This window comes from Triticum aestivum, chromosome 1B (assembly GCF_018294505.1).
Source record: "Triticum aestivum cultivar Chinese Spring chromosome 1B, IWGSC CS RefSeq v2.1, whole genome shotgun sequence".
In the NCBI taxonomy this organism is placed as follows: Eukaryota; Viridiplantae; Streptophyta; class Magnoliopsida; order Poales; family Poaceae; genus Triticum; species Triticum aestivum.
The window spans coordinates 413,224,848-413,296,327 of NC_057795.1; the positions used below are offsets into that span (position 1 = coordinate 413,224,848).

General features: G+C 44.5%; 4 protein-coding genes across 8 annotated transcripts; 2 read left to right on the forward strand and 2 right to left on the reverse strand.

Moving 5' to 3' along the window:
• Positions 1 to 22,159: 22,159 nt before the first annotated feature.
• On the forward strand, positions 22,160 to 25,967 carry LOC123127914 (linoleate 9S-lipoxygenase 6). Its single transcript, XM_044547776.1, has 9 exons — positions 22,160 to 22,706; positions 22,780 to 23,063; positions 23,174 to 23,411; positions 23,524 to 23,868; positions 23,955 to 24,040; positions 24,138 to 24,227; positions 24,316 to 24,617; positions 24,701 to 24,964; positions 25,058 to 25,967. The coding sequence occupies exons 1-9, from the start codon at positions 22,544 to 22,546 to the stop codon at positions 25,818 to 25,820; spliced, it is 2,535 nt and encodes an 844-aa protein (XP_044403711.1). The 5' UTR covers positions 22,160 to 22,543; the 3' UTR covers positions 25,821 to 25,967.
• A 1,768-nt stretch (positions 25,968 to 27,735) lies between these two features.
• Positions 27,736 to 32,115, reverse strand: LOC123127923 (pyruvate kinase isozyme G, chloroplastic). Its single transcript, XM_044547786.1, has 12 exons — positions 31,799 to 32,115; positions 30,884 to 31,147; positions 30,643 to 30,808; positions 30,101 to 30,235; positions 29,907 to 30,017; positions 29,734 to 29,822; positions 29,383 to 29,445; positions 29,056 to 29,231; positions 28,803 to 28,905; positions 28,488 to 28,663; positions 28,213 to 28,321; positions 27,736 to 28,072 (listed from the first exon to the last, which is right to left on the reverse strand). Exons 1-12 carry the CDS (start codon positions 31,985 to 31,987, stop codon positions 27,959 to 27,961), a joined length of 1,695 nt encoding a protein of 564 aa, XP_044403721.1. The 5' UTR covers positions 31,988 to 32,115; the 3' UTR covers positions 27,736 to 27,958.
• A 1,284-nt stretch (positions 32,116 to 33,399) lies between these two features.
• Positions 33,400 to 36,506, reverse strand: LOC123127931 (NADH dehydrogenase [ubiquinone] 1 alpha subcomplex assembly factor 3). Of its 3 annotated transcripts, none has more exons than XM_044547805.1 (6): positions 36,265 to 36,506; positions 36,095 to 36,166; positions 34,479 to 34,595; positions 34,288 to 34,322; positions 33,869 to 33,969; positions 33,400 to 33,737 (listed from the first exon to the last, which is right to left on the reverse strand). In XM_044547805.1, the coding sequence occupies exons 1-6, from the start codon at positions 36,372 to 36,374 to the stop codon at positions 33,651 to 33,653; spliced, it is 522 nt and encodes a 173-aa protein (XP_044403740.1). In that variant the 5' UTR covers positions 36,375 to 36,506; the 3' UTR covers positions 33,400 to 33,650. The 3 variants fall into 3 exon arrangements, with proteins under 3 accessions (XP_044403740.1, XP_044403749.1, XP_044403732.1); XM_044547814.1 differs by having other exon boundaries at positions 33,400 to 33,748; XM_044547797.1 differs by having other exon boundaries at positions 33,400 to 33,748; positions 33,847 to 33,969.
• Positions 36,463 to 40,370, forward strand: LOC123127947 (tobamovirus multiplication protein 2B). 3 transcript variants are annotated; one of them, XM_044547826.1, is made up of 6 exons: positions 36,477 to 36,704; positions 36,790 to 36,825; positions 37,345 to 37,410; positions 37,489 to 37,553; positions 37,734 to 37,893; positions 40,002 to 40,370. In XM_044547826.1, the coding sequence occupies exons 1-5, from the start codon at positions 36,477 to 36,479 to the stop codon at positions 37,864 to 37,866; spliced, it is 528 nt and encodes a 175-aa protein (XP_044403761.1). In that variant the 3' UTR covers positions 37,867 to 37,893; positions 40,002 to 40,370. The 3 variants fall into 3 exon arrangements, with proteins under 3 accessions (XP_044403774.1, XP_044403761.1, XP_044403766.1); XM_044547831.1 differs by having other exon boundaries at positions 40,005 to 40,370; XM_044547839.1 differs by lacking the exon at positions 36,790 to 36,825 and having other exon boundaries at positions 36,463 to 36,704; positions 40,005 to 40,370.
• Positions 40,371 to 71,480: the final 31,110 nt, after the last annotated feature.

Sequence of the window (71,480 nt, forward strand, 5' to 3'; positions counted from 1 at the left end):
CCGTTACCGATTGATTATGGATTGGAATTGGAATGTGCTGATGTTCTCGAGCATCAACTAGAGGTGGCAAGACAACGTGTACATGATTGTCAACGTATAATCAACAAGTTGAGACTGGACATGCAGGAATTAGATACAGGAGTCAAAAAAATGAAACAAGACACCGAGGTAACCATGAAGGAATTGGAGATTTTGCAGAGTGAAATTTGTGATATCTGAATCCGACCAATCCTATTTTCTGAAGAGATTATAGTTCAAATGGAGTTAAGTTGATGTGCATCCATGATGTATGAGCCGTATTTGCCCAGTGTATGTAATTTGTTGTTTGTGTATGCTTTATTATCACCTGTGCCGTACCATAATGCCCAATGGGTATAATCGGCTGTAATTTCTTTATTTTATAGTGTAGGATTATTCTACCTTTCTATGCCTTGATCTCTTTGTTGTATAGTGTATGCTTTTTAGAGGTGATAGTATTGAGTAGGATAATTCTTTGAATATGCTATATCGTTCAAACGGGGGCCAACTCGCCCGACCATGGGCCTTCTACGTCTCGTAGGATTCATGGGCCTTCTACGTCTCGTAGGATCCATGGGCCTTCTACGTCTCACAGGGTCCATGGGCCTTCTACGTCTCGCAGTGTCCATGGGCCTTCTACGTCTCGCAGGATCCATGGGCCTTCTACGTCACGTAGGATCGATGGGTCGCCGACTCATTTATGGGTCTTGTACTGGCCTTTAATGGGCCGTAGACGGGCCTATAATGGAAATCATACGTTTTATTGGCTGACCATAACGGGCCGTTAATAGGCCGTATTTGGTGATGCTATGAAAATGGCCCAACAAACTAACGGACCACAAACGGGCCGACTGTAACGACGGGCTGAATTTGGTCCACAAGCATAAAATGACAGTAACGGGTCGTAAGTAACCGAATGCTGCAAATAAGCCCAAGAATAAATGGGCTCTGAGAAGGCCGAAAGATAACATGGGCTGTAAACGGCCCAACTGAATAACGGGCCCTTAATGGGTATAAAGCAATACACTGTTCATTACGGGCCAGTTTCACCACGGGTTGTTAATGGGTCTAAAGTAATACAGTGTTCATCGTGGGCCAGTTTCACCACGGGCTATTAATAGGCCAAGAGTTACATAGGGCCTCATATGGGCCAAAAGACGTCATGGGCCAAACATGGGCCAGAAGTGAAAACGGGCTGGAATCATATTGGATGGCCCAGATGACGGTCCTGGGCCTAATTCTGATACGGCGTAATGGGCTTTGGGTTAGCGGGTTCTAAATGGGCTATATGCGAACATGCCGTTAACAGGCTTTCCATGGGCCGGCCCGTCACCTTTTGACCAAGTCAAACGGGCCGGCCTTTTCACAGGAATGGGCCTCTGTTGGGCCGTGCCATGTGTCGACGTATCATAGGCGCCTTCTGTCCAATGAGTGGATGACATCTGTCCCAACAATGTGCCGACATGTGTTTCCTCCAGCCAATGATAATTTTACACGTGGAAAATCCCCATTGGTCGGGGCTGTTAACGGGTTATCGGATCCAAAACCTGACCCGATAGCTTAACGGCGTTCCATTATGGTGGATGCCACGTGTCGGTCACCCTTGACGAAAGCACTTCTGTGACGCGTGATTTATCATCATGGAAGTGGACACTTCCGTGATTATAATTTTGGTAATGTCATCGAACACTTCTACGACAGCACAGGTATGACTATCTCGATTCTGTCATAAATTTGTCATGGATGTACATGCATGACAAAAAACGCGACCTACTGTGACAAACACGTATCATCACGGAAATGTATTTTTTTGTAGTGCTTGGTTTCATAAATGAGGGAAATACTTACCATTGTTGTGCTGCATCATCCTCTCCTCTTTGGGGAAATACCAACACAGATACAAGCAACTAGGAAGAATTTATGGCACCGTTGCCAGGGAGGATCAAGTCCAGATCTATCAGGTACACAATTACAAATCTCATCTCCTTGCAATTTACTTTATTTGACATTTGCCTCTCATTTTCATCTCCCCACTTCTAAAAGATTTTCACAAAAACACAAAATAGTTTCCTTTTTATTTGCCTTGTTTTCATTTGCCCTTTTCTCGTTAGATCTCTTGTTTGCTTGCAATCTTGTTTGCTTGGTCACGATGTCTCAAGAAAATACCAAGCTGTGTGATTTTTCCAATACTAATAATAATGATTTTATTAGTACTCCAATTGCTCCTTCCACCTCTAGTGTGAAGTCTTATGATATTAATGCCGCTTTGTTGAATCTTGTTATGAAAGAGCAATTTTCATGTACTCTAATGAGGATGTCATGTCCCATCTAAACACTTTCGTAGAATTGTGTGATATGCAAAAAAATATGTGGACAATGATATTGTCAAGTTGAAATTATTTCCTTTCTCTTTGAGGGATCGTGAAAAAATTTGGTTTTCATCTTGGCCTTGCAATAGTATTGATTCTTGGGATAAGTGCAAAGATGCTTTTGTTACTAAGTATTTTCCACCCAAAAAAAATATTTCCCTTAGAAATCAAATCATGAATTTCAAGCAACTTGAGCATGAACATGTTGCACAATCTTGGGAAAGAATGAAATCAATGCTAAGAAATTGCCCTACTCATGGTTTAAATCTATGGATGATTATACAGAAAATTTGTGCGGGATTGAATTTTGTTTCTAGAAATCTTTTAGATTCTGCCGCAGGAGGTACTTTTATGGAAATTACTTTGGGTGATGCTCCTAAATTGCTTGATAATATTATGGCAAATTATTCACAATGGCATACCGAAAGAGCACATACTAGTAAAAAAGTCAATTCGGTTGAAGAAATTAGTACTTTGAGTGAAAAAGTTGATGCACTTACGAAATTGGTTGCTAGTAAAAGTGTGCATATTGATCTTAACGATGTGCCTTTGTCTACTTTGATTGAGCAACATAGTGATCCTGTAGATGTGAACTTTGTCTCGCGAAATAATTTTAATAATAATGTTTATAGAGGTAATTGTGACGCCCCCGATTCAATCGTACACTAATCATGCACGCAAATGTGTACGATCAAGATCAGGGACTCACGGGAAGATATCACAACACAACTCTAAAACATAAATAAGTCATACAAGCATCATAATACAAGCCAGGGGCCTCGAGGGCTCGAATACAAGTGCTCGATCATAGACGAGTCAGCGGAAGCAACAATATCTGAGTACAGACATAAGTTAAATAAGTTTACCTTAAGAAGGCTAGCACAAACTGGGATACAGATCGAAAGAGGCGCAGGCCTCCTGCTTGGGATCCTCCTAAACTACTCCCGGTCGTCAACAGCAGCCTGCATGTAGTAGTAGGCACCTCCAGAGTAGTAGCCATCGTAGCCGAAGGTGGCATCTGGATCCTGGGCTCCAACGTCTGGTTGCAACAACCAGAAAGGAAAGAAAGGGGGAAAAGGGGGGAGAAAGCAACCGTGAGTACTCATCCAAAGTACTCGCAAGCAAGGAGCTACACTACATATGCATGGGTATATGTGTAAAGGGCCATATCGGTGGACTGAACTGCAGAATGCCAGAATAAGAGGGGGATAGCTAATCCTGTCAAAGACTACGCTTCTGGCAGCCTCCATCTTGCAGCATGTAGAAGAGAGTAGATTGAAGTCCTCCAAGTAGCATCTCCAAGTAGCATCTCCAGTAGCATCACATAGCATAAACCTACCCGGTGATCCTCCCCTCGTCGCCCTGTGGAAGAGCGATCACTGGGTTGTCTGTGGAACTTGAAAGGGTGTGTTTTATTAAGTATCCGATTCTAGTTGTCATAAGGTCAAGGTACAACTCCAAGTCGTCCTGTTACCGAAGATCACGGCTATTCGAATAGATTAACTTCCCTGCACGGGTGCACCAACTTACCCAACACGCTTGATCCCATTTGGCCGGACACACTTTCCTGGGTCATGCCCGGCCGCGAAGATCAATACGTCGCAGCCCCACCTAGGCACAACAGAGAGGCCAGCACGCCGGTCTAAACCTAAGCGCGCAGGGGTCTGGGCCCATCGCCCTGAGCACACCTGCACGTTGCGTGGGCGGCCGAAAGCAGACCTAGCCTAGTGGCGTTCCAGTCCAATTCGGCGCGCGCCGCTCCGTCGCTGACATCTGAAGTGCTTCGGCTGATACCACGACGCCGGGATACCCATAACTACTCCCGCGTAGATGGTTAGTGCGTATAGGCTCGTAGTCAACTCAGATCAAATACCAAGATCTCGTTAAGCGTGTTAAGTATCCGCGAACGCCGAACAGGGCCAGGCCCACCTGTCTCCTAGGTGGTCTCAACCTGCCCTGCCGCTCCGCCACAAAGTAACAGTCGGGGGCCGTCGGGAACCCAGGCCCACCTCTACCGGGATGGAGCCACCTGCCCCTTCAGCCCCCGTCTCCGAACAGTATCACAGGTAATGTAACTGTGTAAAGTATATAGTATATGCCCGTGATCACCTCCCGAAGTGATCACGGCCCAGTAGTATAGCATGGAAGACGGACAAGAGTGTAGGGCCACTGATGGAACACTAGCATCCTATACTAATCAGTAGGAAAGCAGATAAAGGTAACAACAGTAGTAGCAAGGACAGGCTATGCAGCAGTATAGGATTAACTGAAAGTAGTAACATACTACACTACTCTAATGCAAGCAGTATAGAGAAGAGTAGGCGATATCTGGTGATCAAAGGGGGGGGCTTGCCTGGTTGCTCTGGCAAGAGAGAGGGGTCGTCGGTGACGTAGTCGACCACAGGGGCATCAGCATCGGTCTCGAAGTCTACCGGAAAGGAGTAACGGAGGGGAAACACAATAAATAACGGAGCAATCAAATGTAACACAAAGCAAGACGCGGCAATACATTGTGCTAGGGGTGACCTAACGTAGGGATGGGCAATACCGGTGAAGGGGGAAACATCCGGGAAAATATCCCCGGTGTTTCGTGTTTTCGGGCAGAGGAGCCGGAGGGGGAAAGTTGTGAGTTTGATATGTTAGGGGTGCGTGGCGGACGAACGGACTGCGTATCCGGATTCGTCTCGTTGTTCTGAGCAACTTTGATGTTGAAAATATTTTAATCCGAGTTACGGATTAAAAGATATGATTTTCTAAAGATTTTATTAATTTCTGGAATTTAATTAATTAATTAAATTAATTCGAGAAAATAGATTAATGACATCAGCATGATGTCATGCTGATGTCAGCAGTCAACAGAGTTGACTGGTCAACCTAACCAGTGGGTCCCACTGGTCAGTGACACATTTTAATTAACAGATTAATTAAACTAATCATAATTAATTAGGGGGGGTGGGCCCCACTGTCATTGCTTGATTAATTAACTAACAGTTAATTAGGTTAATCTAATTGTGACTAATTAACTTAATTAGTTCGTTAATTAATTGATTAATTTAATTATTATTCTCTATTTATTTATTTTTATTTATTTTTATTTTTTTATTTCCCTTTTTTGGGGGGGCTTGAGGTCCCACTTGTCATAGGCCCATAGGGGCCTAACGAATCGGGTGCGCCCGATCGGGCGGTTTTGGGCGCAGGCGACAGGCCGGAACGGGCGCAGGGCGAAGCCCCCAGGGGTGCGGCGCGGGCGCACGGCGACCGTGGCCGGAGCAGCGGCACGGCGGGGCCTGGGCGGAGCCGAGGCCGAGAGGGCGCTCGCCCGCAGGGACGGCGAGGCCATGCCCGCGGCCGGTGACGGCCTCAGGGCGGGTGGTCGCTGGCAGGGTCGGTGCGACCGAGCCGCGGCCAGCGAGAGGGGCCGGGAGGACAGGGGATGCGCGGTGCGAGGGGGAGCGGACGACGTGGGTGGGCGGTGCGCGGTGAGCGCGCAACGGGTGGCGCCGGAGCGCGTCGACCGCGGGCGGGGAGGGCGGTGACCGTGGCGACCTAGGGAGAGAGGGGGCGAAGGGGGAGCTCACGGGGGGAAGTAGGGTCAGGGCAGCGGGGCTCGGGGTGGATGCCGGGGACGACGTGCGGCGGGGAAGTAGGCCGGCGGGGGAGGGGCTCCGGTGAGGCGGCGTTCTCCGGGCGCGGGGCGGCGAGGTCGTCGCGGCGACGGGCGACTGGGTCGGGGGGTTTTCCCCGGTCCAGATCCAACCGAGAGAGGGGGGAGGAGGCCGGGAGGTGCTGGGCCGGCGAGGTGGCGTCGCGGAGGAGGATGGAGGCGCGGTGGGTGTGGCGATGGGAGGCGTCGGGAGCGCGGGATCGATCCCGATCCAGATCGGATCGGGAGGGGGGAGTGGCGACGTGGGGGGAGTGGGGGCGAGTGGGTTAGGGTTTCGGTCGGGGTTGACCAGGTATAGGCCAGGGAGGGGGCCGGTTGGGCCAAGTAGGCCGATTGGATGGGATGGGCCGAGGCCCATGGGGAGGGGGGTTCATTTGTTTTGTTTTGTTTTCACTTTTGTTTTTCTTATTTATTTTACCTTTTCTGTTTTAGTTTTGTCTTCAGTAATTCTACTTTTGATAAAATATACACTTAGTATCTAAATTAGTATTTCAGCTCAGTCCATAGCCACAAAAGGTCTAGTCCTCAGATAAATTAGTTTGAAATTTTATTAATTACAAAAGTCATTTAAATAATTGTTTTTGCTACTGTTTTATTCATCTTGTAGTATTTAAACATTTTATATAGGTGTGGTTTCTCCACCATAATCATCTATGTTTTATTTGCTACAATTTGAACATTTTAGACTTGATAATTAAAAACTTTTATTGTTTGTCTTCAATTCAAATTTGAATTTGGATTGGTTCTGAACTAACATAAGATTAGCAACGGTAATCGTGGTGACGTGGCATCATTACCAGAGGGTTACTGTAGCTTGATTACCCGGACGTCACAATTCTCCTCCACTACAAGAAATCTTGTCCCGAGATTTAGGAGGGGAGTAAGGGGGAAGGGATTGGGTTACGAAAAATCTAACGGATCTTCTCGGTCTTGGTTGCTCTTCTCGAAGAGGTCGATCCATTACATTGTTGTCTTCATTCCGCTGTTTCGGGTCATCATGATGAAGTTGTCGTCCTTTCTTCGGGGACTCCATCGTACTTACGAATAGGTAAGGGGCAGCTCAGCTAAGACAGAATGTTTATGAGGGAAACCATCGGGGGTTAACATAAGAATGAGCATAAGATTATCTCTCGAGTTGAACATATAAAATACATCGAGAGTAAGGTACAAAGGTACCATAAGAGGTTCCAAGCGGATAGGTAGTTGCTCAAAGTCTGAACCAGAGTGAGACAGAGGTTCAGAGCAGCGAGAGTAAGTATTGTGTCTGATACCCGAATAGATCACTTGGCAGGTGGCCCGTGAGTTACATACGAAGCCAAGTGTGAGGAATAACTTTGACACTAGGGTGTAAAGGAGAGTTAGGTTTCGATCCTGTGAAACTGTGGGTTATGGGCCCACCATGTGGGTTAAACGTTGAAAGAGCGGTGACATCTTGCACGGTTATGATAGCAAGGCATGCCAGAGAATAACCTGTCAGTTATGTCGGTAACAACATCGGTACCAAGGGCGAGGGACGAAGAGAACCATTTTCCTGCTCGTTGAACGAGGTGGACCATTAGGCAAAGTTCTCGTCCATCGGTGGTTACCGGAATGTCATCAACAAAAGTAACAGGGTCTTACTGACAGAATTGTACACCGAGGTGTTTACAAAAGTAGGAGAATATTACTGCTTAGATCTCATAGATCACAAGAAAGGTTAAACCAAACAATGGAAAGGAAGATATGATTATCGGATTTAACCAGATCAATGGAAAGGAAAAATGTGTTTAAACACATTTTCCAGGGGTATATCCTTCCCAAGGACAAGCAGATGATATCCATGACAGGATAGTAGGTAGAAAACCATTTTAGGTAAGGGGGGAAAAATTTCATGACATTACCCATACAACGGTGTTTGGATAATTGATAAAGAGAAATTTAGCGTTGTGCTTCAAATGTTCTTGGTGATGAACGGAGTACCACAGACATGCTTCAGGTAGCAATGATATGGTGTTTCAATCAAGGGCCCGACTTCGGATACACCAATGATCCATCAGGAGTAACTTATAAAATAAGTCCTACCACTTCCTCTAGGAGGAATGGTTATCCTTGCAAAAGAAATCATAATGATAGGTCCTCCAGCCAGGGGGGGTGCTAGGCATGACATCATGTTACCGGGTCACCAAAGGACAAACAACATAACTCCTGGAAAGTTGTCCCAACCATCATATCTGACCGAGATTCAGATCCAATTGGTGTCATGATGCCTCAGACTCAGGATGTCCGAGAAGAAAAGGCGCAACACAAATTATTGAAATGGCATTGCAAGATTCTCAGGAAATGAACTATGGGAGCGGGTTCCTGAAACAATAGTTCATCATTAAACCAAGGAGAGGTGAGGAGGTGGCTGATTGACTCAGCGACAATTCATTGAGATTTTCAAAAGATGGATTTCCATAATAATGTGAACAAGAAGATGACATTTGTCAGATAAAATGGTATAGTGATGTATGCTCGAGGAAAACATACACAATTAAACATTGGTTGAAAGGTGCACCCGAAATATGGGTTGGGTTGCACGACCAATGTCAGAATGGTGATTCAATAGTCAATAGCCTAAGAATGAACTTTCGACCATTAACTTCAAAAAATAGGGTTGCTAGAAGGAAAGAATCCAAACAACACCGTTCACTTGTTGGAATTAACACGGGGACCAAGAAAAAATGGTGATGGTGAGAAGTATTTCTATGTCAAGAATTCTCAAGAGGTGGAACAAATCTCAGAACATTCTTGACATAAAGGATGGTAATACTCCAAGGTAAAGAAGAACAATTGCTGGATAGCAAGGAACTCAAGGTATAACACCAAACATGAACAAGCTTGTGTTGGTGGGAGGGCAATAAAGTGGTCGACTATAATACAATTCATCGAGGGAAAGGATGGTATTTCTCATCATGAATTCAATTGATATCCTGGATGAGCTCAGAATGTTGATGATCACGACACCTTTGTCGCGAGAGTTCATGAAGATGTAATCGATCGGCGACGACAACAAGTCAAAGTAATGATGAAGTGAAAGGTTATTGGAACCAAGGGTACGACACAACTCGAAACCAAGCTTGTTGTTCAAGGCGAAATGGTATGACGATGAGGATCGACGTAAGGTTAGTTCATCGTCGAAAATTGTGCTCCGAGAAGAAGGACCGGGTAGCACAGTTAATATCATCACGACAATGATATAGCCAAACAGGCTAGGAATGGCGTGATCGGGTACAAACTCGTACTTATAGAAGCTTACCGAAGAGTTGTTGAACCGTAGTGCGGACTCGGTTCAGTTATCGGTGTCTTTGAGTGTTCAATAACTCAGAGCCTGCGAAAAATTGGAATCAGTGGGAAGGTAGCATTTGATGAAGAACTCATAAAAAGTTATGCAGTTCCATGATAATCTCGAGATGCCAGGGGGGTAATACTCGACACAAGATCAAAGTAAAGGTTGGACTAGTGTATTGATCCATAGAAGACAATTGTTTTAACTTGTCCGAGAAATGAGATCAAAGAAGAACAATCATGGTCGGAACCACGGTTGCAAAAGGCCAGATCCTAGATATAAGATGAACTTATACCAAAGGAATAATTTATTTAAGAGAAGCTTTAATGATAAGATCTACATCGTGTCCATGGGCATGAACACAAGTTCAAGGTCGACTCCCACTTCTCCAATGCATAACCTTTCATTCACTTCTCATGTTCGAGGAAGTTGCAGTGTTGAAATTTTATCTGGTGAAGCACCAGAAGAGTATGACTCGTGAAAACTTTCGGGTTCACACGGTTTAGAGAAGGCATATGTTCAACCCATAGGGGCTTCTTAGAAACATATACCACAAGTTTCAAGAGTAAATAACACAAGCCCGAAAGCAGAGCATGGTTGGCCAAGCAGAGGATACAACTTAACAAAGGCATTATGTATCAGGGGAAGAACTCACAAGGTGATCAAATGTGAAGGACACTGTCGGATAACAATCCAACAAAGGACTTGATGGTCCACAAAGGATCTGATATGAGTATCGGTACTCAACTAGAGGAAGAAGAATGCAAGGAGATCAGATTATAGAAACAACTGACTAACTCAATTGCCAAATGCAAAGGAATTATGATTTCCAAATCAAGGGATCAGAAGCAATGCTCTGATTAGGGATGGATAAGTTGAATAGCCTTAGGGTACAATCAACGACAATTGGATTGGTCGACAACCAATTCCAGTTAAAAGAATGGAAGCTCAGCCGGAAAGGTAATTTATAAGGATCAATGATGATTGCGTGTATTCGCAACATATTGAGTCATCAGACTCAAAATGATAATGACAAGGAATGTCAATAAGATTTCTATACTTATGGGATTAATCATAATGAAAGCAAACAAGAAATTCCAAAGCAATAGGTTGCTGAGGATTTTCGGAATATCGGGTGGTATTTCGAAGACTTTTGTGTAACACATGAACAACTGGGGGATGAGCAGATACTCGATAAGTGCGAGAATTTATTTGAAGGGGGTATTCACGTGGCAAAGAACTGCTAGGCAGTAGGCACAAAGTATTCTCGGAACAATAGAGAAAACTTCGGGGTATCTTGTAATAACAAGATCAATGGGGGATGATCATATGAATGGCAAGTGTAAGTAGTTATCCATACGGATTTATCGGTGGTCAGGAATAGCAAAAGTGATGGGCACAAAGTCTCAAGAGAACATCAGAGAGTATCTTCAGAATCTTCTGATGTAGCAGGTGATCCTCTGCAGTAAGGGGCTCTCCGGGTGGATGCGATCACGAGATCCTAATCTTAGAGTTAGCAAATTCATTTAACCCGAATAGTAGAGAGATCAGAGTCCCAGAGTATAGGTCGAGGAGTAAAAGATCCTACTACCACCCGATGGCGACGTGGGCCCATGGGCCACACAGCCATGTTAGTAAAAGTTTTTCAACGACTAGACTCGACTTCGGCCAATGAGTTGGAAAGGGGGATTCCTACAGGCAGTTGGCTCTGATACCAACTTGTGACGCCCCCGATTCAATCGTACACTAATCATGCACGCAAATGTGTACGATCAAGATCAGGGACTCACGGGAAGATATCACAACACAACTCTAAAACATAAATAAGTCATACAAGCATCATAATACAAGCCAGGGGCCTCGAGGGCTCGAATACAAGTGCTCGATCATAGACGAGTTAGCGGAAGCAACAATATCTGAGTACAGACATAAGTTAAACAAGTTTGCCTTAAGAAGGCTAGCACAAACTGGGATACAGATCGAAAGAGGCGCAGGCCTCCTGCCTGGGATCCTCCTAAACTACTCCCGGTCGTCAACAGCAGCCTGCACATAGTAGTAGGCACCTCCAGAGTAGTAGCCGTCGTAGCCGAAGGTGGCATCTGGATCCTGGGCTCCAACGTCTGGTTGCGGCAACCAGAAAGAAAAGAAAGGGGGAAAAGGGGGGAGAAAGCAACCGTGAGTACTCATCCAAAGTACTGGCAAGCAAGGAGCTACACTACATATGCATGGGTATATGTGTAAAGGGCCATATCGGTGGACTGAACTGCAGAATGCCAGAATAAGAAGGGGATAGCTAATCCTGTCGAACACTACGCTTCTGGCAGCCTCCGTCTTGCAGCATGTAGAAGAGAGTAGATTGAAGTACTCCAAGTAGCATCTCCAAGTAGCATCTCCAGTAGCATCGCATAGCATAAACCTACCCGGCGATCCTCCCCTCGTCGCCCTGTGGAAGAGCGATCTCCGGGTTATCGGTGCAACTTGAAAGGGTGTGTTTTATTAAGTATCCGATTCTAGTTGTCATAAGGTCAAGGTACAACTCCAAGTCGTCCTGTTACCGAAGATCACGGCTATTCGAATAGATTAACTTCCCTGCAGGGGTGCACCAACTTACCCAACACGCTTGATCCCATTTGGCCGGACACACTTTCCTGGGTCATGCCCGGCCGCGGAAGATCAACACGTCGCAGCCCCACCTAGGCACAACAGAGAGGCCAGCACGCCGGTCTAAACCTAAGCGCGCAGGGGTCTGGGCCCATCGCCCTGAGCACACCTGCACGTTGCGTGGGCGGCCGAAAGCAGACCTAGCCTAGTGGCGTTCCAGTCCAATTCGGCGCGCGCCACTCCGTCGTTGATGTCTGAAGTGCTTCGGCTGATACCACGACGCCGGGATACCCATAACTACTCCCGCGTAGATGGTTAGTGCGTATAGGCTCGTAGCCAACTCAGATCAAATAACAAGATCTCGTTAAGCGTGTTAAGTATCCGCGAACGCCGAACAGGGCCAGGCCCACCTGTCTCCTAGGTGGTCTCAACCTGCCCTGCCGCTCCGCCACAAAGTAACAGTCGGGGGCCGTCGGGAACCCAGGCCCACCTCTACCGGGATGGAGCCACCTGCCCCTTCAGCCCCCGTCTCCGAACAGTATCACAGGTAATGTAACTGTGTAAAGTATATAGTATATGCCCGTGATCACCTCCCGAAGTGATCACGGCCCAGTAGTATAGCATGGCAGACGGACAAGAGTGTAGGGCCACTGATGGAACACTAGCATCCTATACTAATCAGTAGGAAAGCAGATAAAGGTAACAACAGTAGTAGCAAGGATAGGCTATGCAGCAGTATAGGATTAACTGAAAGCAGTAACATACTACACTACTCTAATGCAAGCAGTATAGAGAAGAGTAGGCGATATCTGGTGATCAAAGGGGGGGGGCTTGCCTGGTTGCTCTGGCAAGAGAGAGGGGTCGTCGGTGACGTAGTCGACCACAGGGGCATTAGCATCGGTCTCGGAGTCTACCGGAAAGGAGTAACGGAGGGGAAACACAATAAATAACGGAGCAATCAAATGTGACACAAAGCAAGACGCGGCAATACGTTGTGCTAGGGGTGACCTAACGTAGGGATGGGCGATACCGGTGAGGGGGAAACATCCGGGAAAATATCCCCGGTGTTTCGTGTTTTCGGGCAAAGGAGCCGGAGGGGGAAAGTTGCAAGTTTGATATGTTAGGGGTGCGTGGCGGACGAACGGACTGCGTATCCGGATTCGTCTCGTCGTTCTGAGCAACTTTGATGTTCAAAATATTTTAATCCGAGTTACGGATTAAAAGATATGATTTTCTAAATATTTTATTAATTTCTGGAATTTAATTAATTATTTAAATTAATTCAAGAAAATAGATTAATGACATCAGCATGATGTCATGCTGATGTCAGCAGTCAACAGAGTTGACTGGTCAACCTAACCAGTGGGTCCCACTGGTCAGTGACACATTTTAATTAACAGATTAATTAAACTAATCATAATTAATTAGGAGGGGTGGGCCCCACTGTCATTGCTTGATTAATTAACTAACAGTTAATTAGGTTAATCTAATTGTGACTAATTAACTTAATTAATTCGTTAATTAATTAATTAATTTAATTGTTATTATCTATTTATTTATTTTTATTTTTTTATTTCCCTTTTGGGGGGGGCTTGAGGCCCCACTTGTCATAGGCCCATAGGGGCCTAACGGATCGGGTGCGCCCGATCGGGCGGTTTTGGGCGCAGGCGACAGGCCGGAACGGGCGCAGGGCGAAGCCCCCAGGGGTGCGGCGCGGGCGCACGGTGACCGTGGCCGGAGCAGCGGCACGGCGGGGCCTGGGCGGAGCCGAGGCCGAGAGGGCACTCGCCCGCAGGGACGGCGAGGCCATGCCCGCGGCCGGTGACGGCCTCAGGGCGGGTGGTCGCCGGCAGGGTCGGTGCGACCGAGCTGCAGCCAGCGAGAGGGGCCGGGAGGACAGGGGATGCGCGGTGCGAGGGGGAGCGGATGACGTGGGTGGGCGGTGCGCGGTGAGCGCGCAACGGGTGGCGCCGGTGCGCGTCGACCGCGGGCGGGGAGGGCGGTGACCGTGGCGACCTAGGGAGAGAGGGGGCGAAGGGGGAGCTCACGGGGGAAAGTAGGGTCAGGGCAGTGGGGCTCGGGGTGGATGCCGGGGACGACGTGCGGCGGGGAAGCAGGCCGGCGGGGGAGGGGCTCCGGTGAGGCGGCGTTCTCCGGGCGCGGGGCGGCGAGGTCGTCGTGGCGACGGGCGACGGGGTCGGGGGGTTTGCCCCGGTCCAGATCCAACCGAGAGAGGGGGGAGGAGGCCGGGAGGTGCTGGGCCGGCGAGGTGGCGTCGCGGAGGAGGATGGAGGCGTGGTGGGTGTGGCGATGGGAGGCGTCGGGAGCGCGGGATCGATCCCGATCCAGATCGGATCGGGAGGGGGGAGTGGCGACGTGGGGGGAGTGGGGGCGAGTGGGTTAGGGTTTCGGTCGGGGTTGACCAGGTATAGGCCAGGGAGGGGGCCGGTTGGGCCAAGTAGGCCGATTGGATGGGATGGGCCGAGGCCCATGGGGAGGGGGGTTCATTTGTTTTGTTTTGTTTTCACTTTTGTTTTTCTTATTTATTTTACCTTTTCTGTTTTAGTTTTGTCTTCAATAATTCTACTTTTGATAAAATATACACTTAGTATCTAAATTAGTATTTCAGCTCAGTCCATAGCCTCAAAAGGTCTAGTCCTCAGATAAATTAGTTTGAAATTTTATTAATTACAAAAGTCATTTAAATAATTGTTTTTGCTACTGTTTTATTCATCTTGTAGTATTTAAACATTTTATATAGGTGTGGTTTCTCCACCATAATCATCTATGTTTTATTTGCTACAATTTGAACATTTTAGATTTGATAATTAAAAACTTTTATTGTTTGTCTTCAATTCAAATTTGAATTTGGATTGGTTCTGAACTAACACAAGATTAGCAACGGTAATCGTGGTGACATGGCATCATTACCAGAGGGTTACTATAGCTTGATTACCCGGACGTCACAGTAATTTTAATCCTAGGCCTTTTCCTGGAAATCCATCTAACAATTATGACAATTCCTATGGTAATTCTTCTTATAATAATAATAGGATGCCATCTGATCTTGAGAGTAATATTAAAGAATTTATCGTTATGATAGAAGAAAAGTTGAATAAGATTGATGATATGTCTAAAAGCATTGATAGAATTTCGCATGATGTAGAAAATCTCAAGATTAAAATTTTTCCACCCAAGGTTAATGTTAATGAATCAATTAAAGCTTTTTATGTTTCTATGGATGAAACTAAGAGAAGAACCGCTATGCTTAGAGCTAAAAGATAATTTTAAAAAGAGCTTTTTCGACCGATTGCTTTCACTATCATGATGAGGATGTTAAGATGATTGGTGTTTCTTCTATTGATTCCTTGTTTAGTAATATTAAAATTTATGATTACAGGACTGGAGAAGAGTCAACTTTAGCTAGAAGGCATCCTCATAATTCGAAGGGTGAAAATCTTATTGAATTTTTTGATAAAAGTGGGTTCAGAGAGGTCACAATTTAACTAGTGATGTGCCCACTCTTTTGGATTACAAAGACTTTAATTATGATAATTGTTCTTTGATTGAGTGTATTTAGTTTCCATGCTTATGAACAAAATAAAGATTTTACTAAACATAAAGATTGTAATTATTATAATTATCATAAAGACTTTAATTATGATAATTGTTCCATGATAAATTCACCCAATGCTTATGAACAAAATAAAGATTTTACTAAACATATTGTGGATGCCATGCTAAAAGCTTTATAAGAGAAATTGGAGTTAGAGATTTCGATTCCTAGAAAATTATATGATGATGGGAACCCACCATTGAAGTCAAGATTAAAAATTATGAGTGCAATGCTTTATGTGATTTGGGTGATAGTGTTTTCACAATTCCGAAATCTCTATGTGATGTGCTTGGTTTTACCAATATTGAAGAATGCTCCCTCAATTTGCACTTGGCGGATTCTACTATTAAAAAGCCTTTGGGAAGAATTAATGATGTTCTTATTCTTGCAAACATGAATTATGTGCCAATAGACTTTATTGTGCTTGATATCAATTGCAATCCATCTTGTCCTATAATACTTGGTAGATCGTTTTGTGAACTATAGGTGTCGTGATTGATATGAAAGAAGGGAATATTAAATTTCAGTTTCCTCTAAAGAAGGGTATGGAACACTTCCCTAGAACTAAAATTAAGCCACCATATGATTCAATCATGAGGGCAACCTATGAAACAAAAAGCAAAGATGACAATACTTGAATCTATGCATTATGCCTAGCCAGGGTCATAAAACAATAGCGCTTGTTGGGAGGCAACCCAATGAATAAAATATTTTTTTCTCTTTTCCTTTCTGTTCTTGGGTGCTTGCACAACTATGATACTGTTATGATTGTGTTTTTATGTTTTAGTTAGTGTTTGCACCAAGTAAAGTCTTTAGGATTATGTTGGATGATAGTTGATTTGATCCTGTTGAAAAACAAAAACTTTTGTGCCCAGTTCTGTAATTTTCAAAATTCACATAAACATGTGTTTGCTCTGAATTTTTTTACACATGATTGATATACAAATTTTCTACATCGTCCTAATTTTTCAGAATTTTTAGAGTTACAGAAGTATAGTCAAATTTCAGATTACTACAAACTATTTTGTTTTTGACAGATTCTATTTTCGTTGCATTGTGTGCTTATTTTGATGAATCTATAGGCTGATAATGTGGATACCAAGATTTGCACGGGGTAAGTACTTCTGATACATAGTAGAATGGCTTCTGTACTCGGAACTTGTGTCCCTCCGCTTCTCGTTCTACCATGAGTACCACGCTCACCACTTGATTTGTGGTCGGGATGTATAATAACATGGGTTTGCCAATGCCGGGTGCACCTAGTATAGGGTTACCTCCTAGTATTGTTTTTATTTCCTCTAGTGCAGCGGTTGCTTCATTGGTCCACTTGAAGTTTTTGGTCTTTTTAAGCAGTCTGTAGAGCCATAGTGCCTTTTCGCCAAGGCGGGAGATGAAGCGGCTTAGCTGCCACGCAGCCTGCCAACTTCTGGACGTGTTTGAGCTTCGTGGGTAATGCTAGCTGGGATAGAGCTCACATTTTAGCCGGGTTGGCCTCTAACCCCCTGTGGGAAACAATAAATCTGAGCAGTTTTCTGGCGGGAACCCCGAAGACACATTTGTCCAGGTTGAGCCGTATGTCGTAAGCCCGCAAATTTTTGAAGGTCTGGCGAAGGTCGTCTACCAGCTGGCTAGTGTGTTTGGTTTTAATGACCACATCATCTACATATGCTTCGACTGTTTTGCCAATTTAGTTTTCCATGCATGTTTTTGAATCATGCGCTGATATGTGGCGCATGCGTTCTTTAACCCGAAGGGCATTGTGTTAAAGAAGAATGGCCCATAGGGGGTGATGAACACAACTGTGGCTTGGATGAACTCCTTCATCTTGGTTTGATGGTATCTGGAGTAGGTGTCGAGGAAGCATAGTGAGTCATGTCCGGTGGTGGCGTCGATGATCTGGTCTATTCGGTGTAAGGGGAAGGGATCCTTAGGGCAGGCTTTATTTAGGTCTTTAAAGTCAACGCAGAGCCGCCAGTATTTATCCTTCTTAGGTACCATGACCAAATTTGCCAACCACTAGGGGTATTTGATTTCTCGGATGAATCCGGCTTCAAGTAATTTCGCTCGTTCCTCCCCCATGGCTTGATGCTTGGGTTCATAAAATTGGCGTAGCGCCTGTTTGACTGGCTTGAAGCCCTTAATTATGTACAGGCTATGCTCCGCCAGTCTTCGTGGGATTCCTGGCATATCCGAAGGGTGCCAGACAAATATGTCCTAGTTCTCGCGCAGGAATGTTCGTAGTGCTTTATCAACTATGGGGTTCAGTTGGGCTCCAATGGCCGCTGTTTTATTGGGATCCGTTGGATGCACTTGGATTTTGACTATTTCGTCGGCTGGCTTAAACAATGTGGATTTGGACCTTTTTCTGAGGATAGCGTCGTCCTTGTTTACTGTTGCGCGGAGTGTAGTTAACTCCTCGGCTGCGAGAGCCTCGAATAGTGCCTCGAGGGCAAGATGTGCTATTTTGTTTTCGGCTTGAAGGGCTCTGTCTGGGGTCACTTGTGATAGTGATCATGCAATCGGGCCCTGGCATTTTGAGTTTCATATACCCGTAATGTGGTATGGCCTGAAACCTTGAGAATGCATCACGCCCCAATAGGGCGTGATATCCGCTATGGTAGGTCACAATGTGGAAGAGTAGTTCTTGGGAGTGCCGAATACTACATCTAGAGTGGCCCGTCCGGAGCAGCGCGCCTCTCTGCCGGGGATAATTCCTCGAAAGGTGGTGTAGCTCTATTCGACTCGGTATCTGTCGAACTGCATTTTGTCAAGGGTGTCCTCATAAATGAGGTTTAGACTGCTGCCTCCGTCCATAAGCACCTTGGTTAATCTAAAGATGTCTACTATTGGGTCGAGGACTAGTGCGGCGAGTGCTCAGACGGGTCGGGCCCTAGGTTTGTCTTCTTCATTGAAGGTGATTGGTGTATCCGTCCATGAGCTTGCAGCTGTAATTTGGTGGACTTGGACGAGCTCTCGAAGGGCTCTTTTCCTCTGATAGTTTGAGTAAAATGTCTTGTAGATTGTCAGAACATCATTGTTGCTGCGTGGGAGTGTTGCTGATCGTCTACTGGGGGCGTGAGTCCAAGGATAGCTTCGCCACTCTTGGTAACCTGCCGGACCACCCAACAAGCTCGAAGCCTGTGGGTTGGATTTGTGTTCAACAAGGCCGAGTGTATGGGGCATGGTTCGTCTAGTAGCTCATCCAGGGTTGTTTTGGGTCCAGCGAGGGATCTAATCTTCTTTTCTGTGCGCTCGTGTTAGGGCGACCGCCGTGGGTATACGCGTTTTGCCTGAGCTTTCTTGGTTTGCTCGGCATGGGTTGATTCCACATGAATTTGTTGTGTTTTCCAGGTGCTTTCCATGGCGCAATATTTGTGCACCATGTCCAATAATTTGATAAGTTTTGCATGTGGTGATGGGCGAGGGGATTGAAGATTCCTTCGTCTCGGCAGTTAAACTGAAAGGTCGCTATTATTTCTTTGTCGCATTAGTCTGTTATCCTTTCTTTGACCAGGAGGAATCTAGCCCAGTAATGATGGATCGTTTCTCTGGGCTGCTGCTTTACATATATCAAATCTTGTATGTCAGGATTTCCCGAATTACTTGGGGAGTACTCGACGTGGGGGTGGGTGGGAAAAAACTTTGTGTATCCAGGACTTTGGCGGCAGTGTCCGGCACCCCCGGAGTATCCGGTGCGCCAAGTTCGGGATCCGGACTGTCTGCATGCTGTGACATAGATTCAAGGTCAAGTTTTAAGTCGAGGCTTGGTTCCGGGCTTTCTTCGCGGTGAATATCAAATTTCGGGCCTGAAGCCTGGGCAAGACGATCGTTGAGCCGAACACAACTTGTTTTTAACTTTGGTGATTGCGAGCCCTCGGCCAATTCCTCGATGGCGGCGACGAGGTGTGTGATGGGTGGGGTGTAAATTTCCCTATTATCGGGTTTGAGCCCGACCCGATCATAGACCGAGGATTTGCCATCGGAGATTCCCAAGATTTGGATCCGGTCTAGCAGATCATTTAATGATGAAAGGTTTGTTGGGTCAATGCGGTCTAAATATTCAGGACTGACCCGCAGTGAAGCTGCTCTAGGGACGTTCAAGGTCGCGTCCGGGTGGTGTTTGGCTGGGACCAGCTCAGACGAACTGAGGAGGTCAACCAGCTTCTCAAGGGGAGCTGAAAACCCTACTATAGTGAGGTCTCCCTGGGAGTCGGCGGTGAACTCTAGCTTCCTTAACTTGATCTTTTGTCCACGGGCAAAGCTTCCATCCAAGCTAAGACGATCGGTTGGATCAGCGCGCAGTACGACACTACTGAACACGAGAACCTGGCCGGGGATGAAGATGTCCCTGGCGTGGATGGCGCCATTGATGAATAGGGGAGCCATTAATCCTCCTGGCGACCCAACGGTGTAACTCTCAATAAAAAAACACCAATGTCGGTGTCAAAATCAGTGGATTTCGGGTAGGGGGTCCCGAGTTGTGGACCTTGGATCAATGGAGAACAAGGGACGAAGGACACGACAATGTTTACCCAGGTTCGGGCCCTCTCTATAGGTAAAACCCTACGTCCTCCTTGATTATATTGAAGTGTATAGGGTGATAACAGAGTTGATCTACCACGAGATCAGATGAACTAAACCCTAGGTGAGTAGGATGATGACGATTGTTCTAGCCTCTATGGACTAAACCCTTTGGTTTATATAGACACCAGGGGTGCTCGGGTTACATATGGTCGGTTACAACAAGGGAATAAGCATGTCGAATCTTCTATCTTGCCTTGGAGTACACACCAAGGCATCAAAGGTCTCATGTCCGGATACGACATCGCCTAATAGCTCGGCCTCCTAGTAGTTGTAGTGCGGCCCACCTGTCCGGCCTATGAGAGATAAGTCGGCGGTCCGAGGACCTCCTAATCCAGGACTCCCTCAATGGCTCCTCGGAAGATCTGGCGCCGCATAACCCGAGGGGGGTCGCGTGCGAGGGAGGGGGTACCACGGCGGCAATCGGCGGCGTTGTGTTCGCCGGAGACTAGGGCTCGAAAGGAGATGAGGAACCGCTCTAACCCAAATTCAAATGACCACGCATGATGACGTGTTGTTATAATTAAGGAAAACACTTGTTTTAAGCCAGATGATTCTCATCTTGCACAAACCTCCTCCTACGCGCGCCACACGTCCCGTGGAGGATCACCCACCGCCCCTTGTTCCCTTTCCTTATCTGCAGCGGGAGGCACGCAGGCCATTCATTCTCTTCCTTTTCGTGAACAAAAATCCCCTGCTTCTTTCTTTCTCTTGCTGGAACCCCGCCATGGATGCATTCTTGTTTTTGTTTAGCCACTCCTGTGATGCAACGCTCATCACGTAGCCCAATGGCTTCAATGCAGCACCCGCTGGTTGTACAAGCCAGAGGTGGAGCAATGCCACAGCACGCACCGGCGCTGCGCAACACTCGTTGGCGCTACCTGTTTGAAGCTAGGATGGTTGTTGCCGCAGTGCTACTATGCAACGTTTTTTGTTGGTGCAGCAGAGCTATGGTGCAACGTTCGCCAGCGCTGCAAGCCGGGTTGGGGAGCGAAGCCACAAGGCGCAACCGTGCTAAGGTGTTGCGCTCGTCGATGCTATCGGCCTGAAGCCAGAATGTTTTTTTTCCGCGGTGGTGCTATGCAACGCTCACGCCGGGCTGAGATGAAATGGAGCGTCACCGGAGTCGTTGAAGCTGCGATGGGGATGGAATGGACTTCGTCGGAGCTGTAATGGAGCACCACCTGAGCTACAATGAAGCTTCGCCGGAGCTGCAATGAAACTTTCGCCGGAGTTGCAATGAAGCTTGGCTTGGTGGCGAGCTCGGTGTTGCCATGGAGCAGCCCAGGTGGTTTCCGGTGCTGCGATGCAGCGGTCGCCGACGGCTCTAGGAGCTGTGTGCGCTCGTTGGCGTGGGTGTGACAACGCGTGCTTCAGTGCTGCAGTTGCTGGTTTTCTTTTTGCATCGTCGTTCATTGCGGAGGCCGGTGTCACAGCCGGTGGATGAAATATGAGAGAGGAGAAGGACGACGGGGGGCTGGGCTTGCTCTGATCGGACGGGCCACATGCGCCCGACGAACGGCCGGCCAGACGGATGATTTCTCTAGGAAATCATCCGGCTGATCTGTAGCAGCCTCCTATAATTAAGTGCAATGTTATGTAATTAAGTTAATTCAAAATTTTAGGACAACAATACCCTGAGCATAATTGGGCCAAAGTTAAATATTTTTTTTCAAAAGTACCCTTTAGCTTTAATAAGGCCTAGTTAGTCATCGTTACATCGCCCGTATAATACACGTACTCTGATGTATACAATGCACCGTATTTTTTCAAATAAAATACACGACCAGTCTAACCAGCTCCAGCTATTCCAGGCCAGACCACCCCAGGCCTTTCTAGGACAGCAACCAAACGGCTTCCAAGAAATTCCCAGCTCCGCTAAAGGACAGGCAGAAAAGGCACGGGCACACGAACCAAACAGTCCTCGCTCGTTGTGTTTTTCACCCCGAGAGGCATAGCACTTGCCAATATCGACATGGCATTCGGCCGGGACCACGACCGGGGAGAATTTTCTGGGGTGATAAAAAGCTGTGGGAAGTGACAGAGCGCCCAGAAGTTACCACCACACCCCACAGAAATCCATGTCGATGTGTAGCAGCACAAGGCAGAGATCCTTTGCGGCTCAGAGGAAGCAGCATCAGGTGCAAGAGGTCAGGCCGAAGGCTGGCACACATTCCCCTCTCCCTTTCTGCTTTCCTCCTCCTCTCCAGTGGAAAGGAAACCAGAAAACGATGCCCTCCTAGAACACACTCCAAGGATCCCCACCGAGATGTATATAGTCTCGTGGCAGTAATCCATTGGTTGCGACAGGAATTCCGCCGGCGGATAATCAGTTAGCATCATCCTGTCCTGCTCTGCTCTGCTGGTCTAGCTAGCTAGCCCGGTCCATGCAAATGCCGTTCTGCCCCAAGCTGTGGGATCGGAGCCCGGTCCCGCCGGCGAACGCCATCGCCGTCAATGGCACGGTGGTCGTCGCCAACACCTTCGGCCTCTCCGCGCCCGGCAAGTCCACCACCCTGCGCCTCTTCAGCGGCACCCAAATCGACCACGGTGAGTGCACTGTCAACTAGGACTAGTACAGCAGTGTGGAACTCATGGATTAACACTGTTGTTATGCGTGCAGAGACGGGGAAGGGGAAGCTGAGCCCGGAGGCCCCGCTGAGGGGCGGCAAGAAGAGCAAGCACGGGAAGACGAGCACGACGACGTACCACGTCACGTTCCTGGTGGACGCCGACTTCGGCACGCCGGGGGCCGTGTCCGTCAGGAACGGGAACCGCGCCGACCAGTTCTTCCTCCGCCACGTGCGGCTGGAGCTCGCCGAGGACCGGAGCATCCACTTCGAGTGCAACTCCTGGGTGTACCCTTACAAGAAGACCGCCTCCGACCGCCTCTTCTTCATCAACTCGGTCAGAGCAGAGGCCATTCGTTTGTGTTTGTTTGGTATATCCTGTCCTGAGTGAACTCGTGCATGAAGGTTTCTTTCTTTATCTCTTTCTTTTGTGGTGACCATTGCCAGAGCTACCTGCCTTCCAAGACACCGGAGGCGCTGGTGCTGCTGCGGGACGAGGAGCTGCGGAGCCTGCGAGGGGACGGCAAGGGGGAGCGCAAGGACTGGGAGCGCATCTACGACTACGACCGCTACAACGACCTCGGCAACCCCGACAACCCGGAGCACGTCCGCCCGGTCGTCGGCGGCACCCGGACGCACCCCTACCCGCGCCGCTGCCGGACAGGCCGTGCCATCAGCAACACCGGTACTGCTAGACTTGCTGCCATTTCCAGCCGATTTCATTCCTCCTGAATAACAAACCTTGCATCTCATGGCTGGTTGTTCTAATAATTGATTAACGATTGGTTGATTCGAAGACGGCGTGACGGAGACGCGCAAGCACATGATCAACCTGGACTTCTACATCCCGCCGGACGAGCGGTTCAGCCCGGGGAAGCTGGCGGAGGTGCTCAAGCTGGGGGTGCAGGCGGTGACGCACTTCGTGATCCCGGAGGCGAGGACGCTGATCCACGGCAACGACTTCAAGTCCATGGAGCAGCTGAGGAAGGACCTGTACAGCAGGCCCGTGCAGCCGGCGGTGGACGGCGAGGTCATGGAGAAGCTCAAGTCCTCCGTGCCGTCCCACAAGACCTACAAGCAGGTGGCCAAGGCCGTCAAGGAGGAGCACCCCGCCAAGTTCCCCATCCCGCAAGTCATCCAGCGTGAGTTTTCCCTCTCCGTTCTCCCGCCCAATTCATCATGCATCATGTTTCATCTTGGGATGATGATCGATCGATCCATGGTGCAGAGGATCCTGAGGCGTGGAGGAGCGACGAGGAGTTCGCAAGGGAAATGCTTGCAGGGCTCAACCCTGTTGCCATCAAGAGATTACAAGTGAGTAGTAGTTCATCTCATAGTCCTGAATTTTCTTGACTGAAAACTTGTACCGCGTGCATTGACATTGAGTGGCTTTCAAATGTTCCATTCTCAGACGTTTCCGCCGGTCAGCAGTGGCGGGAAGAAGAGCTCGATAACCGCCGAGCACATCAAGAGCCAGCTTGGAGATGTCACCATTGAAATGGTTAGCAAAACTGATCCCTGTTCTCCTTTTTTTGTACGTTTCTCTGCTTGGTATGTGTGATAAACATACAATATCCCTGTAAATGCAGGCAATGCATCAGAAGAGGCTGTACATCCTGGACCACCATGACTACCTGATGCCGTACCTGAGGCGCATAAACACGCTGGGCGTGTGCATCTACGCGTCACGCACGCTGTTGTTCCTCAAGGCCGACGGGACCCTCAAGCCGGTCGTGATCGAGCTGAGCCTGCCCAGCGACGGCGAGGGCGACACCGAGCTGAGCCGGGTCTTCCTCCCGGCGAGCCACGGCACCGAGGGGCATCTGTGGCAGCTCGCCAAGGCCCACGTCTCCGTCAACGACTCGGGGTACCATCAGCTCATCAGCCACTGGTGAGGACGAAAACTTCCATTCTAGTCGTAATCAGCAGCATCTGAACAGAGCTCCACACACTGACACGGGTGGCCAAATGAAGGTTGTTCACGCACGCGGCGGTGGAGCCGTTCATCATCGCGACCAGGAGGCAGCTGAGCGCCATGCACCCCATCCACAAGCTCCTGGAGCCGCACTTCAAGGACACGATGCAGATCAACACGCTGGCAAGGAGCATACTGCTCAACGCCGGCGGCATCCTGGAGAGGACCATGTACCCGGGGAAGTACGCCGTGGAGATGTCCTCCGCCATCTACGGGGACTGGAGGTTCACCGAGCAGTCCCTGCCAAATGATCTCCTCAAGCGGTACCCAGACCATTTCCTTCCATTTCTCTATAACTTTTTAGGACAACAAAATGACAATCTAACGAGCTGTAATTGCCATTCTTGTATCTGAAGGGGGGTGGCCTCCAGCTCCAATGAGCCCGGCGGCCTGACCCTGCACATCGAGGACTACCCGTACGCCGTCGACGGCCTCGAGGTGTGGCACGCCATCGACGGGTGGGTGCGCAGCTACTGCGCCCACTTCTACCACGGCGACAAGGAGGTGGACGGCGACGCGGAGCTGCAGGCGTGGTGGCACGACGTCCGCACCGTCGGCCACGGCGACCGGCAGGGCGACCAGGCGTGCTGGCTGGCGCTGGACACCGTCGACCACCTCGCCCAGACGCTGTCGACGCTCATCTGGATCGCCTCCGCGCTGCACGCGGCCGTAAACTTCGGGCAGTACGCCTACGCGGGGTTCCCGCCGAACCGGCCCACCCGGTGCCGCCGGTTCGTGCCGCTGCCGGGGTCGCCGGAGATGACGCAGCTGGAGGCCGACCCGGAGAAGTTCTTCCTGGAGATGGTGCCCGACAGGTTCACCGCCACGCTGGGGCTGGCGCTCATCGAGGTGCTGTCCAACCACACCTCCGACGAGGTCTACCTCGGGCAGCGCGCCACGTCCACGTGGACGGACGACGGCCAGCTGCTGCGCCTGCTGGATCGGTTCCGGGAGGACCTCCGGCGGGTGGAGAAGCGGGTGGAGGAGAGGAACAAGGACCAGCGGCTCAAGAACCGGAGGGGGCCGGCCAAGGTGCCGTACACGCTCTTGTTCCCGGATGTGGCCGGCCAGGAGAAGGGGCTCACGGGGAAAGGGATACCCAACAGCGTCTCCATATGATCGATCCACGTGTATATTTATCTCCATTCGGTTTTTGAGTGTTCTTTTATAGTTTGGGGGTGATGCGGATTTCTTTGTTGGTTTGAGTGTTGTGTAAAATGGTGATCGGCTTGAGATTTAAAAAAAATGGTGCCTTCTGTTTGGAAACAGCTCTCACAAAACGGTCATTTCCCTTGTCAAAGAACTGTTGGACTCCTATTACCGTAGCACGTCATGTATATATTTTTCGATAAAGACATTTTTATTAACTTAAGATGCGACATCATACGGATAAAAATATACTCCTTCCAAAAAAATAAGTGTCTCAACTTCAGTATTCCCACCGTAACCTAATATAAAAGTGTTTAGATTACTAAAATAGTGTTCTAAACGTTTTTATATTAGTTTATAAAAGGAGTACAACTTTACACTAAAGCTAGTACGAAGTTAAAACACTTATTTTATGACGAAAAGAGTGCTGATTAACACACCATCTTTATATAGATAACACCACATGTCGCGACCGTGACAGGTGATGCTACCACGTGCGCCATGTCGTCATGCCCCATACTATCAACCTCCTTCATGCCCTTCATTGACGATGCAGCGGCCCGTCTCCTGTCAGGTCCTAGCTCACCCTCACTAACAAGCCTTTAGGATTATGCACAAAGCAAATGTGAACTGAAATTCTAGAGGACCCAACATTACAACAACAACAACAAAATCTTTAGTCTCAAGCATGAGTTGGTTACCATGAACTGTTGCTTGGTTAGTCATACTATCGCTATATCCCCGAGGCCTTTCCACACTTGAATGGTTATACAATCAGGACCCATTACCTTGCATCCTTTCATTCTTTTTAAAGCCTCCTTAACCTCAGACTCCTGCATTCGCCGAACAAAACAACTACTGGTATAGAACTCGCATTCTCCACATTGAACAGTTTGTCGAAGTACTCCCGCCATCTATGCTTAATGTCCTCGTCCTTCACCAGGAGTTGGTCTGCTCCGTCCTTGATGCATTTGACTTGGCCAACATCCCTCGTCTTCCTCTCTCGGATCTTGGCCATTTTATAGATGTCCCTTTCGTCTTCCTTCGTGCCTAACCGTCGGTAGAGGTCCTCATACCTGACCTCTTGCTTCACTGATAGCTCGCTTTGCAGCCTTCTTCGTCATGTTATACTTCTCCATATTGTCTGCACTCCTATCCAGGTATAGGCGTCTGAAACAATTTTTCTTTCGTTAATCATCTTCTGGACATCATTATTCCACCACCAGGTATACTTAGCTTTGCTACTTCTTCCCTTGGACACTCCAAACTCCTCCAAGGCCACCTTATAAATGCAAGTCGCCATCTTCATCCACACATTGTCCGCATCCCCTCCTTTCTCACAAGGTTCCCCCTTAATGACCCTCCCGTTGAACGCCTGAGCTACCTCCCCCTTAAGCTTCCACCACATCGTTCTAGAGACTTTGGCACGCTTATCCCACTTGACACGAATCCGAAAGCGAAAATCAGCAACCACCAGCTTATGCCGAGGGACTCTCCAGGTATACCCCTCTGAAAGACATAAGGTTCCCAGCCAGCCCCTCAGACATGGAGTCAACCAAATGGTCCAATACTGAGTTGTCTCATGCCCTATAGGGCAACATGGTCTAACCCATTTTAATATTTGACTGCACAAGAACAAAAGGCATTTACACAACAAAATTATTTCAATTAGCATCATGATAGCCCGCCCAATGATAGATATCTGGTTCCAACAATGGGCATCTGTCTCGGTGAGAAGACAACTCCAAATGATGAACCTTAAACTGAATCCATGCAGCAAGAGAAAACAAAACACATATCACTACTAGTATCTTGATAGTCCAAATCTACCACTTTGTTGCCTTCTTTTCAACTGCTAACGCTGAAAATCGCAAGACATGCCCAATGTCAAATCACGCCAATAAGAATGAATATTGCATTAAAGATTTCAGTGTTTACAAGTAAATTCAGCATGAGCTACAGCTCCGACATAGCAATGTTCTCCATAAAAGAATTACTCGGATGTAGTCATAACAAGACACAGTAGAATAGTAACACGCTTGGATGCGCCATCAAAACTTTTCTTTCGTGATAAGGGGGGAGACCGGCGTGCTTCAGCATGTTCTGCATCAGCACTGGACTTTCCTCACTTGTATGTGGTGGGTAGATTCTTCTCTCCAGATCGACTGCGACCCGCTCTGAACGAGGGTGACATAGTCCCCTTCATTCATGTATTTCGCATCCTGTCAAAATGTCCAAGAAACCCATGATTGATCAGAAAGAAACTTGGTGACTTTGGGGAGCGAAACTTCATGACAAACCAGCATGTTTATACTATCGGAATGATGATAAAAGGTTGACTTTGTGAAGCACATGGACTTACCAGCAAGCTGGTAATTGCTCTTGAGAAAGTCTCTTCCGCGTCATCTGAGAACTCCATGAGAATAGGAACCACACCCTGATAGAGTGCCAGTCGTTGCTTCACTCGTACTCTGCAACAACAGTGCAATGACATCATCAATACTCCAGAGCATCTATTTCCCATTCTGATCATTTATTTGAGTGGACGCTAGGTATCACAGATCAATGCAAAACCCACTCCCATAGTAGATTTCACAAGAGGAAAGCACCATGGTTAAAAAGCACAAAAGAACATACTCATTAGTGAATGCATATATGGTGGACGAGGGACGGTAGTGGCTCAGAAGGACAGCCATGGAGCCCACACGTGTAAACACAATGATCGGTGTACGAAGGGTGTTCGCCATCATTGTAGCATGAGATCCAAACATTTTACTTAATTGGCTTTTGCAGAAGTCATCATTGAGCAGCGCCTACAAGAATAATCATGAGAAAACATGGGTTAAAACAAAAGGTATAAGATGGTTAGAGTCAAAGTAGTAAACATCAAATAGAGCAAAAGGGACCATATAATGGGTTGAAAGTGCAGCAACTGGAAAAAAGGGATCATACCTTTGGGCGTGCAACAAGACTGGGAGCTTTAGTTGGGTCGTACAGGCTGGATTCTGTTCTAAGTGCCACAGTGTGCATCACCTTCACTGCCTTCAATGGGTACCTAAACAAAGATGCACAGATGTAAGTCCAATGCAATGTTATAGACCAATGTAGATCTGCACCCTCTAGAAATGCTTCTGCGATTGCTTAACTGATACACATGATAACACAAATAAAATGGATTTAAAAGCTATGACAGGTTAAAACTTACTTCCCATGGGCAGTTTCACCAGATAGCATAATGGCATCAGCAGCCTCCCGAACAGCAATGGCTATATCAGAGACTTCAGCCCTTGTTGGAGTTGGATGATCTATCATGCTTTCTAACATATTTGTTGCAACAATTACTGGTTTCTGCATGCTTCGGCATGTTCTGATAATCTCCTCCTGTAAAGGTAAAATAGTTGCAGTTTAAATGCAACTGATGCTTGGTTGCATTTTAGGTATATTAAGAAAAAGTACAAAAGGATGAATTTTTTTATCCTCTAAGATTTATGTAGACATGCTCTGATAAATGCACTGGTTTTTTTAGTCTCACCTGTAGTAAAGGAACTTCCTCAATTGGAAGTTCAGCACCAAGATCTCCACGAGCCACCATTGCCTATGAACATTTCAAGAAGCTCAGTATTTAGCAGTAATAAATTAGTACACTAAGGTTGCAAATTATATTTTTTTCGTTATCACAAACATAAGACCTGTATGCAGCATATGCAGGATAAATCTAGACTTAAATAGACCAATAGAATTCATACAATATAAGAATGATGTGTTTGAAGTTTCAATGAACATGATCCACTACTCACTCATGCCAGCTATCTAAGGAAATGTACATGTGGGAAGAAGTTGCTACTTGTTTTACATGAATGAACTGATACATTCAGGGCCTTACCCCATCTGAAGCAGCAATGATGGATTGGAGGTTTGGGATTGAATCAGCACTCTCAATTTTTGGAATAACATGTATATCCGCATTAGCACCTGGGTATTAAAAGAGCAAAGAAAATATTGAGTAAGCTCCCAATATAGATATCCAGGACTTCCATAGATGATAGAGAACATTACTTTTCAGGTAAGCCTTGAGTTCATGAATAACTTTGGCATCCTTCACAAACGAAACAGCATAGAAATCAACACCATTTTCAACGCCAAACTTGATATCTTCCCAATCCTTCTCTGTTGGGGAAGAAGCATGTCATGTCAGGATTTTGTGCACAACTATGAGACAATTGAACATGTTAAGGAAGAAACCAATTAACCTGTTATAGATGGCAGAGTTGCGCTCTTTCCGCGCACATTAAGGTGGCGCCTTGATTTCAACTCCCCACCATCAACTACTACACACTTGACTGTGTCAGCTGTTTTCGACTTCACAGCAAGCGACATCATTCCTCCTGTTGACACAAACAATGCAATGAAGGATTAGTATCTCCAACATTCTGTATTGTTTACCTGCAAACAAGACAATTTGATTTTAAAGGACAGCCAAATAATCTGATAGAATGAAGAGTAAAACTCCCTCTGATTCCCAATATGACTAGTCTAAGACACGGCCACACTCTACAAAGTAACACATTGACCATAATTTTCTAAAAGAATATGTTGCTCCCTATGCCAATAATTATTTCTATATTGATGCTCAAAACTGCTAATATTATGAAATAGCGGGATTAGACTGCACAACAACATAGGTTTAACCAGGAACAGTTGTAGAGAAAATATGAGGGCATGCACTCGCTTTAAAGAGAATTTAATCATCGGCATGAAATTATTAGCTAAATGGTGACAGGCCAGTCCTCACCATCCACCAACAGTATGTCACCAGCTTCAACATCGCTTATGAAGTCATCATAATTCACACTGACAGTGTCTTCGGTGCTCACCCCTCTTTTAATCGTGAAATTGAACTCTTGACCTTCCGCGAGCATGATTGGCTCAGGAAGATCCCCACTTCGCACTTCCGGACCCTGCATCGCTGAACCTTAATCATCTTGCCGCATTTGACTACTGCATCTAATTTAATGAATTAAATCGTTACATACCTTTGTGTCCAGCATAATAGCAACAGTATTGCCATCAGTGTTCTGTGCGTTGTACTCCTTGACCAAATCAATCACTTTTTGGTGTGACTGGTGGTCACCATGGGACATATTCATACGCGCAACATTCATTCCAGTCTCTGCAAGCTTCCATATCATCTCACGAGTGTTGGTCGAGGGGCCTATGGTGCAGACTATCTTTGTCTTCCTCCGGGGAGTCGCATCCACTACTTGTGAGGTGGCGTCAGTACTGACATCATTATTGCTCTGCATGCAAACAAGATAAATCTGTCACTGAATGAACCACATGTTTCGAACAGCTAACTCTCTCATCGCGTTTAGGATATTGCAAAGCAAAAGTAGCCGGGAAACAAATGGGTTGTTAGCTAAACAATCCAGAAATTGCTCAAGAGCTGCCATAGAGGTTGAATTGCCTCGGAATCAGAAACCAAACATTTGGACTCCAATAATCATCAGCCAGCCATTTTCAAGTTCGGACTGCTTTTGTTGGTTTTTATTTGTTGTGGTAAGATCAGAGCAATATAAAGGAAGCTTGCAGTTCCCCGAATGCAATGTGGTAGAGATGAGCAGATCAAAAGGCCTATACGGGCGAGGCTACCGCAAGCTGGAATAGATCACGCGGGAGTCTCAAGCACTGCGCTCGGGATCAGACCATCGGTCACTAACGAAGTGCGCGGCAAGGACGACGCTATAAGCACAAACAAACAAACAAATCCCAGCAGGACAGGAAACGGCGAACCCAACCGCGGTGCTCGGGATCAAAATCGCCGAACACTGCAAGAGCGAACTCAGCCGCTGGCTCGAGCGGCCCGCATCGTACACCGAGAGCATGGAGCAGCACTAGGGAAGCAGGAAGCGCGCGCGCAGCAGGGACGGGGAGAGACAGCGGACGCTCACCAGAGCGGAGAGGGAGCCGTTGGTCCCGGCGACGGAGAGATCCGCCGCCACCTTCTCGGAGGCGGAGGTCCGCAGCACCCGCGCGGCGACCGCCCGCCTGGGCTGCGGGGGCGCCGGCACCGTCGCTGCCGGCCTGGCCACGCGCGCCGTCGCGGCGAACCCGCGCACCATCTCCGCCGCCGCGGCCATTGTTTGGAGGACGCCCCGCGGTTCGCGCTAGAGACGGGAATAGGGAGGAGCTGCTGGTCGTGGAGGAGGGAGGGAGAGGCCGCGGGCGACGCGAGGGTTAATGTTGGTTGGGAGGAGCTGCGAGGGGAGCACCGCCCATTCCCTCCGTGGGCCGGGCCTTTATACGCCGACTGGTGGTGGTGGGGGGCCGGAGGCCCCGGAGCCAGGTGCGCGCAGCGGCGCGGTCCATACGATGCGCCTCCGCTCCTCGTCGCCTCGGTTCCAACGCCCAAGAGAACCGGAGACTCGCGTGCGTGCCTGGCTGCCTGCCTGGCACGAGCCAGTTTCGTGCGGGACCCGCTGGGGGCAGCGAAATGGTGGACTGGTTGTTTCCAAGCGTCTATTTTGTACACGTACACGCTACATTGCACACAAGTCAAGTCAAGTGCACCCCACACGTGGTTATTTTTTCCTCGCTGATTTTATTGCTCGTCAGGAAACAGGGTTACAGTCAGCGGTGCCGCCACCGGCCCGACCAAAACAAAGCTAGCTCATGGGGCGAGGATAAATTCCTGTATCTCACAAGCTGGATGAGCTGAACGTTGGATCTGAACCATTAATGCATGAAGCTGTGGCTCATGAGCCCAACACTCAACTATGTGATCTTCCGATTACAGTTGAGTTGCAAGCGCAATAATACCGTCAACGCACGGCTATCACACACGAGTGTGCCGACTGGCCGGTGCACTCAGAACGGCCGCGTGCACGGAGAGGAATATGCCACGCGAGACGGATCCTGTTTGGGGGGATGGGCAGTTGGGGACTTCGCGGGCCGCGCGGAGACGGCAATGTGTCGGACAATGCAGACAAGAACAAACTGGCTGGAACGAATTTTCTCCAAAAGAAAACAAGGACAAGTTGGCTGGAGCTCGTCGCGCCTGCCCTGCGTGCGGAGCTAGGCTATGCGAGTAAACGTTCCCGTTGAGGCGATGTGGACGGAGAAAACGATGACAAAGATCCATCTCCCTTTCGTGCCTCCATCACTGCCGTGTGTGGCGCAGCTAGCGAGCTATATCTCGCTACTTTTGTTCAAACAAAAATGGGAAGCAGGATATATCTCAACCTCTCGAGTCCAGGCGTATGGCTCCCCGAGTTTCGGCGTGAGATCTGAACTGCCTGCCCAAGTCGGCAGGGTGCCTCTCACGCCTAGAGAACACGCACGGCAATTTTTCTCCTCCCAGTAATTTGCAAGCGCAATATCATTCTGCGCCACCACAATTTACTGTATCGTGTTAACCTTCCATAGCTATGGGAGATACTACAGGACAAGTATAAACATCAGTGCACACGCCGTTTGTTCGTCGGTTCATCGATTTGGCCTTATGGCAGATGAATCCCAGGGCCGACAAGACCAATAAATAAACCCTGCCTAGTAAGGAAAACACCGTTCGGCTCGTGCTGATTATTCTGATGTACACAAGGTAGACTGCTTTTGTTTTTGTTTTCGCGGTCACAAGAGAACACACTTCACAACCAGGGTGATGCTTCCTAAGGGACAACAGAAAAAGGAGCGGGGAACAACACTTGCCACCGATCGTTACAGGTTTCGACCCCGAGGTACAAGAGAGGTCTCATGTCAGCTCCATGGACTTCAAGGAGAACGCAAACCGGTCTGCTGACGTGATTAAGAGTCGACTCCGAACGGAAGGACTGCGGCCGCCACTGCCCTCCCCTCTTCGTTCAGAATATTATAGGTCGAAGCCGCATTCCTCTGCCAAACAACTATGGGCCATTATGCACTTGCAGAGCCAACAGTTTGCACCACAGTATCAAAGTTTGTGTTTCGAATTGAGATTTTCGACATAGACGGTATGTTGTACATGGAGGGGGGGAATGCGTTACCGAATCGATGGCCTCCAGTTTCATCCCAGTTGACCGAATGAACTTGCGCAGCTCAGGACTGACTGGCTGGACGTATTTCCCGCAACCAAGAATCAGAATCTCTGGAGAAACACAGTATATTGGATGTTAATAACCAAGTAACGCTAATTTGGTTCAGAAATACGAACAACATAACTGCCCACCCCTGGGCCCTGAGGAAATATTGTTAATTTTTAACAATGAACTTGGATAAACTACTAGAGCAACATATTGAACCACAACGCGGAAGTAAAAAAACAAACCACAATATCTTGAACGCGTAAACAATGTTCATTTTTACTAAACATGAAATGGCCACCCTTGGGAACCATGCTCATCTGACACGATAAAATTATGATAAGAAAATGCCATGTAGAACTGTAGGGTACTGGCCAAGATACCTGGGATTGGGTGCACAATTTTGAAGATTGATAAACTGCATTATTGAAGGAATATAAGTTGTCAGTAAATAACAAACAAACAGGAATAGATTCAACAGCGCTACTGCAAACAAATGGTATCACATGGCCTAATAGAGTCATTGCTCAAGACATATATACGGCAGATAGTATATTACTGTGCAAGCCTTTACCTTTCAGCAGTTATATCCGCAAATGTTTTGGGTGTCCAGGTCAGTATCTTGTTTTCTACTATCAGCAAGCTCCCTTCATACTTTACATTGTTAATCTTGAATCCAGTGTCATCGTAACTGCAGAGTATTTCAGTCATCTGATCAAATACACAAGTTCCACGGAACTAAATGAGATAGTAGAATGACATTTTCTTCAGAACTACTCACAACTGAAAGCATAACAAGAGAAATCTAAGCCCCAAGTCATGGCAAATTCAAGTGTGTCCCAAATCACTATTTTTGACAATTTTGGTTACTCTTGCCAATTGTATATAAGCGAGACTGAGATGATGATTCTCAGGGAAGGAACCAAAGTTAGCAAACTAAAGGGGAATGTTAAAAAAATCCACTATATGTTGTCCTATCCACCCCTCATGACAGTAGAGCAAAGTGATTGTCATAAGAGAAAGTGAGAAACCGATGCACCTCTCCCAGCTTTATATTGAATCTAAGAACAAGATCAGTACAAGGCTAAGTCATACTATGCAGTTTAACAAGGAAAACAGGTACAATAAAACAACCGTGTGACAGCCTTACGCATCAGAAGATTAAAATAATGGTTCCCAAAACAAGACATGTAAATAACTCTGAGGTTTTGAATGCCCAAACCACTAGATGTTTTTCATGCATAGCGGCTTCCAGCTACCACGGCAATTCTGTTTGTTTTCCTTATCATTCAACCTGCCCCCAACACCGCCAGGATAAGAACTAAGAAACCACTTTTACGCCTAGCTAATTTCCTTTTGGCTTTCTAAATAATAGGCTAGTGGTCTTCCTAAAACCAATATAATCTGAGAGGCAAAAATGACAGTTCGCAGCCTAAAAAAAGTCGCTCAAACATGTTGTGTTCCCCTTCATTCAGCAAAAAAGGGGATTGATTCACTTTTGTTGAAGTTACTTGTCAATCCTCAGAAATTATTCATAGCAGTACATGAGTACAGCATCATTTTCAGATTCCTAGCAACTAAAGGGAAAAAAAGGGAAAAATGGCAGCTGCATCCCTTTACTTGCAAGCAATAATATGAGTTAACCATCCTATATGAAGATGACCACTTCTAATCAAAACCTCTTCAATCTCACTCCATCTGCTAGAAAATGTCATTGAAATTCGTGATATGAATTATCAACGTATGTATCTAAAGCATTCGTCTGGTTTAATCCTACAAACAACTAGGATTAGTAGGTAGAACAAGAGTATCTACAGGCTACAGCACTCTCCTGTGGGCAGTATCTGGTTTTAAGAGAAGAACATCAGTTTGTAACCAAACTTCCGGGCACTAATCAACCACAGGACCCTTCAGATAATTTTGTAAGTAATTAAACTTCCAGATACTGACCGATTTGAGTGATATGTTGTAACCTGTTATTTTGGGAAGAGAGTACATTGATTAATCTACCACTACCAGGATGATTCTTCGAGCATACATCAAACATTGAGCTTAAAACACAACCATGGTCAATCTCATTCCACAATTTTACATATTTACGGATATATTTTGAAGAAGGCAATCTTGCTATCGCACAGCAAAAGCTGAAAACAATTGAAATGGAACTGGGAGGATGTAAAGAGAGGTTACGTTTGGAAGCGGAGCTGGTCTTCGGGGACGTTGTCGATGAGGTTGATCTGGTCGTAGAGCGAGAAGGTCCTCCTGATCAAGCCAAATCCACGTCCCAGTCAAATCAAATCAGCACGCATCATCCACCAGCATCCCCTACGAAGGAGAGAAGGGGGGAAGCCGATGCGTACCTGAGAGACGGGAGGTGCCTGAGCCTGGGAGCATTGGAGTTGGAGATGGAATCGCTCCGCAGCGACCTCACCAGCGTCGCCAGCGCCTTTTGTCCCCGCGCCGCCGCCATGTCCTCCTCCTCTTCCTCGCCGCCGGTCGGTGGGGGCGCGTCGTGTTCAAGGGGAGTCGGGAGTTTTGCACCCACCACCTCTGAAAATGTTTCGAGTTACGAATGGCTCCTTACATGGACAGCCCACGTGGCCCATGTTGCAGTTGGCTGGGCTGGGCCTCGAATTATTCCGAGGCTGCGGTGTGCGGCGGCGACGACGACGACCAGGAGATGGCTGCGGTGGCGGGCGGCGGCGGAGGAGCGAAGGCGACGGTGGCGGAGCAGATAGGGCAGGCGGTGCAGTCCACCTCCAACCTTCTCCAGCTCATGGAGCAGTCCTCCCCTGCCCAGGTCCACCTCCCCCTCTCTTCCTCTCGTCCTTGTCTGTTTCAACTGGCTGCGAGCTCAATTTGTCAAATCTGGGGAATTTTGGCAGGAAGTAGGTGCTGATTCATGCAGAATGTTTATTCAGGTGCCCCCAAGGGTGTGAATCTTGTGATAGATGTGGTAGTTCCTCCTTGCAATTAGGTTTTGAATAGATTTTCACGCCATTATTATTGCTTGCTAGTTAATCTGTTGCATCTTATAAATTTATAATCTACTGTATAATATATTGGGTCAATACCGCATTGAACATTTTATGGACATTTATGATTTATATCAAGTATTGAGAGCTTTGATTGGCATTGAGAAAGTTGCAAAAGTACTGCTCTGGAGTGTTCAGATGCAGCATGGTATTACAGTTCTAGATTATTTGTGTGCTTTCATTCTTGTCCAGACCTCGTGGAGCTTAACCAGTCAGAATGCTAGTGGAAGTCACCCTGATTGCGACAATGTTCTGTCCCCAAAAATATCGAAGTTACAAGCCTACAATTACAAAATATGCTAGTTCACTGAATTCAGGAGTTTCAATATAATTTTGACTATGGGGTCTGTGTCCAGAATAAATATTTTGTGCCATTGTGCTAACACAGGGTCCTTTTTGTCACAGGTCCACTTGGCTAAACTCCCTAAGAATCTCTTGGCGAAAGCATCTCTTACAAAGAACACAGAGCAAGTAAAATGTCATTTTGCATGGATGTGAAATTATATCCCTGAATGTAGCTATTGACATGTGTATCCTGTCATATTCTAGGTGCTACAACAACTACCTAATGTAATTTCTTCCTTGGATGCTTTTATGGATAGTAGTTTGCAAAGGTGACTTTCCCAACTTCATGTCATTTACACAGTCATCTTGCTAATAATATTCTAAAGCAGTTGTAGCTTTTCCAAAGAGCTTCTTTAACCATAATTTATTCTCTACATATTTCTACCACATGGTTGAAGGTACTTTTCCTCTTTGTCACCTGTGGTAACATCATTTTTTAAACTATGCAGCGCATCTCAAATTAAGACTGTCACACAACTCTTGTCAAACATGGAGAGCACCCAGCTCAAATCTATTTTGCCTGCCTCTCGATTACAGAAAGATCAAAAGAATACTGAGCCTGGAGAACTCAGGGTTGACTGATGTGTTCACTGTGGCTTATGCAAAAAGGTAGTTTAGTTTTTCTTCTTTGGGCCACCTCTTATTCCTGTTTGTTTGGTGCATAAATGCATTGATTTTTGTTAACAAATTATCTCCAATTGAACTAATCTTTGCTAGCGTTTATTTAAAAATTCAGCGTGATTGGAAGCAAACTAAAAACTAGCTTTGGGTTGTTCATGAAAGTTGCTTGGTCAATCATCACTTCGTCACTACATTTGACATGTTTCAGTGATGACTAAAACTCAGAATTTCTACCCCCTCCGATCCATATTAATTGTCGCTGATTTAGTCAATTTGATTAAATCAGCGACAATTAATATGGATCGGAGGAAGTAGTTCATTCAGTTGGCCTACCATGATCACTTACCGAAAAAGGGTTTCCCCCCGCTTTATAAATAAAGCAACTTCCACCAATCACACGGTAACTGCTGGGGCGCACAGCACATCAAGCCCAAAAGAGAAAGAAGAAGAACAAAATGCCAACAACGGCAACTCGGCAAAGCTAAGATGATCCGCCTCCGCTGCGCCCTCCGGATTCGTCCCACCACACACCAAGGCTCCGAATCGCCGCGTAACCAAGCAGCACCTCCAAAAAGGGGTGCGACGTCGACGACGCTGCTGCCCGGACATGTCCTACGGTTTCCCCCGGCACGCGGAGAGGAGTGGAGGATGGGTAACACCTACGCCCCTCAGGAAGGAAAGGCGACGCCCGCAGGCGACACCGCGTCGGCGCCGAAAGAACCGGCAGGGATTTCTCCCGCATCCCAACCACCACTATCCGTCCGATCCGGAGCCAACCAGCCAGCCAACCACCAACCAGCATACGCCACCACGGTCTTGAAGTCATCCATGCCGCCTCATTGAGACCGCCATCACGAGGCCTAGAGGATGGAGAGAGGAGCGCCAGAAATCGGGAGGGGGAGCACCGGAGCCGCGCCGGAGGGAACCACCTCCACCACCATTGTGCGGGAGGCCTGTGCCTCCAGCACCGTCGCGGGTGCCGACCGGACGTGGCCGCAGTGGCACACCAGGCCACCCCAGGCCCGGCCAGGCCCATCTCGGGCCCGCAAAGCCGCTGCCGCCCCGCTGCAGCAAGCCGGCGACAGTGCCGCCCCCACCCAGCCTTCCTACGCCCGAACTGCACCTCCAGGGGGCTCCGCCGTCGATGAGAAGCCGCCGGCCCGCCGCGGCCCAGATGAGCCCGAAGGGGCCCAGATCTGGGCCGAGCAGGCGCCGCCACCCCCCACCACCGCGAGCTCCGCCGCCAACGGCAGCGCCGCCGCGCAGCCAGCCTCCCACGCCTGCGCCAGGTTGCCCCGCCGCCGCGCCGGACCGCCGCCGCCTGAGCACACCACCAGGAAACGCGCCGCCCCGCGCAGGTCGCCTCCGGGAGGGAAAAAGCAGGGGCCGCCGCCACCGGCGCCGCCCGGGGCAAGCCCGGCACCGCACGCCGGCGGCGGCGGGGGGGAAGGTGGCGGGGGAAGGCCTCTGGAGAAGGGGGACGGAAGCGCGGCCGGCCGCCCGCGGGGAGGCGGCGCGGTCGCGAGAGAGGAAAAAAGAATATAAGATCAAGAGCTTTCTGGAACTTGCTTTCCACCATGATCACTTTAAATTGCATATTGTTATATTGGATGTGAACCATCTATTTCTTTACTGTGCTAGGCAGTAGGCACAACGTCATGCCTGAAATTGTGTCTGAGAATCATTTGGGGTTAATGCTAACTGCAAAATGTGGAACTAGTAAAGATCTCAGGATTTACTTGTTTGCTCCCCATGTTTGCCCTACCAAAAAAGTGGTTAGCCAATATTTTGGTTGAGGTTTTGCATGCCCGTGAGTTGCCCAAAATTGGCTAGAAAAATGAACTAGAGTTGCGAAAGAGCATTGGCATGCCAAAAAGTTGGCAGTCATCCAAACAAGGACCAATGTTTTGGCCATGACCGAAAATTCGGTAGGGTAGACATTGGTGGCAATTCGAACATACCCTTAAATCTGCACAAAAAATGAACTCATTTTTCTTTTGCAAACTTTTTCTTGTTGGACCTTTGTATCTCTGTTTCTTTCAAACGGAGGGATTGCTTCATCTAAACAAACTGGTTCATTTTTTTGTATTCCATAGCAGATCTTGGCATCTCACCAAAGCCTAGGCTCAGCTGACTTCTGCTGGAGAACAAGGTAGTAACTGAAGAATTGTAGTTGGCAAGACTCAGGTGGCGGGTGGCGCTGGAATGTGCAAAGGGCCCTGCTGTAGAACTGTGAAACCATTATCTATGTGCACTGTGATTTGGAGGCTCGAGGCAACGGACCTGCTGTCACTATCATAATGCTTACTGCAAATTCTGTTGATTGGCTTCAGTGCTAATTAAGAAACATTAGTGTTGCCCCCTTTTCATTTAAATGTAAAGGAGGATACGATGACATCTGATATTGCCAATGCAGGTACGTGTGTAACGCCAATCTCCAATGCCTAATGCAATTTAGTTCTTCAGTTAGGCCTCCTTCGGTTCATAGGATAGGAATATCATAGGAATAGGAAAACCATAGGAAATGAGATGGCATGTATCTCAATTTATATAGACAAATAGATGTCACTTGATTCATAGGATAGGAAATTTTCCATTGGTTTAGCCTCATTTTTTTTTCATTTTTTTGAGAATATTTTTTTTTCTTTGAAATGTGAAGCATTGGTTCCTATCCTACATAAGAATAGGAATCCATTCACAAAAATCAAAGGGATCCAAAGAAAAATTTCCTACACAATTCCTATCATTTAGAATTCCTCAAAATTTCTCTAAACCAAAGGAGGCCTCAACAGTGGACAGTTTAGGTAATTTGACAAAATTTGATGGGGAAAACCAGTTTGTGCAAATAAAGTTAAGTTAGGTTGATGACTAAATTCAGCCATTTTTATTTTTTTAATCATGAACATGCTCTTGCGTGCTTACCATTTTATAGTCCTTGAATGACATCGACGATGTATGTCAGACAGGTGCGTGACTTGCCTATGAGATCTTACATTGTATGATGCGCTCTAAAAGGTATTTTATATATATATATATATATATATATATATATATATATATATATATATATATATATATATATATATATATATATATATATATATGCACTATTGTCGGTTATGATCCAGCCCAAGTTCAGAGACAAACCAAACGAAATTCATCATTTCTATTCAAAGGAATAAACCATGCCAGACACATTCAACTAGACCGGTAGATGGTCAGATCTCACTGGCCATGTAGTATTGGATGCTAGTCGAATAGTATGCACTTGACGGGATCTGAGGTCGACGTTGGGAGACCGGAATCGGGCACATATAGTATGTCACGTTGAACATACCCAACCATGAGACGGAGCGACAGGTCATTAGTTAATCTTTAATACAATGTTTTGTGTCTTAGACCTGAGATCGCCGCATGGACTTGGGATGGTGACGGCTGCTTAGGACCGATCAAAGGCTACTTTGTAACATGGTAGTTATAAAGGTTGGTTTTCGACTTGTCTAGATCCATGCCGTGAGACATGGTCAAGCAAGAAGGGATTCATCACACGCTTAAGGGAAGAGACCGACGAGGTCAGATGTGATCCAACCTGTACTTGGATCTGGACCAAATGGAATTTGGCTTATAGAGTCTTAGTGGGTCTCAAGTGTTGAACCCACGACAAACTACCGACTTTGGGTTTAGGTGACACGTGATCTTAGAAAGTTGCATCGACTAGGGTTTGCACGTGTTGCATCTAGCCACATTCACTTAGCTCGGTTGTGCGATCGGACCTAGAAGTCTGCTTCAACGGCCTTTTAGAGGTGGTACATTTGTGTTGCTTCAGTGAACTTGTCTGAGGGATCAAACTCCTGAGTTAATTGAGGGAGACCGGTGACGAGGAGGAGAGGACTCCTAAGTCATGCTACTCTGAATATTCTTACGCTGCGAGGACTGCACGTCTAGTGGCAATCCCGTGATCTATCTCCTAAGCATGCTCATCGGTTAATCTATGTGGTAGGAAACTTGTAATACACTCCGTGTAGCCTAATATCTACTACACAACTTGTTCTTGTAGATTCGTGTTGGGCCTTCAAGCACAGATGTTTGTAGGGCAGTAGCAAATTTCTCTCAAGTGGATGACCTAAGGTTTGCCAATATGTGGGAGGCGTAGGATAAACATGGTCTCTCTTAAACAACCTTGCAACCAAATAATAAAGTATCTCTTGTGTCCCCAACACACCAAATACAATAGTAATTGTATAGGTGCACTAGTTCGGCGAAGAGATGGTGATACAAGTGTAATAAAATGATAGTAGATATTGATTTTTGTAATAGTAACAATAAAAAACAGTAAGGTAGCAAGTAACAAAAGTGAGCACAAACGGTATTGCAATGCTTGAAAACAAGACCTAGGGTTCAAACTTTCACTAGTGCAATCTCTCAACAATGCTATAATTGAATCACATAACCATCCCTCAAGTGCAACCAAGAACCACTCAAAAGTTCTTATCTAACGGAGAATATAAGAAGAAATTGTTTGTAGGGTACGAAACCACTTCAAAGTTATTCTTTTTGAACGATCTATCCAAGAGTTTATACTAAAATAACACCAAGTTATCTTTTCCGATCGATCTATCCAAGAGTTCGTACCAAAATAACACCATATGATACTCATCAACCAACTCTAATGTCACCTATACTCCAATGTCACCACAAGTATCCACGAGTTAATTATACAATACGCATCAAACAATTTCAGATTTATAATACTCAATCCAACACAAAGAACCTCAAAGAGTTCCCCAAGATTTCTATCAGAGGAAGTAGGACGAAAACGTGCATCAACCCCTATGTTTAGATTACCCCAATGTCACCTCGGGAATCCGTGAGTTGAGTGCCAAAACATATATCAAGTGAATCGGTATGATACCCCATTGTCACCACGGGTATTCATAGCATGACATAGATCAAGTGATCTCAAATTCATAAAAGTATTCAATCTGATAAAACGAAATCTCAAAGGGAAAATTCAATTCATCACAACAAGATAGAGAGGGAGAAACACCTTATGATCCAACTATATCAACAAAGCTTGTGATACATCAAGATCGCGCCAAATCAAGAACAGGGAGAGGGATATATATATATATATATATATATATATATATATATATATATATATATATATATATATATATATATATATAGGGATTGACTATTTGTCACCCTGGGTGAGGAATAGTTATTCTTCACCCACCTCTATTTTAACATTTATGCACCGTAATTTTACGTTTCATAAATTTTGTCTTATTTTAGACATAAAAAGAGAACGTAAGAAAACCTATAATCGTCGTAATTTTTTTTATGTTACGTAAAATTTTAAATGTAAAAACATAGTGTAAAATGTACATAAAATACAATTTTCGACCTATATTTTTTTTGTTATGCCAAATTTTATGGAGTAAATTAATATGAATGTAACTATTTGTATTTCAAATGTAATTTATTTATGAAACGGCGTAATATTACCTCGGGTGAAGAATAACTTATTCTGCACCCTGGGTGATGAATAGTAACACTATATATATATATATATATATATATATATATATATATATATATATAGAGAGAGAGAGAGAGAGAGAGAGAGAGATCAAACACATAGCTACGAGTACAAACCCTCAGCCTCGAGGGTGGACTACTCCCTCCTCATCATGGCGGCCATAAGGATGAGGAAGATGGCCTCCGGTGACGATTTCCCCCTCCGGCAGGGTGTCGGAACAGGATCTCGATTGATTTTTCTTGGCTACAGAGGCTTGCGGCGGCGGAACTTCCTATCTAGGGTTATTTCTAGGGTTTTATGTATTTATAGGATTTTATGGAGTCAATTTCATGCAAAGATGGGCCTCAAGGGGCCCACTACCCACCAAGGCGTGCCAGAGGAGATGACGCGCCTTGGTGCCTTGTGGGCAGCAGAGGAGGCCCCTCTAGTGGTTCTTTGCTCCAGTATTTTTCTTTTCTTCCAAAAAATGTCAAAAAGTTTTGTTGCATTTGGAGAACTTTTATGTCTGCACAAAAAACAACACCACGGTAGTTCTGTTGAAAACAACGTCAGTCCGGGTTAGTTCCATGTAAATCATACGAAAACCATATAAAATTGTTGTAAACATGGCATGAATACTTTATAAATTATAGATACGTCGGAGACGTATCAGCATCCCCAAGCTTAATTCCTACTCATTCTCGAGTAGGTCAATGATAAAATAAATTATGAAGTGTGAATGCTAGCATAGTGCATAAGTTTGATCAATGATAATTTCAATCACTTGTCCTAGCATCATAACAACAACTTTTTCTCATAAAACTCATCATGATAAAGTAGCAATTGAAAACGAAATTTTTGATGTGGAATGTTGCCTATCATATTCATCATATACTCTTTTCTTTTTGTGATTCAAAACAATAGTCTATAATTGACATGAGGACATCAATACTCAAGCATATCAACAAGCAACCATGTCTTTCAAAATATCAACACTAAAGAAAGCTATCCCTAGCCCATTATGCTCAATCAATGATCCATTCATGAAACATGCTTGAATATTAACTATGCCCAATGCACAAGTATGACATTAGTGTTCCCTAATTGGTGCTTTATAAGAGAAGATGGAGACTCAATAAAAATAAAAGGTTGCATAAAGTAAATAGCTAGGCCCTTCGGAGAGGGAAGTAGATATTTGTAGAGGTGCCAGAGCTCAAAGCTTAAATTGAGAGATAAAATTGTTTTGAGAGGCATGCTTTCCCTGTCAACGAAAACGGCCGAGAATTCCCAATACTTTCCATGCTAGATACATCATAGGCGGTTCCCAAACATAAAATAAACTTTATTCCTTTTTTCCACCAATCTTTCATAGTCCATGGCTAGCCGTATCCACGGGTGCCTTCCATACCAACACTTTCCAAGGGATTTATTATTGACAACATAAATTAAATTTCTTTTCATTTCGGGACTGGCATCCCTATTACCTGCCACACTCTCATAGATGACAAGTGAATAAACACTCATCTTTAGAATAACACATCTAGCATGGAAAATATTGGCCACCCTCTGCCGCTTCATGAGCTGTACGGGCACACAAAAAGGAAATTTATTTTGAAAATTAGAGTTAGCACATACAATTTTACTTGGAAAGACATGGAAATACCGCATATAGGTAGGTATGGAGGACTCATTTGGCACAACTTGGTTTAAGGAGTTTGGATGCACAAGCAGTATTCCCGCTTAGTAAAAATGGAGGCTACCAAATAGATTGAGAAGCGACCAGCCAAGAAATGAAGACGATCATAAACGAGCATTAAACATAACTAACACCGAATAATGCACCACAAGTAGGATGTGACTTCATTGCATAATAATTGACTTTCGCGCTTGCATAGGGAATCATAAACCTTAACACCAATATTCCTACTAAAGCACAATTACTCACCAACATGACTCGCATATTACAATCTCCATATCTCAAAACTATTACAAGGAATGTGGCAGCCCGGCTCAGAGAAACCGGAACACCCTGTATTCCAGCCCATAGATCAAGTCTTCTGGAATATAACACTACTTGGCATAGAACAAATCAACACTTTATTACAAATACTCGGAGATGCAAGGGTTCCGATATAATAGGGAAATTACATCGGCACAGCGACACTACACCTACTCAGGTTGCTTTATGCTAGCAGCAGAACCACTTGACATGGCGGAATAACTTCTAGCAGCGGAACAACGACGAGAATGATGGACTCCACTCCGTAGGGGCTCTGGCTGGAATGCTTATCCTAGCTCTCAAACTCAGGATCCTCGGCAATCAAGCAAACACGCTATGACCTGCAAACTGGCATGACACGCCAGGTGAGTACTTTGAATGTACTCGCAAGCTCACAACAACCAAAGCAATCAAGACAAACAATAACATGGCATTTACAGGTTAAACAAGGATGAGCATGATACAACTAGAACAACATGGCATGAACATGGTGATCGAGATAGCACTAGAACAATACCAGATGAACATGGCATGAACATATGAACATGAGGTTTCTAGCATGCAACATGCTTAAAATATCATGATTCAACTTACTCGATTCGGGGTTACCTCGTAACCACCATATGCATCAACTTACCACCATGGACATCACACGATCATCTCAGGTTCAACCAAGCTTGGTATAACAATATTGTAGTGATCATCACATGAACACAAGGAGCTTGAGCTTTACCCGGAATCATCACATGACACCATAAATATCAACCAACTTCGATATCCACGATATCACTCTGATCCTCTCACAATCACATAAAGATCAACCAACTTCTTTCCTCATCGAACTGGGTTGTTATTAATCAGGTTATTATTATTGTTGACCCGTAGTGTGACCTACTACAAACTGGGCCCATATTCACGGGCACGACTATCGATAGATTATACACTCTGCTGAGGTTAGTACACCGTACCCACACCACAGAACCCATGGCATCGTGCTCCCATTCGGGTGGACCAACGACTTTCCGACAAAGCTGATCTATTGCATGACACTCTCTAGGCCACTTTGACAAACTCCCCTTTGGGCTAAGTCATGGGTGGCCCCGATGTCACCTCATGACATCCAACGGCCACCATCGTGGCAAAACAAAAACGATCCCAAACAGGGACAATGGTACCATACAACAACAACGTGCACACAAGGCTAATGGCCGCCTACCTGATCAGGGTAATGCGCGCACATAACCTTCCCTAGTTTGAGGCACCGGCGGGACGCATGACAATAGACCGCATTAGGGCCTTCCCATATAGGCAAGTGTGGCTGCACTGGTTAGCTTGACTCGATGGCACTATGACTCAGCCAACCGGTGTTCAAGTTTGATTAATGTCCGGTTTAACTTGGATGGTGATGAGCTTAGTCATAACCTTAAAATAGCATGATGAAATGACAATGCACATGAGCATGATATCAACATGATCATGGTCTATAAGCATAACCATTAACATATGAATCATAGCAACAATATGTATTCTACTGATGCACATGAGCAAGGCATGCCGATGATCATGAATAGCACAAGTATAATAACACTTTAGATGTACATAGCATGATCACTAGCACTAGAAAATAATGACTAGAAAAGAACATGATAACAATAGTAACAAGTAAGGATGTAACCAACTAGATGAAAATAATCATGGCATAAGAACGATCATGGATCTATAAGCATATAAAGCATACACGAAAATATTAACATGCGCAACTTATTTAAATATTCAAGTTAAAAACCATGGCTACTGCAAGGTCATCATGCAAGTGGCTGTCATGGCTTGCCTCCAGTTGAAGAATACACCGGGCAGAAGTGCGAGGAACTTGCGGAATGGTTCATCGAAAAAGTTTCTCTCTCAGAGGGGGCTAATTAAGGGCAAGGAAAAAATGGGCATTTTTAGTATGTGGCAACATAGTGAAAATGGTACCAACAGAATGAGCTTGACGAGACAAAGAAACGAGCTTTGGAATCACCTGATTCGGAGTTACGATCGCGGAGATACAGATGATACAAGGCTAGGGACTAATCTGTGACATAAATATTCACAAATAGGTCCCTAGCGGCTAAACAGAAAACACTTTTCGCTGAAATACGCCGTCTGTACAAGGAAAATGTATTCTCAGGCGAAGCAGAGGCAAAGTGCACTTTCAAGTCTAGAAAGCGTATTCTCGGAAGTACGCTTCCACTTGCACTGGCTGGACCGGCTCCTCGGTCGCTTACATGTGGGTCCTGCCGGATCTCCCTCTCTCTCTCCTCCCGCCTCCTACGTCTTCCTCTCGATCATGACAGAGGCCAGGCAAGGCAGAGCACTCCGGTGACGATGGTCGGTGGCATGGGTCACCACTGGTATAGGGGATCAATCGTAGTCCTATCGATAAGTAAGAGTGTCAAACCCAACGAGAAGCAGAAGGAAATGACAAGTGGTTTCAGCAAGGTATTCTGTGCAAGCACTGAAATTATAAGTAACGAGTAGTTTGCTAGCAAGATAATTTGTAACGAGCAAGTAGCGGTAATGGTAACAAAATTGCAGCAAGGTAACCCAATCCTTTTGAGGCAAAGGACAGGCCAAACAATTACTTATAAACAACAAAGCGTTCTTGACGGTACACGCGAATTCCATCTAGTCACTTTCATCATGTTGATTCAATTCGTGTTTGCTACTTTGATAATTTGATATGTGGGTGGACCAGTGCTTAGGTGAAGTCCTTACTTGAACAAACCTCCTACTTATGATTAACCCCCTCGCAAGCATCCGCAACTACGAGAAAAGTATTAAGATAAAATCTAACCATAGCATTAAACTTTTGGATCCAAATCAGCCCCTTATGAAGTAGTGCATAAACTAGGATTTAAGCTTCTGTCACTCTCGCAACCCATCATCTAATAACTACTCCACAATGCATTCCCTTAGGCCCTAATAAGGTGAAGTGTTATGTAGTCGACGTTCACATGACACCACTAAGGGAATCACAACATACATATCATCAAAATATCGAACACATATCAACTTCACATGATAACTTGCAACAAGATTTCTCCCGTGACCTCAAGAACAAAAGTAACTACTCACAAATGATAATCATGCTCAAGATCATAGGGGTATTAAATAGCATAATGGATCTGAACATATAATCTTCCACCAAATAAACCATATAGTAATCAACTACAAGATGTAATCAACACTACTAGTCACCCACAGGCACCAATCTAAGGTTCCGGTACAAAGATTCAACGAATTGCTCCGCCGGAGGGCAAAAGTGCTCCTGCCCAAGTTCCGCCTTGAGACGGTGCTGCTTTGTCCTAAAAGTCCTCTGTTTTTTTCTAGGTCAAAATGACTTATATACCAAAAGATGGGCACCGGAGGTGGGCCAAGGAGGGCACAACCCACCAGGGCGCGCCTGGGCTCCCTGGCGCGCCCAAGTGGGTTGTGCCCACCTGGTGGGGCCCCTCTAGTAGTTATTTGCTCCAATAATTCTTAAATATTCCATAAAAAATCTCCGTGAAGTTTTAGTTTATTTCGAGTTGTGCAGAATAGGTAGCTCTGACGTGCTTTTTCAGGTCCAGAATTCCAGCTATCGGTATTCTCCCTCTTTGTATAAACCTTGCATATTGTGAGAGAAAATGCATTAGAATTACTCCAAAAAGCATTATTATGTATAAAAACATTATAAATAACAGTAAGAAAACATGATGCAAAATGGGCGTATCAACTCCCCCAAGCTTAGACCTTGCTTGTCCTCAAGCGAAAAAACAAAATCGAAAAACATGTCCACATGCTTAGAGAGAGAAGTGTTGATAAAAACAAAATACGGACATAGAAGCATCATGCACATTATTGTAACAACAAGGAACTTAAACTTAAAGTTTTTATCACATGACTTTTATCATATAACGTGTGTCATATAACTCCTTATGAACAAGTAACAATTCATCACAACATTGAAGTATAAAGCATAAACCTTATTGAAAACCAACAACCTATGTTCTCAGTCAATTTTGCAACTACAATTCATCATATTTTTAGGAAGGGTCACGTGTCGGAGCCTTTAGGCAAGTCCACATACTCAACCATCATATAATCTTCTATGATTGCTAACACTCATAGCGTACCCAAGAACAAAAAGTTTCAACAAGACACATAGAAAGATAGGGGCTTATAGTTTCGTCACCCAACATACTCACCTCAAGGGTGATGTCAACAATAATAACGCATGCCTACTCATATTCAACTGGATATATGTGCCTAGATCTTTCCTTACCACATGATGCTTACCAAAGGAGAAAAGTAAAAAGGAATAGGGAAGAAAACTCTGACACTGCATAAAAGTGAAAGAAAGGCCCTTAGCAGAGGGAAACAGAGGTTGCCATGTGCTTATTTGTTTGTATACCAAATCCCTTAATGCAAAAGAACGTCATGTTATATTGTCCCTTATGATAGCAACCTTTATTATGCAGTCTGTCGCTTTTATTCTTTGCCATCACAAGTTCGTACAGTGCTCAATTTTCTCTTACACTAAATGATCCAACACATTTAGAAGCAATTTTTATTGCTTATTGCACCGATGACAACTTACTTGAAGGATCTTACTCAATCCCTAGGTAGGTGTGGTGGACTCTCGAAATAAGATTTGGGTTAAGGGTTTTTGGATGCACAAGTAGTATCTCTAATTAGTGCGGAGTTTTTGACTAGAAAAGATATTCGGCAAGCACCACATGTTAAAGAATCTATGACAATATAACTTCTATGTGAATATGAACAAACATAAATGATTACGTTGTCTTTCTTGTCCAGCGTCAACTATTTTGACACAAAATATTTAATGGGGGATCACAAGCATAAAAGATGTCCACGATAGTGTATTTGCATGTGAATCCTCTCTTCCCTTATTAATTCTTTCATGAGTTGCATTATTGACCAATGTTATGTTTGTCAATCTCCAACAAATTTTACCACTTATACTTTTCCTTATGTGATGTCATTACTTACCATAAGATTAGAATATGATATTTTTATGTATTTATTTATTCCTTTCTTTTTGTTGAAACGTAAAAGTGCAGAAAGAAAAACTTGAACTAATCTTTATTATATAACTCGCACATGATTACATCAATAGATCACTAAGCAAACACTCGAAAAGAAAGGATCGAACTAAACTTTTATTCAACTAGATCAAATGATAACTAAGGATCGAACTAAAAATAGATAAAAGCAAAGATAGTGGTGTTGATACGATACCGGGGTACCTCCCCCAAGCTTGGCACAAGCCAGGGGGAGTGCCCATACCCGATACACTCCAACAGCTTCTCCAACAGCTTCTCCAATCTACGGATGATGCTCCGGAGGGCAATGATGTGCTCTTGCAACAAAATATTTTCATGAGTGAGATATTTATTATTTAGGCGCACCGTTTCGATGATCCTAAAAGCTTCAATTTCAGTAGGGGTGAGATGCTCATAGTAAGGTTGAAGGATATGCTCTTCTTCCTTGGCACGCAAGGTTTGCTCTACTGCTGGAGCTTGATCTTCAACAGCTTCCTTGCTGCCCCTTTTTAGAGATTCTTTTGGTCCTTCTCGCTTTAGTTCCATCTTCATCAACCAAGCATCTTCTTCTGTCGTTGGAGGAGGGAGAAGACATGATGCTGGCCTTGATGGATCTGACAGAAAACAATAAGAAAAGAAAACAACGAATTTCTCTGTGATACAGTGGTCAATAGTTTTGGGGGTATATAAAGATTTTTTATCTTGGGAAACAAGCAAACGGAAGAAAAATGGAGTATGGAAGGTAACCGAGGTGGGCACAACCCACCTGGGCGCGCCAGGGGGCCCTGGCATGCCCTGGTGTATTGTGCCCACCAGGGTTGCCTTCCTGGCTGTTTATTATTTTCCTAATTTTTGACATATTCCAAAGCTCACAAATAATATTTTTGCTGATTTTCCGGAGTCCGTTTACTTACCGTATCACGTACCTCCTCTTTTTAATTATTCTAGAGTGTTCTGGAAGGTCTCGTTTATGTGTTCCTCCGGTGTCATGGTCTGGATAATATTGCTTTCAACATTAATAGGCGTACCTGAGATATAGTGTTTAATTATTTGACCATTGACCACCTTTGGGTTGGTACCTTCGACATTATTTATTTTGATGGCTACAGAGCGATAAACCTCTTCAATAACATACGGTCCTTCCCGTTTGGAGAGAAGTTTTCCCGCAAATAATCTGAAACGAGAGTTGTATAGAAGAACATATTCCCCAACTTTGAAAACCCTTTTTTGGATCCTTTTGGCATGCCATCTTTTAACTTTCTCTTTAAATAACTTGGCATTTTCATAAACTTGGGTTCTCCATTCATCTAGTGAGCTAATATGAAATAACCTCTTTTCACCGGCAAGTTTGAAATCATAGTTGAGTTCCTTAATTGCCCAATATGCTTTATGTTCTAAATCAAGAGGCAAATGAGAAGCTTTTCCATAAACCATTTTATACGGAGACATACCCATAGGATTTTTATAAGTTGTTCTATAAGCCCAAAGTGCATCATCCAGTTTCTTAGACCAATTCTTTCAGGACCTATTGACAGTTTTTTGTAATATTAGTTTTATTTATCTATTGCTAAGTTCAACTTTACCACTAGATTGAGGACGATAGGGTGATGCAATTCTATGGTTAACATCATACTTGGCAAGCATTTTACGGAAAGCACCATGAATAAAGTATGAACCACCATCAGTCATTAAATATCTAGGGACCCCAAACCTCAAGAAAATAACTTATTTAAGCATTTTAATGGAGGTGTTATGATCAACACTACTAGTTGGAATAGCTTCTACCCACTTAGTGACATAATCAACAGCAACCAAAATATGTGTATACCCATTAGAGGAAGGAAAAGGTCCCATATAATCAAAACCCCAAACATCAAATGGTTCAACAACAAGTGAATAATTCATAGGCATTTCTTGATGCTTACCGATATTACCAATTCTTTGACATTCATCACAAGATAAAACAAACTTATGGGCATCCTTGAAGAGAGTAGGCCAATAAAAACCAGATTGGAATGCCTTATGAGCAGTTCTATCTACCGCATGATGCCCTCCATAAGCTTTGGAATGACATTTTCGTAGGATTTGTCCCCATTCATGCTCAGGTACATAACTTATAATAATACCATCTACTCCTTTATAAAGATGTGGGTCATCCCAAAAGTAATGTCTTAAGTCATAGAAGAATTCTTTCTTTTGTTGGTATGTGAAACTAGGTGGTATATATTTAGCAACAATGTAATTAGCATAATCAGCATACCAAGGAGTGTTATGAGAAACATTTATAGCAGCTAATTGTTCATTAGGAAAGCTATCATTAATAGGTTGTGGGTCATCAAGGATATTCTCTAACCTAGACAAGTTGTCAGCTACAGGGTTCTCAGCTCCTTTTCTATAAGTGATATGTAAATAAAATTCTTGTAGCAAGAGAACCCATCTAATGAGTCTAGGTTTAGCATCTTTCTTTTTCATAAGATATTCAATAGCAGCATGATCAGTGTGAACTGTAACTTTAGAATCAACAATGTAAGATCTGAATTTGTCACAAGCAAACACAATTGCTAAAAATTCTTTTTCAGTGGTAGCATAATTTCTTTGGGCACTGTCCAGAGTTTTGCTAGCATAATGGATAACATTTAGCTTCTTATCAACTCTTTGTCCTAGAACAGAACCAACAACTAATCACTAGCATCACACATAATTTCAAAAGGCAAGTTCCAATCAGGTGGTTGAACAATAGGTGCAGAAATGAAGGCTTTCTTAAGTGTTCCAAAGGCTTCTACACAATCATCATCAAAAACAAATGGAACATCCTTTTGTAAAAGATTTGTTAGAGGCCTAGAAATTTTAGAGAAGTCTTTAATAAACCTCCTATAGAAATCAACATGACCGAGGAAACTATGAATACCTTTGATATCTCTAGGGCATGGCATTTTCTCAATTGCATCAACTTTAGCTTTATCCACCTCAATACCTCGTTCAGAAATTTTATGCCCCGATACAGTACCTTTATTAACCATAAAGTGGCACTTCTCCCAATTCAAGACAAGATTAGTTTGCTCACATCTCTGCAAAACTCAATCAAGGTTACTCAAGAAATCATCAAAAGAAGTTCCATAAATGGAAAAATCATCCATGAAAACCTCAACTATCTTTTCACAAAAGTCAGAGAATATCGCAGTCATACATATTTGAAAGGTAGTAGGTGCATTGCATAAACCAAAAGGCATACATCTATAAGCATAAGTTCCAAAAGGATAAGTAAAGGTGGTTTTCTCTTGATCAGGTTGTGAAATAGGTATTTGAGAAAAAACAGAATGTCCATCAAGGAAACAAAAGTGTGTGTGTGCTTTGATAGTATTTCTAGCATTTGATCAACAAAAGGAAAGGGGTAATGATCTTTCCTAGTTGCTTTATTTAATTTTCTAAAATCAATTACCATCCTATAGCCAGTAACAATTCTTTGTGGAATAAGTTCATTTTTATCATTAGGAACAACGACAATACCTCCTTTCTTAGGGACAGAATGAACGGGACTTACCCATCTACTATCAGCTATGGGATAAATTATACCTGCTTCCAGAAGCTTTAATATTTCAGTTTTTACCACTTCTTTCATTTTAGGATTCAATCATCATCGATGATAAACAACGGGTTTAGCATCAAGTTCCATATTAATCTTGTGCTGGCATAGAGTGGGACTAATACTCTTAAGATCATCAAGGGTATATCCAATAGCAGCTCGGTGCTTCTCCAGAACTTCCAATAATCTTTCTTCTTCATTTTCTGAAAGGTTAGCACTAATAATAACATGATATATCTTTTTCTCATCAAGATAAGCATATTTCAAAGTGTTTGGAAATTGTTTCAATTCGAACACAAGATCATCTTTAGGTGGAGGAGGACCTCTTAGAGTTTCAATAGGAAAATTGTGTTTAAGCAGAGGTCGTTGTTCAAAGAAAATTTCATCTATTTCATTTCTTTCACGCATATGCATATCATTTTCATGGTCTAGCAAATATTGTTCTAGTGGATCAGTAGGAGGCATGACAATAGAAGCAATACCAATTATTTCATCTTTACTAGGCAATTCTCTCTTATGATGTTTTCTACTAAACTTAGAAAAATTAAACTCATGTGACTCATCACCAAAACTAACACCGAAAATTTGTTTCTCACAAACTATTTTAGCATTAACTATTGGGAAACGTAGCATGCAATTTCAACAAAATTCCTACGCTCACGCAAGATCTATCTAGGAGATGCATAGCAACGAGAGGGGGAGAGTGTGTCTACGTACCCTCGTAGACCGAAAGCGGAAGCGTTTAGCAACGCGGTTGATGTAGTCGAACTTCTTATCGTTCTGACCGATCAAGTACCGAATGTACGACACCTCCGAGTACCGAGGTAGTAGATGAGTTCCATCAGCACGATGGCGTGGTGATGATGATGGTGAAGTGATCTCCGCAGGGCTTCGCCTAAGCACTACGAATATATGACTGGGGGAGTAAACGATGGGGGGGGGGGCACTGCACACGGCTAGGCAATTGTCTGGTGTCTGTTCTAGGCACCCCTCCCCATGTATATATAGGTGGGAGGGAGGGAGGAGCAGCCCTAGGGCGCCCCAAGTAGGAGGGATACTACTTGGGCTCCTGCCCTAGGCCGGTGCCCCCCTTTCCTTCTTTTGGCGATGAGGGGAAGGAAGGAGGAGGTGCCCCCCCCCTTTCCCTTTCTCCCACCAAGGGGGAAAGGCAGGAGGAGGTGGCACCCCTTCCTTTCCTTCCTCTAGGGTCTGCGGCTAGGGAAAGGAGCGCACCATCCCCTTGTGGGCTGGTCTGTCCCTCCCTCGGCACATTAAGTCCATATCTTTGTCGAGGTTGCCCGAAACTCCTTTCCCGTGACCCGATATGTACCCGGTACCCCCCGGAACACTTACAGTGTCCGAATACTATCATCCTATTTATCAATCTTTACCTCTCGAACATTTCAAGACTCCTCGTCATGTATGTGATCTCATCTGGGACTCCGAACATCATTCGGTCACCAAAACACATAACTCATATAATACAATATCGTCATCGAACATTAAGCGTGCGGGCTCTACAGGTTCGAGAACTATCTACACATGACCGAGCGCCTCTCTGGTCAATAACCAATGGCGGAACCTAGATGCTCATATTGGCTCCCACATATTCTATGAAGATCTTTATTGGTTGAACCATTATGACAACAATACGTTATTCCCTTTGTCCATCGGTATGTTACTTGCTCGAGATTTGATCATAGGTATCTTCATACCTAGTTCAATATCATCACCAGAAAGTCTCTTTAGTCGTTCCATAATGCATCATCCTGCAACTAACTCATTAGTCACTTTTCTTGCAAGGCTTCTTATGATGTGCATTACCGAGAGGGCCCAGAGATACCTCTCCGATACTCAGAGTGACAAATCCTAATCTCGATCTATGCCAACCCAACAAAAACCTTCGGAGATACCTGTAGAGCATCTTTATAATCACTTAGTTACGTTGTGACATTTGATAGCACACAAGGTATTCCTCCGGTATCCGGGAGTTGCATAATCTCATAGTCAAAGGAATATGTAATTGACATGAAGAAAGCAATAGCAATAAAACTAAACGATCATTATGCTAAGCTAATGTATGGGTCCTGTCCATCACATCATTCTCCTAATGATGTGGTCCCGTTATCAAATGACAACTCATGTCCATGGTTAGGAAACCTTAACCATCTTTGATCAACGAGCTAGTATAGTAGAGTTTTACTAGGGACACTATGTTTGTTTATGTATTCACACATGTATTAAGGTTTCCAATCAATACAATTCTAGCATGAATAATAAACCTTTATCATGAATAAGTAAATATAAAATAACAACTTTATTGTTGCCTCTAGGGCATATTTCCTTCAGTCTCCCACTTGCACTAGAGTCAATAATTTAGTTCAAATCACCATGTGATTTAACACCCATAGTTCACATCGCCATGTAACCAATACCCAAAGAGTTTACTAGAGTCAATAATCTAGGTCACATCGACATGTGATTAACACCCAAAGAGTACTAAGGTGTGATCATGTTTTGCTTGTGAGAGAGGTTTAGTCAACGGGTCTGTTATATTCAGATCCGTATGCATTTCACAAATTTCTATGTCTACCATGCTCTACATGGAGCCACTCTAGCTATTTTCTCCCACTTTTAATATGTATCCAGATTGAGACTCCAAGTCATCTGGATCAGTGAAAAAGCTTGCATCGATGTAACTCTTTATGATGAACTCTTTATCACCTCCATAACCGAGAAAAATTTCCTTAGTCCTCTAAGGATAATTTTGACCGCTGTCTAGTGATCTACTCCTAGATCACTATTGTACCACCTCGCCAAACTCATGGCAAGGCACACAACAGGTATGGTACATAGCATGGCATACTTTATAGAACCTATTACTGAGGCATAGGGAATGATTTTCATTCTCTCTCTATCTTCTGCCGTGGTCGGGTTTTGAGTCTTACTCAACTTTACACCTTACAATACAGGCTAGAACTCCTTCTTTGACTGGTCCATTTTGAACTCCTTCAAAATCTTGTCAAGGTACGTACTCATTGAAAATCATATTAAGCGTCTTGATCTATCTCTTATAGATCTTGATGCCCAATATATAAGTAGCTTCACCGAGGTCTTTCATTGAAAAACTCTTATTCAAGTATCCTTTTATGCTATCCAGAAATTCTACATCATTTCCAATCAACAATATGTCATCCACATATAATATCAAAAATGCTACAGAGCTCCCACTCACTTTCGCAAAACTATTACAAAGAATCAAGTTTATTTTGTCCAATTATCTTCATGAAAGTTTTTATTATATCCCTCTTGAATATCTATCACTTTGGGACTAATTTCATATGTTGCTTTTGATAGCTCAAACAAATTTAAGTGAAGAAGATGACCATAAAAGTTTTCTTCTCTCAAAATGATATAAGTGAAGCATGAGGGAATTTCTTAAAAATTATTAACTCTCAAACAAATCTAAGTGAAGCATGAGAGCATTTCAAAAATAATAAAGCACATCATGCTCAAAAAGATATAAGTGAAGCACTAGAGCAATTCCATAGCTCGAGAAAAAATTTAAGTGAAGCTTATAAAGCAATTCTAACAAACCATGGCATAATTTTGGCTTTCTCAAATACGTGTGTTCAGCAAGGATACATGACTTAAACTAAAAAGCAAAACAAGCAAAGACTCCATATAATACAAGAGGCTCCAAGCAAAACTCATGATATGTGACGAATAAAAATATAGCTCCGAGTAAAATACTGATGGTCGTTAGAAAAATGAGGCGATGCCACTCAGGGAATCCCCAAGCTTAGTTGCTTGTTCATCCTTGAATATTACCTTGGGGTGCGGTAGCATCCCCAAGCTTAAGCTCTTCTTACTCCTTATACCTTCATCCATCGTGATCTCACCCAAAACTTGAAAACTTCAATCACACAAAACTCAACAAAACCTTCGTGAGATTTGTTAGTATAACGAAACAAATCACTACTCTAAGTACTATTGCAAACCCATTCATATTTTATTTTTGCATTATATCTACTGTATTCCAAGTTTACTATGGCTCATACCCTCCGATACAAACCATAGATTCATCAAAATAAGCACACAAGGCAAACAAAACAGAATCTGTCAAAAATAGAACAGTCTGTAGTAATTTGAATACTTCGTATACTTTTGTAACACAAACAATTCGGAAAAATTAGGACAACGTGGGAAATTTGTATATAAAGCTTGTGTAAAAAATTTAGAGCAAAAGAACATTTCTGTTATTTATGAAAATTATATTACTGGGCGCAAAAGTTTCTGTTTTCCAACAAGATCAAGTCAACTATCACCCAACATGATCCCAAAGGCTTTGCTTGGCACAAACGCGAACTAAAAAATAAAAAATAAAATCAGAACAGAGGCATAATTGTGCAAACACTGAAGAACAGAAATAGAAATACAAAAATGAATTTTATTCATTAGGTTGCCTCCCAATAAGCGCTATCATTTTACGCCCCTAGCTAGGCATACTGCATAGATCTAAGTGTTGTCATCTTTAGTTCTAGATCCATAACATGCCCTCATGATTGATTCAGATGGTGTCTTAATTCCTTTTCTAGGGAAGTGTTCCATACCCTTCCTTAGTGGGAATTGAAATTTAATATTGCCTTCTTTCATATCAATCACGTCACCAATAGTACATAAAAACAGTCGACCAAGTATAATCGGACAAGATGGATTGCAATCAATATCAAGAACAATAAAATCTATGGGCACATAATTCCTATTTACAAGAATAAGAACATCATTAATTCTTCCCATAGGCTTTTTGATAGTGGAATCCGCCAAGTGCAAATTTAAAGAACACTCTTCAATATTGGTAAGACCAAGCATCATATAAAGATTTCAGAATTGTAGAAACACTAGCACCTAAGTCACATAAAGCAAAACACTCATAATTTTTAATCTTGAATTTGATGGTAGGTTCCCATTCATCATGTAATTTTCTAGGAATTGAAATCTCTAATTCTAACTTTTCTTCAAAAGCTTTCATCATCGCATCAACAATATGTTTAGTAAAGCTTTATTTTGTTCATAAGCATGAGGTGAATTAATCATGGATTGCCACAAAGAAATACAATCAATCAAAGAGCAACTATCATAAGTAAAGTCTTTGTAATCCAAGAGAGTGGGTACATCACTCGTTTAAGTTTTGACCTCTCCAACCCACTTTTATCAATTTTCTCAGCAAGATTTTCACCCTCTGAATCATTGGGACGCCTTCTAGCTAAAGTTGACTCTTGTCCAGTCCCTTTATCATCAATTTCAATCTTACTAAAAAAATGAATCAATTTAGGAAACACCAATCACTTTAAGATCTTCATCACTTTTATGAAAGCAATCACTAGAAAACGCCTTTTCCAAAAATTCTCTTTTAGTTCTAAGCATAGCGGTTCTTTTCTTACTTTCATCCATAGAAACATATAAAGCTTTAATTGATTCTTAAACCTTAGGCACAAAATTTTTCATCTTGAGATTTTCTACCTCATGAGAAATTCTATCAGTACTTATAGACATATCATCGATCTTATTCAACTTTTCTTTTATCATAGCATTGAAAACCTTTTGAGTATTGATAAATTCTTTAACATTATTGTCAAGATCAGAGGTGTTCCTATTATTGTTGTAAGAAGGAAGGAATTATCATAATTATTAGAGGAATTACTAGGAAAAGGCTTAGGATTAAAATTACCTCTATAAGCATTGTTATTAAACTTGTTTCGCGAGATAAAATTCACATCTACGACATTACTATTTTGCTCAATCAAACTAGACAAAAGCACATCATTAAAATCAATTGGAGAACTTTTATTAGCAACCAATTTCATAAGAGCGTCAACTTTTTCATTCAAAGAAGAAATTTCTTCAACTGAATTAACCTTTTTACTAGTAGGTGCTCTTTCGGTATGCCATTGTGAATAATTTGCCATAATATTGTCTAGAAATTTAGTAGTTGCACCCAAAGTAATTTCGATAAAAGTAGCACCCGCGGTGGAGTCTAAAAGATTTCTAGAAAAAAATCAATCCCGCGTAAATTTTTTGTATGATCATCCAAAGATTTAAACCATGAGTAGGACAATTTCTTAGCATCACTTTCATTCTTTACCAAGATTGTGCAACATGTTCATACTCAAGTTGCTTAAAATTCATGATTTGGGTTCTAAGGGAAATAATTTTTGCGGGCGGAAAATACTTTGTAATAAAAGCATCTTTGCACTTATTCCATGAATCGATACTATTGCGAGGCAAAGAAGAAAACCAAATTTTTGCACGATCTCGCAAAGAAAATGGGAATAGTTTCGACTTCACAATATCATTGTCCACATCTTTTTTCTTTTGCGTATCGCATAATTATATGAATGTGTTAAGATGGGATGCATCATCCTCATTAGGAGTACCGAAAAATTGATCTTTCATGACAAGATTCAACAAAGCGGCATTAATATCACAAGATTCCGCACTAGTGGCGGGAGGAGCAAACGTAGTGCTAATAAAAGCATTGTTGTTGGTATTGGATAAATCACACAACTTGGTGTTCTCTTGAGTCATCGTGACTACGCAACAAGATTGCACAGAAAAACATATCTGATGAGAAAACGGCGAACAGAAAAGAGGGTGAATAAAACAACAAATTTTTGTGAAGTGGGGGAGAGGAAAATGAGAGGCAAATGGCAAATAATGTAAATTACAAGGATATGACATTTGTGATTAGGAACCTGATAGATGTTGATGATGTCTCCCCGACAACGGCGCCAAAAATTCCTTTTGATGTGGCTTGAACTACATCGGTATTTCCCCAAAGAGGAAGGGATGATGCGGCACAACTATGGTAGGTATTTCCCTCAGTGATGAGACCAAGGTTATCAAACCAGTAGGAGAACTAAGAAACACTATGTAAACAGTACCTGCACACAAAGAACAAATACTTGCAACCTGATGTGTAAAAGCGGTTGTCAATCCCTTTCGGGTAACGGTGCCAGAAATTGTCAAGTTGACGGGATAAAATTGTAGTAGATTGATAGATACAAATAAAAGCAAATAAAATTCAGTGAGGTATTTTTGGTTTCTTCTTATAATATAAATCTGAAAATAAAAGCAAACAAAAATGCATCTCAAAGGAAAATATGATAAAGAAGAGACTCGGGGCCGTAGATTTCACTAGTGGCTTCTCTCGAGAAAAATAGCATACAGTGGGTAAACAAATTACTGCTGGGCAATTGATAGAACTTGAAATAATTATGAAGACATCCAGGAAATGATAATTATAAAGGCATCACGTCCAAGATTAGTAGACCGACTCCTGCCTACATCTACTACTATTACTCCACACTTCGACCGCTATCCAGCATGCATCTAGTGTATTAAGTTCATGGAAAAATGGAGTAATGCAATAAGAACGATGACATGATGTAGACAAGATCTATTCATGTAGGAATAGACCTCATCTTGCACTAAAAAAAGACACACCCGTGATATTTTGGGCCGAACGAATTTTTTTGGTCATGCTTATGACACTTCTATGACGAGTGACAAAACCCGGTATCATCATAGATGTGGTGGGCTCCTACTTATATGACAAAAAATGGGCTTTTCATCCTAGGCGGGCCAGAGACGCACCTACATGACATTCTTTGGGCCGTCCATGACGGAAAAAATTGTGGTAGAAGCGAGGGCAAGGAAACTTTCGGGGAGTTCCCAGTTACGATGAGTGGTCGGGGCCGAGCTATGCACGGAGGTTTACGCATTTCTCTCATACACATACGCGCGTATGTACGAGGCGTTGCGCTCTAACTGAACCTGAGCAAGGCGTTGGGCTCTAACTAAACCCGAGCAATTGCACTAGCTTCGTTACTGAACCCCGATCGATCCCTTGCTGTTAACTGAACCGAGTGATTCCTTCGCTACTGCTACTAATTGAAGCTGATCGAAGCTGCCTCTTGATGAACAGTTCCCGGTGGGGGTTGGATGAACAAGATCCCGCGGTAGTAGAGGCCGTTACCGCTGGATGAACAGGACCCTGATCGAGGAGGTGTGGGTGGATGAATAGTAGCCGGTGGAGGGACCCCGTACGTGGAGGGTTGGTTGAACAGGACCTCGTGGAGGGCCGGCTGAACAGTAGCCGGTGGAGGCTAGATGAACAGGACCCCATAGAGGGCTGGATGAACAGTAGCCGGTGGAGGCTGGATGAATAGGACCCCGTGGATGAACAGTAGCTGGTGGAGGCTGGAGGAAGTCAACGGTGGGTGAACAGTAGCAGGTGGAGGCCGGAGGAAGTCGATGGTGGATGAACAGTAGCCCATGGAGTCCCGTTTTGTGTTACGCCACACCCCTCCCGATGAACAGGACCCCTGTTACGACCATAGGAGGTCGAAGAGAAGTCTGTTTCCTCCGTTTTGCGCTACGCCACACCCCTCCCGATCAACAGAACCCTGTTTTGACCATAGGAGCTCGAACAAAAGTCCGTTTCCACCGTTTTGCGGTATGCCAGACCCTTCCCGATGAACAGGACCCCGTTTCGACTGCACCCGGTCGAATAGAAGACCCGTTTCCTCCGTTCTGCGGTATGCTAGGCCTCGTTTCGGTTGTTCCGTCCAAGCGGGTTGGCTGCCGATGAACACGACGCGTTCTGTCCCAATGGCTTCACTCGTGATGAACATGAAGCATTCCAACCCAGTCACTTGGCTCTCAGTGAAGACGAGATGTTTCCTCCATTCTGACCCAGCCGGTTAGCTGCCGATGAATAGGACGACGTCGCTGCCATCCGTTGCCTCTCCATGTACATGAGCCCTGGCCGTACATATGCGTGAGTACTCGTTCGAGACCCCGCCCGTATGTACGTGCGTAGCCATATTTAATTTCTTGCATCGTGGCTGTACGTACGTGTAAACAATATATATAGATGGGACTGCGTGGCATGCTACGCCTGCGCCTCTACTACGACACGTGCGTCTCCTTACTTAGACATGGTTCATCGCTGCAGAGAGACTAATCGACCCATATGTACATACACGATCACGACCAGACAGACAACCCGACGTATGGTTCGACCAGGTGGGTCCTAGCTGTCAGGGAGGATAAGGATGCACTTCCTTCCATGCGAAGATATAGCCGGTGGGTCCCAGCTGTTAGGGAGGATAAGGAGGCACTTCCTTCCGTGTGAAGATATAGCTGGTGGGTCCCAACTGTTAGGGGAAGGATCATTTTTTTTGCCCGTAATACAGACACACTTCCTTGCGTACGAAGATGTAGCTGATGGGTCCTAGCTATCAGGGGGAAACATTTTTTCTAGGCCCTTTCGGTAGGTCCTGCTGTCAGGTGGAGGAATCATTATTTTTCCCGTAATAAGGAGGCACTTCCTTGTTGCGGCAGTGGACCCTATTGTCAGCCTCTCCATGTACAATCCTCTTCTGATGGAAGGCGTTCCTTGACCATGTTGACCACGCCGCGCCGAAAGCACCAAGGCTATGGACGGCAATGAGGCCTAAGATGGGAACGATCTGGAGTCATGGAACAAAGGGGCACTGGAGTCCCTGGCGGAGGGGAGTACGAGGTACTAGTTCGGCTGCCGGGTGAGGCTGCCTTCGCCAGAGAATAACAGAAGGTGTGGCTGAGTACAGGTATGACCTGGCCATCGTTGGGAGTAGAGTGGAGCGGCGAGGCCTGTGCGGCAGCACAGCCGGCCTTGGGAGAAAGATGCAGGCACTCCAGTCGGCAATGATTTTGGCAGTTGGAGCAAGAGCAACTAGATTAGAGATTGAAGAAGCAGGATCGTCGTTGGATGTCAGTCCAACGACTGTAGATGTCAGAATAATTTGTTGACTCTTTTTTTAGACTATTAAACCATTTTGTTCACTAAATGGACAACACCTTGCGCATGCTTCGTCTAGTGGGCCAACAAAGTCAGCTTCGAAAGCTGTGGCGGAATGCAGCCCATTTTTTTAAGTTTTACAACCCATTTCATTTTTTTTGCCAATACATCTATTTACTAGGCTTTGACTCAAAAAATAATTTATTTCCTGGACTGGATAAAAATAATAATAGCCAATTTACTATTTATGATAATTGTTTCTCAAAAAATACTATTTATGATAATTTACAACACATTTGATTATTTATTCGAATACACCTATTTACTGACCTAGGTCAAAAATAATATTGCGTACATGCAACGCATTTATCATTTCTGATAATTCATAAGCCATTTGATTTTAGTAGAAATGGACCCATTTTCTGGGATGGGTGAAAAAACAATGATGGTCTGGACTCAGCATTTCATATAAAAATAATATTGAGATACGAATATAATTAAAAAATTAAGTTGGGGTAGGTAATCTTATTATATAAAAAATGAACTGGGTTGTGCATTTTATTAAAAGAAAGATAGGCTAGGCCGCGCTTATTTTAGGATATTGTGTAAACTGTCGGCCCAGTTGCATTGCTGATGTTCAAACAAAAGGCATGTGTAGTACAATACAACTTGAAATGGCTACTCAGCCCACACTCAACGATGCTGGAAAGGCCCAAACAAGGCTTCTGTACAACTTTTTGAAGTCAATGACCTCAATTAATAACTTAAGAAAAAAGTTAGAGTACAGTGGAACCTAATTAAAAGTTTTCATGAGCGAAGAAATAATTCAACGGACCCCACTTGTGCATGTGTGTGTGAGAGAGAGAGACCCATCGTACAATGCTCGTAAATACATCTTTAAGCCATATGCATTAATTGCTGATGCTCAGTAAAAACTTATATAGTTGACACAATCATATAGGACATCATAGCACATTGAACTGGCATACAAAAATTTCACGCAGGTGGCACAATCAGGGTGGAAGCAGTGGATCGCTACGGGTAGGGTTATGTTGAAACCAACGGACTCGTACATAATGGTTCATCGTGTTTATCAATGACGGGGAAATATCTTGAATGCTGTGCAAAGAAAACAGACAGGCAACACAATAAGTTCTGTTAGCACATTAAGTTGACGTACAACCCTTTCTAAAAAAGTTCATGTACAAAAATAGAACATGTCACAATCAAATGTACTGGCACATCAATGCTTCACATCGATAGCTCGGATTTAACTAGTATCTGAAAAGATTCAGTTGTTACCTCAAATAGAGCACATCCAGGTAGCCAGCCCTGCCTCTTCTCCAGCAGTGGCCTCTGTCATGCGATGGAGTAGGCCCTGTGCCATCCATCGTTCCGGGCAACACGGGGAAAATCTGACGTTGACTCCTATAAAGGACGTCGTCGACGGACCCTGGCACCAGCGGCGGCGGCAGGACTTCGATTGATGGACTGACCACTTCTTCCACATGCATGAACACTCGATACAGGTACATCCCTAATGTGGTCTGTGGCAGCCTTGGTGGCGATGAATAGTACAACCCCGGTTCCTGCACTGGTATCTCAACACCAATCACCTTTGGTATGGTGGACGGCTTATTCATCCATGCCATAACCTTCAAAGCCCAGCTGTGTGGAGGAACAAACATACTTACGAGCTCACCTGCAAGGTCGTGGATAAGCTCATTCATGGACTCGTTGTTGCAAGCACATCGAGGCATGCCGTGGAAGTAAAGCTTTGTTACAAACTCAAGCTCAGAGGGCACTAAGCCCCATCATGTGTGCCATCGATCAAAGCTCACCAGCATGCCATCGTAGAACAAACGCCAGGAAGATTCGAACGCACAACTGCAGTCGAAAGTTGTATGGAACCTGATGAAGACATCAGCCGGTGGCGGGAAGACTTTAACGAGCAAGTCACTTATTTGGATGCCATGCGCAATGCTAAGAGCTCTGACAAGGTCGTCCGGCGAGACGGGAGGCCGGTCGCCATTGATGGTTGCCATCAGCACTTTGACGACAAACTGGTCATCAAGCGCCGCCATGCCACTGTTGAGCGACAGCACGCATCGCCCGAAGGTAGGATGGACCTCAAGATCTCCGACTTGGAGATCCACGTTGACCGGCGACATGATAGTGCACTTGAAAACAGGGAGTAGACAAGGGGGATTTGGGGGGGAACTGGAGTAGGAATCGAGATTCCAGAGGTGGGGGAGGGGCAGGAGATTAGGGATGAAAAGGTAGCATGAATTTCGAACACGTGCCAATATGCTCTCGGTGCGCAAGCGCACTAAAACACCGGTGGCGCCCACATGTTGGCCTAAGAGTCCTTATTCTTTCTTTTTTTGAGACCCTGGCCTTTTTTAGGATCTTTTGAGAGCCCGACCTGAGAGTCATAATTGACCTGTTTGGCATTGCATTACTACTCGGGCCATATTCAACAACACCTCACTGGCCCAAACAAGTGTACATCATCGAAAAGACATTGAGCTCAAATTATAACTTGAAAAAAGGAGATATACTCTGAACACTAGAGAGTGGTGATGCCCTCATTTAGCCCACCAGCAATTCGAGACAATAAACAGTTTGAAACAACGATATATACAACATCCAAACACTAACTACTAACTACTACTGACATAAACAACAAGACATGATAGTTCATTAGAAGTCTTGCTACACCACCAAAACGCACCCATCTGCAACGCTCAGACTCTCGTGATCCAGATGAGAATGAAATTCTAAATAGAGGTAACTATTACATAGTAAGGTGACATAGACGAGGATGATCAAATGACAAGGAATATGCATAACAAAAGAGAGAACTACTCATCCAGAACAAGCAGCAAAGATAACAAGTCATTCTAAGAGGGATGATCTAACACCATCATAATTTGCAGCCCCGCTTCAGCCACCAGTGATCCGGAGACACCAGTACTCCACCCTTTCGATGCAACAACCCACTTACCTATCAACCTGAACTCATGAAGGCTTGAACCACATCACTGCCTATCGGACTTGAGACATCCAAGGATCAAAGTTAATCCAGATGCCTATGTCATTCTCACCTTCTTTTGGCTGCAGGCTGTATCGTTGGCAATCAGGGGAGTTTTCTCCCGAAGTCCTAGGGCTCACCGTGTATACACAGTTTTCCACAGCAAACAGAGCCTCTCTGCCATCAAGGTCCTTACCAATGGTGATCTCCTAGTTAATCAGATAGTTGAGTCCGAGAAACAGAGAGTGTGAACCAAGGTTGTTTACCTGCCTCCAACTCAAAAATCCTAAAGGCCCCAACAAGCTAGTATCTTGCTCATAGATGTAACAACCACTTTCTAGATGCTCACGTATTTCACGGTGCTTGTACACAGTGGGGTTTTTGCAATATAAATTTTCCGGCTCATGTGTGCGAATGGTCATCAATCTTTTGCCATCGTCTGATCGAGTGAGGAACCAGTTGTGCTTCCCTGTTTTTGGCAAAGATGGTGTGATTACAAAGGGCAGTAACTGTAGGGACACTACATCATATCAAAAAGGACATGCATTGTTAATGTAAGATCAGCATTGTTCAGAGTATGAGTAGGATAATGCAAGAAACAACATTGATATATCCCTGTTGGAACTGAGAGGAAAATACAGGGAAATGTATACTGGGTTCAAAAATATAGAAGTGCCATGCATGGTTATACTCATGTTATCCCATAATCGATTCTTCACAGGAAACTACCATGTCATGCATGTTATGTAATCATGTTCTATCCCCACAAACAAATTCTTCAAGGAAACTAACAGGCCATGCATTGTTATATACTCATGTTCCGTGGGCAAATTTTTTGTGAGGATATTATTCTAGCCATTGGCTGAAGGGCGAATATAGGTATGTACACATGGTAAGCATTACATGATTTCACTACTTCCAAATATAGAGTTCTCCATATGCACATTTACTTCCCTAATCTATGGTTAGATGAAACCAACAGTGTGATGCATGTTTCTACATCACGAAAATGAGGAAACTAACATGGCTATTGATACACACTCATATTTAGTATTATATAGATTACTATAAAATAAGGAGAATATCCATATCTTCCTAACCATTTGATTATTTAAGGGTACAAATTGGTTGTATGACATGGTCACAATCTCATGAATTAACTCATTCCAAATATAGCTGATTTATGACGTCTCTAATACATTGCCATAGTTCTACTCAAATTCTGCTCAAATGGGGATATGTCAATCATCACAATAAGTTCAAACAGTGTCATGGCGTTCTTATTAACATCAGACAAAAACAACTTACACGCATCATCCCGGCAATACGTGGTGCCATCTGCTTTGTCGATCATGTAGATGATGCCATTGTGTTCAATAGCATCACAAAAGTGTGTATCAACTTTGGCGATCCACTGTGAGCTGAGTTGTCTCCAGCTAAAGAAGGCACCGACGTAAAGATAGGTGAGTCTGCGGTCGAACAAGGCAATTAGCTTGAAGTCTGCGTAATCCGCATGTCATGTGGGCACTTGGCATATTACAATCTTCTGCAAAACATGGCCCGTCCAACTGACATGGTAATCTAGATGACTTGGACCGCGATGGTAAAACCCTATATAATCCAACAAAGGAAGGATAATCTCATGGGAGGTCTGGAAGTTCACGAGCACCAACTTTCTCCCATCTTCTCTGACAACAGCCATCCAGTGGGAGTTCATGTCGACCTAGTACATTCCTGCCAAGAAGTTTCGGGCGATGGTGATCGGATCAAAGTCGAGGGAAATGATGTACGGCGACCCACTACATACCTGCAAATAAGTTTTTGCTAATGGAGGTCGGATTGAAGTCGGGGGGCATCATGTATGCCTCCGTATCATGGTGAGCAAATCTTGCAAGACCAGATAGCAGCAAGCAGGGTGTCTTGAAAAGCTTAGGCCTTGCTTCGACGATGACCGTGTGCATGTCCCTTGAGCATGCACCAAGTCGCACGATGCTCAAGATATCCATACACGAACAACAGAGGTCGAGGACGTCACTTGGGAGATTGCTCCAATCACGGCTCATACGGATGCTGCGCGGTTCACGTTCGGCCATGGTGGAGTTTGGAAGGTGGGGTTTTGGGGGGCTTGATTTACGGGGGAGAAGGTTGTCGGTGCCAGAGCGGTTAGCGAGGGAATAGTGGTACCGGGGAAGGCGAGGGAACATGGGGGCACAGTGAGATGGAGATGGAGATGGAGTGGTGCTAGGGGAGAGGGAGACGAGGCGAGGCATGCTAATGTGTTATACAGTGGCGGTGACAGACTGCACAGTGCACAAGGTGAGGCTGACTTTGGTAACCTGAACACGCCGCCTGGACTAGTGTCAGACGCAGGGTGTTGTCACCTCACTGTGAGGACCGGATGAATAATATTTTGACAATCAAGTGTGCCACAGTTGTACTACTACTAGTAGTAGTAGGAACATGAGTACTCCAGTACTGTATAGTTGAAATAGGTCTCCTCTGCTAGCATGCCTCTGGGTTCACTTCATCCTCTAGGTATCATCCATATTGCGAGCAGAACCAAATTCTCATGCATGCGGAAGCGCGAAGAAGGGATTTTTCTTTTTTGAGGATAACCGCGTATTCCTTAACCAGAGAATGTTTTTTCTCCCACGCATGTGCCAATATCCATCTGAACCAGCTACGACACATTTTTTATATCTGTTTGCATAGGTCCCACCTGCCAGGAGGGGTGCAGAAATAAAAAGGAATCATAGAATGTCTCGCCACGGTGATTCGAAAGAGTGACCTCAACTAGCTAGTGGCGCTAGAAGGATGGGCATGTACAAAGACATGTACCACTCCTCAGTCTACCTACATAGCCTTTTCGTTTAGTCTACCTAGCCGTCTAATCAACTGCCTGCAGGCCACTTCTCCCATTTACTTCTCCATTGGGAACCGATTTTCCTTGGCTTCTTCACCTCTCCTTCATCTTCATTTGCATCCAAACCCCACTGCATTCACATTGTTTTAACCTCTTCACATACTCCTGGAGTAATTCCGAAGCCCCTTTAAATAATCATCTTCTTCAGTTAGACTAGCCATCTAATCCTAATTCTCCAAACCATAGCCCTCTGTTCCAGTGGTTCCAAATGGCGAAAGAGATCTAGATGCTGGTTTTTAGCGTCCAACATGTCCTCGTCGAAGGCTCGTTGAGCATAGTTGCCACCGTCACCGACCATTCAAGGGTTGTTTGGAAGTGGATCAACAATGTATCCAACTTCCTCCAAAGGGTATAGATGAAGGTCATCGGTATCGATGCAGAGTACACGGAGTGTGCCACTTGGAAGATCCAACACGCGCCCTGATGTCTGCTAGAACTACGTTGGTATTTCCCCAAAGAGGAAGGGATGATGCAGTATAGTGATAGTAGGTATTTCCCTCAGTGATGAGACCAAGGTTATCGAACCAGTAGGAGAACCTCCTCACACCACGTAAACATCACCTGCACACAAATAACAAATACTCGCAACCTGACGTGTTAAAGGGGTTGTCAATCCCTTTTGGGTATGACGCCTCAAGATAGGCAAATAACGTGAGGTAAAAGTGGTAGATAGGATAAATAGATCGCGGAACAAATAAATTGCAGCAAGGAATTTTTGTATTTTTGGTTTAATAGATCTGAAAATAAATGCAAAAGAAAATAGAACGCAAAGGCAAATATGATGAAAAGAGACACGGGGCCGTAGGTTTCACTAGTGGCTTCTCTCGAGAAAAATAGCAAACTGTGGGAAAACAATTACTATTGGGCAATTGATAGAACTTCGAATAATCATGACGATATCCAGGCAATGATCATTATATAGGCATCACGTGCAAGATTAGTAGACCAACTCCTGCCTGCATCTACTACTATTTCTCCACACATCGACCGCTATCCAACATGCATCTAGTGTATTAAGTTCATGGAGAAACAGAGTAATGCAATAAGAATGATGACATGATGTAGACGGGATCCGTTTATCTATTGCGGAGATATAGATCCCATCTTGTTATCCTTAGTAGCAACGATACATATGTGTCGGTTCCCCTTCTGTCTTTGGGATCAAGCACCGTAAGATCAAACCCACTACAAAGCACCTCTTCTCATTGCAAGATAAATAGATCAAGTTGGCCAAACGAAACCCAAATACCGGAGAAGAAATACGAGGCTATAAGCAATCATGCATATAAGAGATCAAAGAAGACTCAAATAACTTTCATGGATAAAAACATAGATATGATCATAAACTCAAAGTTCATCGGATCCCAACAAACACACTGCAAAAAGACTTACATCATATGGATCTCCAAGAGACCATTGTATTGATAATCAAGAGAGAGAGAGAGAGAGAGGAAGCCATCTAGCTACTAACTATGGACCCGCAGGTCTACAAAGAACTACTAACGCATAATCAGAGAGGCACCAATGGAAGTGGTGAACGCCTCCATGACGGTGTCTAGATTGGATCTGGTGGTTCTA

Bases quoted from the DNA above. Each gene is read 5' to 3' on its own strand.
- LOC123127931 (XM_044547797.1), bottom strand. From the start codon at position 36,374: ATGGCGGCGGCGCGGGGACAAAAGGCGCTGGCGACGCTGGTGAGGTCG. The intron at 36,167-36,264 runs GTACGCATCGGC...TGGCTTGATCAG, and splicing joins AGGCACCTCCCGTCTCTCAG to GAGGACCTTCTCGCTCTACG. The intron at 33,749-33,846 runs GTACAACATACC...AATGGCCCATAG, and splicing joins AACGCATTCCCCCCCTCCAT to TTGTTTGGCAGAGGAATGCG.
- LOC123127923 (XM_044547786.1), bottom strand. From the start codon at position 31,987: ATGGCCGCGGCGGCGGAGATGGTGCGCGGGTTCGCCGCGACGGCGCGC. The intron at 31,148-31,798 runs GTGAGCGTCCGC...GTTTGCATGCAG, and splicing joins ACGGCTCCCTCTCCGCTCTG to AGCAATAATGATGTCAGTAC. The intron at 28,906-29,055 runs GTAAGTTTTAAC...ATCTTTGTTTAG, and splicing joins GGTGAAACTGCCCATGGGAA to GTACCCATTGAAGGCAGTGA.
- LOC123127947 (XM_044547826.1), top strand. From the start codon at position 36,477: ATGGCTCCTTACATGGACAGCCCACGTGGCCCATGTTGCAGTTGGCTG. The intron at 37,411-37,488 runs GTAAAATGTCAT...GTCATATTCTAG, and splicing joins TTACAAAGAACACAGAGCAA to GTGCTACAACAACTACCTAA. The intron at 37,554-37,733 runs GTGACTTTCCCA...TAAACTATGCAG, and splicing joins ATGGATAGTAGTTTGCAAAG to CGCATCTCAAATTAAGACTG.
- LOC123127914 (XM_044547776.1), top strand. From the start codon at position 22,544: ATGCAAATGCCGTTCTGCCCCAAGCTGTGGGATCGGAGCCCGGTCCCG. The intron at 22,707-22,779 runs GTGAGTGCACTG...TTATGCGTGCAG, and splicing joins CGGCACCCAAATCGACCACG to AGACGGGGAAGGGGAAGCTG. The intron at 23,412-23,523 runs GTACTGCTAGAC...GTTGATTCGAAG, and splicing joins CCGTGCCATCAGCAACACCG to ACGGCGTGACGGAGACGCGC.